General features: G+C 33.7%; 2 protein-coding genes and 1 long non-coding RNA gene across 3 annotated transcripts; 1 reads left to right on the top strand and 2 right to left on the bottom strand.

Annotated features, from left to right (window-relative positions):
• Positions 1 to 37512: 37512 nt before the first annotated feature.
• Positions 37513 to 39475, bottom strand: LOC128241220 (putative nuclease HARBI1). Its single transcript, XM_052958172.1, has 4 exons — positions 38947 to 39475; positions 38267 to 38402; positions 37894 to 38044; positions 37513 to 37728 (listed from the first exon to the last, which is right to left on the bottom strand). The coding sequence occupies exons 1-4, from the start codon at positions 39473 to 39475 to the stop codon at positions 37540 to 37542; spliced, it is 1005 nt and encodes a 334-aa protein (XP_052814132.1). The 3' UTR covers positions 37513 to 37539.
• A 4580-nt stretch (positions 39476 to 44055) lies between these two features.
• LOC128240657 (uncharacterized) lies at positions 44056 to 52319 on the top strand. The gene is made up of 6 exons (XR_008262258.1): positions 44056 to 44124; positions 44797 to 45186; positions 45397 to 45488; positions 48718 to 48834; positions 49198 to 49282; positions 49636 to 52319. It is a non-coding gene; the product is annotated as an uncharacterized LOC128240657 (long non-coding RNA).
• Positions 52320 to 58241: 5922 nt separating this feature from the next.
• Positions 58242 to 65364, bottom strand: LOC128240645 (protocadherin Fat 4-like). The gene is made up of 5 exons (XM_052957359.1): positions 65205 to 65364; positions 63311 to 63599; positions 61055 to 61164; positions 60293 to 60349; positions 58242 to 59539 (listed from the first exon to the last, which is right to left on the bottom strand). The coding sequence occupies exons 1-5, from the start codon at positions 65263 to 65265 to the stop codon at positions 59286 to 59288; spliced, it is 771 nt and encodes a 256-aa protein (XP_052813319.1). The 5' UTR covers positions 65266 to 65364; the 3' UTR covers positions 58242 to 59285.
• Between the last annotated feature and the right edge of the window lie 6725 nt (positions 65365 to 72089).

Here is a 72089-nt window from a genome sequence, read left to right as displayed (position 1 = left end):
CCTTTACATTTGAATACTTGTCATCCATACAAATTACTATAAGTAAATGCAACAAAAACAAAGAACAAAACCAATAAGACACATTTTGACATTTTATATCGGCACATATACACACATAAAAGACACATTGCCGAACGAAAGAATGTGAGCATTGCTGTAAACTGTTTTATTGTTCACGCAAAACATACAGTATAAGAAAAGATGTCAATACATGTAAAGCAGAGTACATATATAATACAGGATAAATAGAGGGTGTTCATCAGGCTATAAGTGTTCTAAATTCATCTCACATTTTCAAACAAGATACATATTCAAATGAATTAACAGTTTAGTTGATATTAAGAACAGGCCAGGTAAAATTTACAGTGTTATACATTGTCATGACAAATTTCCTACCATTTATTATTTGTGTTTGGTCATTCTCGTTCATAATACATTTTAATCCAAGAATATGTGAATGAGAATCCACGTTCAAGTGTGTAACACAGGTATAGAATATTGTAAATATTTTTTTTTTTAATACAGAGTAAGTCGTTAGAAGCAATCCTTTGACCAAAATAAAATTACAGTTAAAATCCTTCCAGCAAAAGCCTTTTTCACTGCGAAACGTCTGCAAGTCTTGGCATGACTGAAAGAGAACATTTGCACGTATGACAAAATTTTGCAAGACACAATAAATTGTCCGGTCGCAAAGTCCTATGGTTACTTGTTTGTAAAATGGCAGGACTCAACACAGTCTGAAGGATTAGGTTTCAAAATTGCAAAAGTAGCGATTGATTTAACCTTCATATTCATAGAATGTCTATTAAAGAATGGTGCATTGTTTCCGTAATAACATGCAATGCTGACTAACCTTAGTAAGTCAAGTAAGTAATGACACAGTCTCTTCATCTGTATTTATAATAAACTTGGGACAAAATTAACATAATGATTAACTGGGGTAAACTACTATAACAGCTTTAAAATATCCGCGAAAAGATGTTACAAATTAAGTACTTATTTGTCTTGTCTCTTGAGGGAAAATATCAACGTCAATTGTCAACCGTTGGATGTCAAAACTTTTTCCACTCAATTAAGGTAGGGTTAATTCTTCTTTTAAAAAAAAATGTTCATGTTTATGAATGTTCAAGTTGAAATTAGATGGACAGCTCCAAGATATTTACCTGACAACCCGGAACAACATCATTACAGGAAATATCTTATGTGACCTTCAGAACAGTGATTCATTGTTGGACATCTGGGCGTATAGGCCTTCCTAAAAGAGACCGTTTGCACTTAAGACCCAATCACAAACACATCATTTCAATTCATATAAACTTAACTAAATTGGCACGTGACAAAAGGTTAAATATTTAGGTATGAAATCAAGTCCCTCATACAAGAGACTTTATATAAAGTCAGGTATATGATAGCAAGAAGCATAAGCCCAATGAGCTATTCTCTGACATGAATAACAAACATACATAACATAAGCAAACTTAAACCGAAACTGTTGAACTGGAAATAAAAGTTCCTTGGGCTAAAAAAACTATTTTCATTAAGCTTGTCTATGAGGATCAAAGGGCAGGCAGTCAAATGCTTTTGGGATGATCATTAAAGCTGGACCGACATATTTGATCTCACCAAGGGCTTTTTCCAAGGGTCATCCATCACCCTCACAGAGTATTTTAACATATATATGTTGTTCTGGGAGCTGTCAGGACAGAATAAAAACATAAATGTGAATAATGATCTTATTCATGGCCCGTTTATTTAGCTCGTTTAATAACATAAAGCCTTATGGGTGTATTTCCATCAATTTCGAGCTTGAATTTGTAATATTGGCAATTTTGAGATAATTTCAGTTTGGTTAAAACAATGATAAGAGAGACATACTACACCGAATCAACCCCCTTGCCCCGTTTAGCAGGTATTTAGTCCAACCTGCAACTAGTACCTCTTCCCCTAAAACTGCATTTTTGTCCTATGCTAATCACAGTGGCCAAAGGGAGATCACTGTTATACATTTTGATGAATCGAATGGCGTTCACATTTTTATGTTGTGTATCCGGCTTATCACCTACCAGTCTGTCAAAAAAGCAACAATAATGTGAAAACTTTAATTATCTTTCACTAATGAAATTATGTTCCATTGTCTCCAAGGTGATAAAGTGTCGTCTGTAAAAGTCTAATATAAAGGCAAGACAACAATGAAATTAATATTTTATAAGCCCAAGATACTTGAATAGTCTTCAATTAGATGTGGCTATAATAAAATCGTGCATTCTTCCATCCGACATTTACTCTTTATAAAATTTAATCTGCAATCAAATAAAGCATAATATTTTATTGATAAAGACAAATACTTACGAAAGGTGTTCACACACTCATATAATGCCATTAGGTTAAAGGTTTTAATAAAATAAATTCAAAGTAGTTGTGTTTGGCAGTTCCTGTTGAATGTCCGTCTTCTGCAATAAAAAGTGGCTGAGCTGACACTTTAATGGGACCTTTTGCATAAACAATACAGTATTTCAGTAATAAAGACAATTCCAAACAATTGTGTACACCTTAACCCCATGATTAACAAATAGGCAAATGGCATATGACATGAAAGCCCCACAGGTTACTGTTTTAAAATAAGTCGTTGCCCAAATTCATCACATGTATCGAGATATCTACCAGTAATTCTGGTATTCGCTGGACAACCAAGAACCATTTCCTGCCAGGAAAAGTCCCATGTGACCTTTATATCAGGTATTTAGTGGGGGGAAGTCATATTCCTCTTTCTAATAGAGAAAAACTGCACTTATGATTAATTTTTATGATACAATAAATTGGGAAGCCTCAAACATCTTCTAAGCTGAGTTAACTACAAAGGAACCAAGGGTTATGAAATATATAAAGGATGACAAACAACACATCAATTATACAATGAAAACTACAGTGACAAGCCCAGTAGTCGAAACTTCAGATATAACCCAGCCCGCATTTACCCGTGTTTAAACCTAAACAGCCCAACAGGGATCAGAATACAATTTGCTGTTGTACTTCCTCTTAATGCAAACAAAATATAAATATGCCAGGCAAGTAAATGTTAGCCCTTATTGTTTTGATCCTCTGAAACAGTTTGACATGCATGTACCCTAAAAATATATATCTCTGAAATATCGTTGGTGCGCAGTCATGAAATTTCAATTAGTCAGTGCCCAAACAAACTAGTTAACTAAAGGATATTTAACGATTACATATTTGCGGTATTGCAAAAGACAAAAAAGAGCCTGACAAGATTTGATCAACTATTAACAGTACGTCTATTGAAAATAAGTTTAGTGTGTTCAATTAAGAATTGTCTTGGCAAACACGTGTTTTGATACTCATACTGATGCAATCAAACTGCTGATCATTTTCGTTACATCTGACACAACTGGGATGCTGGTTTGACAGAGCCAAGGCCTTTCACATTTTGGTGTTATGTCTTCCCAATACTTTCTCTTCTTTTCTTTTTTGATCTGTCAATAACAAAACAATACAATTAAAACACTGTAGAATGCTTACAAATAAAGTTATTAAGAATTAAAGATGTCGCACTGTAGCAAATGTTTCTATCGGTGTTGTAACACAAGTGTCATTTTCAATCTTAACTGCCACAGAGACACTTGTTCAAAGCAAAAATGTGGTTAAAATGAATTACTAAGAGATTTTACGGTTGTTCTAATAATTGCTGGACATCACAGGATCACATCCTACAAGACAGAGCCCTTTGTTAGTTCTAGATCAGGGTTACATTATAGATCGTCTGCACGCATTGGCATACCTGAAAGAGAGCAGTGGTACTAAAGTTGTAATCGCATTCATATCATGAAAATCCATATACACTTAGTTGAATATGAATATATGTGTAGGATAGGAAATAGAAGAAGGGCATGAAACCTTACAATTAGGCTTTTGAGGTACATTTAGCAATTTGGATGTTACATTAAATATCTTAGTGCTTTTAAAACATCTACTCTTTGGTTAAAGGCATGTTCAAAGGGATATACTTCACCTACGTACCCTCATTTCTTTTTTTACTGCAACCAGTTCCTGCTTGTCCTTAAACTGCATAATATGACAATCACAGCGGTCAAAGGGAGACAACCACGTTTTTTTTTGGCATGTCGAATCTTGTCCATATTTTGATGTCGTGTCTCCAGCATTTCACCTACCAGTCTGTTAAAAAGAGCAACAATACTGTGTAATCTTTCACTTCACCTACGTACCCCCATTTCTTTTTTACTGCAACCATATCCTAAACTAGTTAACTAAAGGATATTTAAGAATTACATATTTGCGGTATTGCAAAAGACAAAAAAGATTATGACAAGATTTGATCAATAAATAACAGTACGTCTATTTTTTGGTATCGCAGTTGCCTCCCTTATACTTATGTTTATGGTTAATCTGAAGATTGAACACAAGCCGGTATAGGTTAACATTTGTGGGAATTTACAAACCAAAAAGCCGATGTTAAACTGACAACTGGTTAAATTGACGATTGAAACTACTTAGTGTACAAATACTTAAGTAAGTTACTTTTATATTAGACTCTTTGTACATGACTAACTTAACTAAAATGGATAATGTATTTTGCGATTGAATTTATAATTAAATTATCATCTTTCAGATATGCCAGTTCATACGAGAAAACGACACACTGTATCCTTTACATTGAGGTCCCAAATTCATTTCCTGGAAGGATTGAGTTCTGGGTGGTCTATCATTTATCAACAGCGCTGATTAATGGCTAAGTGGACCACAGCTTGACATCATACAGCTATATCTGAAGTTATATACATAATGTTACGAAACGTGAATATTATTGGTGCAATTAATACATAAGACTCTTATTAGTTTGAGAACGGCATAGGATACTAGGAAATATAGGTAAGAACGTGGTGTTTTACCAATGTCAACAGACAAAAAGTTGGTTTATCCATTTACAAAACATGTGTATGATATGACATACTTTATTTACTTAATCACAGTTTCTATGTTCCACATTTTTAACCTGTAAGAGGAAACTGTTATTAAGAACAACCTATTAAAACGCAAGAGTGTTTTCCACTGAACAAAAAACATTTTCCATACAAAGCCTAATTATTCTCATGGATTGGCTAATAGTGACCTTAAAATGTGAAGCCTACACACTGTATTAAAAATGTTTAGTTATAACCTCAACCATTACCTGCTTTTCTCAAAATGTATATCATTAGTTCTACCACGGCCCTAGATAGATCATCCACATTCAATGTGCAATACTAAAATATAGTACAGCCTTAATATAATGTTTTTATGATTATGTTAAATAATCGGAGGGCGTCCGCAACAAATCATTTGTCTATGTACGTTTAGTCGAAAAATATTAGTTGTGATTATCATTTAAGTATGTTTTTCTATTTTGTAAAACAATTCTTCGGAAAACAATATTATATATTAAACTACTTAACATCACTTTCAATCTTGAAATAAATTGCTCATTGGTTACAAAAGGAATTTGTTTTATTAAACAATTTAGATTTCATATCTTCAAACCAGGCCAGGAGCTTGCAGGATGAAGACTAATTGTTGAGTGTCGTTCATCTTATAGCACAGTAGTATCAAGTTTTGTCTCACTCTTGCAATATTTTGCAAACACAACAGAACGTTTTAACTGTAAACTACATCTACCTTTGCTTCAGGTTCATGCCGGACAACCCCGGAACACACGCTGTCAGGACGCGCACCTAGTGACCTTCACATCAGACATTCAGTGATGTCTACTCGTTTCCAACTTTAAAAGGAAGTTTTTACTGCAAATCGAAAGAAACACCAATCTCCCGAGCAAATATGTACACTAAGTAAAACAGAACAAGGTATTTTATACTAGCGTATCGGAGCGGAATGAAACAGTATCGAGCTTAAAAACGTTTCGGCAAGAGAATGTCACTCTCATTGCTATTATTGTTTGTAGCTTAAATGTGCAAAATCGGTTACATTAAATCCCCTCCCCGATTGATGTCGGTTCTTACTGTAACTATTTTCTCAAGCTGATGATAATTCAATGCATCAGAGGTGATGCCGGTTTCAATGATCATCAGCCTATCATATTTCAATATTGTGTCTTTAGTATAACGCCATCATATATGTCTGTAAATAATTAGATATCAATCATTATATTCGATAAAAATCCTTTTCTAAAAAAAAACATAGAGCTGAACAGATTTCAGCTTTTGTGAAGTTCTGGTTTAACATCTTTATTTGATACAACAATACTAATACAGATAATTAGCTTTCCTTTTAAAACGATCAATTAATCCGGACTTGAAACGTTATTTGTATCAAATTACTACAGGAAAACATGGGAATATATTTCATATGTTAGCTCTCTCATCCAACATTTACCCCTTTCAAAATAGTATATTAATAGTTGAAATAACGTATAAAATACTATAATTCGGAAGTTCAGAATATGTGCATAGCAATGTTTGAGTCCATATATCTTACCTTGATATCTACCTGTTGTTGTTATTAGCCACATCGTACCACAAAATGCCTCATGTGATCTCGAGTTCAGAGATTCGGTGTTGGGCGGATGCTCGTAACAGCCTATCGGAAAGAAAGCATTCGCTCAAGTTTAGCTGTTAGCTTTTTTTAAGTACATCACTGATGAATGCAAGCTTTAAATCACTCTGGCTTAAACTGGAATAAATAATGTTAATACAAGGTAGATTGCATTTTGTGTTAAAGCCCAGTGCATTTTACAAGGAGTCTTTCATGGAATTTGTAATGTAATAGACAAACTTTAGTTTCTTATCAAAGATTTCCAAAGCAAAGAACCATCCTTTTGGTGACTTACTTATCTTAACTCTTGATACCTCTGTAAAAATGCTGTTGCCTTTACACCATCAGATGACTAGGGCAGCCGTATTCCTAGTTCTGATATATTACCAATTTTAAAGACAAACGTAAAATGTATTTAAATGCGTTACTGATTTGCTAGCTGAATAGTTCAAGGACCAAACACTAGCCCCCTAGCAAACGAAATTTGTAACTACAACTAATACCTGCTTGTCTTTTTGTTCTCGTTCAAGCGGTTTAATGGAGTCAACTACGTTGCCGTTTTGACATAACAAAGGGCAGTTAACATTCCAATTGTTGTGTCTATAGCAATCCACCTCCATCGGTCTGTAAAAGCAATTAATTTAAATGGAAAGGTTTTATCAACAGTCATTTACAATTACCTTTAATGAATGAATGGTTTATATTTGAAATAGTGAAAGCATGTGGACACAGATATATAAGTATATTTCAACTTTTGGGTTTGTAACGTCAAATGAGTTCAATGCAACATTTAGATAACCTATCCTAAGACAACAATATTAAAACGTAGTCGTTGTAGTATAATTTGAATCTTGATTAAACAGATATATCTGCCAAAACAGTTTACCATCTAGGGACAGATGGTGATTCACACAAATTGAATACATACAAGGCAACTATTCTGTATAGTTTCTGGTTTTTAGCCAAAGTGTCTGCAAAAAATATGTTTAGTGGTCGTCATGAGACATAACAAACAAAGTTTTTTTCCATACACTGACTTTAATCCCAACACTAAAAAAAACGTATACTCAATGAATTAGTCGGTCCTTTGAGCTTGCAGGATCGAATTCAACCTCTGTGTGTCTTTATCATGTTCAGTGAACTAGTAATATTAATATTTCTCTTAGTCTTGTTATTATTATTCAACGATGACTGTACTTTTTAATTGCAAACGACATCTGCCTTTTCGTCTGGACCACATTATGCCAGTAAGCGTCCCTTGTCATATAAGAATCAGGAATACAGTCAAGTCTGATCGTATCCATCTTAAACAGAACGTTTTACTAGAAATACCATCGAAACACACAACAAATATATAAACCAATTGAACGAGGAACGTATAATATATACTGGATAAATCAGGAAACTTGCGTAATATTATCAATTATTTAAATATTAAGAGCAGGTCACCCAACAGTAAGCCATAATTGGTAGAATTCAAGCAGTATCGAGATCAAGTTAAACGTCAAGTACGCAATTTGAAATGACACTGTCAATTACATCAAAGTCAATTATGTTACTGAATGTGCGAGCTTTAATGTGCAAACATGGCTGCCTTACACACCTTACACACCTTATCCGATAAACATTGGTTCTTACTGTGTCCAATATGATACATGAAGCTGGTGATGATTCTCTTTACTTGAGCAGTGATGCAGGTTTCACTGATCCTAAGATTGCCGTATTCCGGTGTCTTGTATTTAGTATTACGCCATATTATCTGCCTGTCAATAACAGAAACACCACTGAGAACTTTTGAATCATGTTCAACAGACTAAGTTATAAGATGTAATCTTCAATTTGAAATGATTTCCACCCAAACAGTACCTATTGCTGAACACAGATTTTTCTTTTGTTTCAATTATTCTAGATACAGAATTAATATTGCAGATAATCAGAAAATCTTTTTGGCCATTGAATGTTTATTATAACTTGAACATAACCGAAAATATCATTAATATGTATCAAATGACTACAGAAGACAGTGGAATATATTTTATGAAACATATGCCCCTAATTATACAGTTTTATAACTAAAATTATGCATAACATACAGTGATTTTAGAAGCGTCTAGTTCAATTGAACAAAACAATCAAGCAGTCCATATAAATATCCTAGCCTTCAAACGATAAGCCCGTACTATACGTACTTTTACATCTAATATCATGTATAAAGTCCTGTGATTGTAAAAGCTATACCTAGCCATCTACCTTCGATTCAGGTAACTGCCGGACAACCACTCAGGATCACATCTCACAAGAAAGTGCCTCAGATAACCTGAGGTACAGAGATCCAGTGTTAGGCGCTTGCACGTATTAGCCCATCTAAAAGAAGCCATTCGCCAATTTAAGTGACATTTTGTTTGAAATCCAATTATGAAAGAAACCCTTCATCTTTCATTTTGGTAGACATTTAACAGCTTGAAAAAGAAAAAAATATACTTTTGCGCAAGCTAGCGAAAAGAGTCCAAATAAGTGACAATCAATATTCGTGTATCTCAAGTCTATCAATCAAAGGGAGAAAACTCCAATTTGTGTTATAAATAGCCACTGCTGATCACATTTAAATGTTTTGACTTACGCTTGAAAAGTCCATTTTTACAAAATTATTTTAATGAATTGAAATATTTGTTAAAATTGAACTTGTCATAGATAAGATCATTCAGATTAAGAAATGCCAATAGTGATTTAGAAAAATACATCTTTCCTACATGTATTTAACCTGAGAAAAATACTGTGTCCTTAAAATAATACGAATAATTCTTGAATATTCACAATGACGCTGTGAACCAGGCAAAAAAATGGAACATATATGGGAAGAATCTTTGTTTTGAAAGAACTAATACAATACAACGAACTAAATACATTCCGTTACCAATATTAGTTTGCTATTTCTAAAGATTGATGTTTTAAACTTTTAGATCCCACGACTGTTGTTATTCTTTATTGGCTTTGTGACATTTAAACAGCCATATTGAAAGGCGTAAACAGTTGTTTCCGTGCCAACAAAATATCGTGTTAGCCAGGTGGATAGAAATAACACTTCTTCCTCTAAACTTACGTTTTAAACGTTCACTTCCCATCATTTGTACAATGTCAGTCGATGTTTAGTCAGTTGTCGGAACACTTTAATGAAATAGCATCTTCTTTACATCCGTTTGTTTTTTTATTTATCTGCCATTTAGTAAAACATATCTGCAAATAAATTCCTCACGGGTTCTCAAAATGTTGGGTTCAAAATAATGCTTTTAAAACTAACTCAAATGCGCGTATTTTGTGATGAAGATTATATCATTCAAAATAAAAAAAATTTAAATATCCGTTTCCGTACATGTCAGGAATAGTACACCAAATGACACTCGACTCTATCTGAATGTGGGTCACTGATGTATAGCTCCTTTACAATTACTGCGGCACATTTTTGTTTTGACGGGGATCCCTATCACGGATGGTTAGAAATGCTTACATACTGTAACGATAATAACATAGCAGGTATCATGCCAATCATAGTAATGAACTTGAATAGTAAAACATTCCTTTGGTACATGAGTTAAATACCCTAATATTTGTCCATGTGAATAGTACGCTTATTGACACACGACTCTAAAAACTTGTTGAATTTTAAATTTAAAATATTATCTTTACGTTATGTTTTATGGCTTTATTTTTATCAATTTCAGCTTAGTTTACCAAATTCTATACCCGGAATATTTTCGGAGGCTTTGTGTTTGTTTGTTTTTATTGATCACTGTACTTGTTCTGCGGAAACGTACAAGCACGAAGAAATGATAAGTATACTTTCATTTTTCTTTCTGTAATCCAACATACAACCGAAAAATGAAAAGGAACTAATTAGTTACGTGGTCATATGAAGAGTAAAATAAATAAGAGCAGTGCAGCCCCAACACTCCCGCTCAAATCGTTGTAAATTAAAACACCTTATTGTTTAACGGAAAGCGCTCAAATAGTAAATAAGTAGATTTAACAGGGACTAGAGTTGCAACGATTCGCTCTGATGTATCGAACATCAGATTTTAAACTCACTGATTCGATTCGATACAGAAGCCCCAAAATTTGATCGATTCGCATATCAAGCATGTATCTTGTTTTAATAAATTAAATGTATCTATAACGCATATAGCCTGGTTGAATGCCCTATATTTATACTGTAGTACATATGTACTTTGCATTACATGTATTTATATATTTTCTCATACTGTATGTTTTGCGTGAACAATAAAACTGTTTACTGCAATGATCACTTTCTTTCGTTCGGCAATGTGTCATTAAGGCGTGTATTCTTGTGGAGATATATGTTAAAATGTCAAATTGGTTTTGTTCTTTGTTTTTGTTGCATTTATTTATAGTAATTAGTATGGATGACAGGTAAACAAAGGTAAAGGAGTTTCTTCGCTTGATATAAAACACAGGTGTTATTGAGCCTATTGGGAATAAATCACAACAAAATCACATGTGCAGATGCTGGAAAATGCCTTTTTTTGTTGGAAAACGTGTACTTATTCACCTGGATATGTAAACAATCTAGCATGCACCTTATTGATTTCCTTAACCGATGGCTTATCTACTGTTCTATCTACCCTCGCAATGTTTCTCAAGAAAGGGACACTACTATAAATACTATACAAATCAATCATGTTTAATTTGAACTAAGTTTAAACTTATTAATTATTATTTTAAAATAAAATCTATAAAATTATACACAGTTTAGGAAGAAGATTGAACTAATGTAGAATACGCAATTTCCGTTGTAATTGCAGTTGAATAACTTTGGGCAGTGAGCATATCACACTCAGACAAATAGTATTGGCAGTAGATACATCATTGTGATACATTTTTAACAAATGATAACATTTAAACCTTATGAAGAGCGACAACGGCTAAAACTCTAACATGCCCGTTTTCATTGTACACCATTCAATTACCAGGTTTAATGCTACGTTCCATAACCTGTTTCACGGTACAATTTTAGGGGATTTTTAATAATTAACATAGTATCATAATCAAGCGGTCTTAAACCAAACTTTAGCTGAATAAAAGGGACACTACTGTACAGGCAAAACCATGTTCAGTAAGGTCACAGTTACGACCAAACATGGAAAAACTACTACAAAAATTTGACCTCTGATGATAAGTATGATAGTAATACTAACTGATAAATTATCACTTTCTTTAAGTTTTTTTCATTTGTCATTTAGGTGTGTATTATTGTACCACTGTGCACTTTCAAGAAATATGTGTACTTAGTTTTTTTTGCATTTATTCAGGTACAGATGTAGATGTCAAGTAAATACATGTAAAGAGACTCTTCGAAGCTAAATACCGTTTTAAATCCTAGAGTTACTTCCCTTGACATAAAATACAAGTATGTTGCGGTTGCCTTGCATAACGGCGTATTTTAAGGACGTTTGCTAGCCTTGAGACTACGAACAATGTTTGTAAAGTGAGTACATGTTTAATAGTCTTATCAATGGTAATGACGGTATGTTTTAACTAGCTTTGTTTGCGAAAGGTCTATCGAATTGGCGACAAAGTGCAAGGCAACACCCAGGGTTATAGAAAGTGAACCGTTCATTGTTATAAGCATGGCAAGGACAACGGACATTTCTTTAGGCAAGATTAAGAGTTATTTACATATAAAACGCGGGGGCAATTCCAAAAACAATGTTCATGTTGAGGGAAATGTTTGTAGCAAATCCCAAGGCACCCTTAAGATTATACGCAGCGCACTGTCCTTGATTATTAACATGGATGGCATCATCTGGGGAATTCAAACAGAAACGCACATATGTATACACATGGTAACGACTAGGGTAATTCCCAAGACACTGCATAAGGATATAAAAAGGGATGTGTCGATGGGAAGTTTGTAATGCAACACACAAGGTTATATACAGAACTACACAAGTTGCTACGCCTACGACAACACCCGGGGTTATAAACAAGGAAACGTTCGAGGCAACACAAGCGTTGTTTTTATGACAAGGTCGGTCCGAGGCGATTCGGAAACAAACTCATGGTAAGAGTAATGGCAACTTCAGGGCCAACTCCTAAAGCAACGCCCATGGCTATATACATCGCATATTCCCAAGACAATTTTCATAGATAAATATATGGCAACGCCTTTCACAATTCGGATTGAAATATTCAAATATATATACACGTCAACAATAGGAGCAATTCACAAGGCATTGCCAATATTTATATACATAACCACGTATAAAACAGTTCGCAAGACAACTCCGAGGGTGATATACATGACAATGTCCAGGGCTATATATATGACTACGTCGGGAATATTTTCAAAGGCAATGCCACGTGTTATGCAACCGGCCTACCGCGAGGCAACTCCCTAGGCAACATCAATGTTTAATGTTCACGGCAACGTCTGGGGAAATTTATAAAGCAACATGGCAACGTAGATTTCGATTCTCAAGACAACGCACATGCTTAAGACAAGGCAACGTATGGGGCAATTTTCAGTGTAACACCCGGTGTTATGCACAAGGCAATGTCCAGGGCCATTTCAAACTTACGTCTAAGGTATTTTTTTATACGTGAGAATGATCAAACGAGTAGACCTTGTGCTATTTTTTCTGACAGTCAAGGTTATGGTATTATGTTGTAACATTGATATTGATATTTGTTGTAAACTGGGCGTGATGCAACGCGTTATTAAAATACATACTTTTTAGAAATACATTTTCATATAGATATAAGCATAAAAATGAAGTTGGATAACTGGGGGAAGTAAACAAGTCACACTAAGACAATCTAATCTTGTCCGCAGTAAAACATTCAGATATATTTAGAACAAATTGCAATATTTTAATCATACAAACAGCGGCCAAAATCTACTATGCCGACGTGCATTCAACACAGACCAATGACCAGATAACCCTTTAACACAATATATAAATAACAAGTTCGTTCTTCTTGATCAATGTTGATTTAACGAACTTAATTAGAATTAACTGTTTTGTTAACGCATTTATTATGACATAAGGCTGCTGCCAAATATTACATTGCTTCTTTCACAATTATTAATTGCATATCACTTCAGGCTGCGCAGTGCTCGAGCTCAGGTAGTTACTTTAAAAGCGGTCCCTGTTAAAGCTGTAACGATTCACTTAAAGCTCGATTTGATTCCGATATCAAACATTTTGATTTCGATTCGATGCATTCATTTTTTTACCTATTGCTGCTATTTAATATTAAGTTGTATATTAAAAGGTTGTTAAATCATTGCAATAATGAAAAACGTGGATAGCATTTCATCAAGAACATTTTTTTATCAACTTAACATTATGTTTACAATGATAAATAACCAAAAATAATCACACACTTGATACAGAAACTACCAGTTGATAAAATTTAAATGACATCGTTTTGTTATAAATTTTATTAAAAGATGGTTTCTGATATATACGTGTTTTTTTGATTTGACTGCCTTTTATTTTTAACATCTTCAATGGAGTGTTTCCTTTTCAAATGCTGCAGGAGATAAGTCGAGCCGCCACACTGTGGATAACTAACGTCATCGAAATAAATTTTACGTGTTGAGTCAATCTCTCGCGAACCCGAAATGTGCCCACTCTCTTGATTTTATTTTTTAGAAGCATCTTTCACTAACGGGAACGCCATGTTACCAGGTTTGTAAGAATGAAACTCTATTATTTATTGGATGGCAGATTAACTATTAACAAATCGCACGCCTCGTAACAAAGGTCGACATATTTAGAATGAGAATACAACGGATCATTTTGTGGCATACATGCTTAATATGCGGATCGAATCAAATTTTGGGGTTTCTGTATCGAATCGAATCAATGAGTTTAAAACCTGATATTCGATACATCGGAGCGAATCGTTGCAACTCTAGTCCCTGTTAAATCTACTTATTTACTATTTGAACGCTTTGGGTTAGACAATTAGATGTTTTTTAATCTACAAAGATTTGAACGGGGATGTTGGGACTGCACGGCTCTTACTTATTTTACTATTCATATGACCACTTAACTGAAATGGTTCCTTTTACATTTTTCGATTGTATGTTGATTTACAGAAAGAGAAAATGAAAGTATACTTATCATTTCTTAGTGCTTGAACGTTACCGCAGTACAAATACAGTGATAAATAAAAATAAACAAACACAAAGCCTGCGAAAATATTCTAAATATAGGTTTTGGTAAACTAAGCTGAAAATGATAAAAAATAAAGCCATATAACATAACGTAAAGATGATATTTTAAATTTAAAATGTGTGTGTCAATAAGCGTACTATTCACATGGACAAACATTGGGGTATTTAACTCATGTACCAAAGGAATATTTCACTATTCAAGTTCACTATTATGATTGGCATGATACCTGATATGTTATTATCGTTACAGTATGTAAGCATTACTAACCATCCGTGAAAGGGATCCCCGTAAAAACAAAAATGTGCCGCAGTAATTGTAAAGGAGCTATACATCAGTGGCCCACATTCAGAGAGTCGAGTGTCAATGGGTGTACTATAGTCCGGGTTCCAAGTCCTCATTTTTGAGAAAAAGTGTCCGGCATGTTATACAAATTATTTTTATATGTCGTGTTAGAAGAATGTCTATTGTTTATGAAAAGTGCCTTTGGCCACATGGCGGCTCTTGCGAATTCGATAAATTCAAGATGGCGTTCAAAATGGCCGCCAAAATTTGTAATATGAGAAATAATCAAATAATAGGTTGATAGGATATTTTGAAAGTAAATACTAAAACCAAATCACTTTTAAATATATACATACACTCACTATTGTTCAGATTCAAGTTTATTTACATTTTTATATTTTAAAGGTCAAGGTCATTTTAGAGGTCAACATTTTGAGAAAAATACACTATCAGACTGGCTTCGTTCTTTTATTATTTAAATGATAATGTGTATCAAGCTTATATATATATACCAAAATGAACTGCTATGTATGTTCTTTCAATATTTTATTTTGAATGCACCCTATATGCTGTTACCATGGAAATATTCATAATGGCGTACAAACAGTCACTATTCAGAATAAGCTAAAAATGATAAAAACAGATGGCTATTATCAATTGTTAATTCGGTCAAAATGAAATGTTTGAATATATGGAGAAATATTCTCGTGGATATGACTCCTCTCATAATGTTCTTCAAATTGACATACAGCCTTAACTACTTCAAGGTCAAGGTCATTTTTTTTTCAAGGTCAAATATTAAAATGTACCCGAAAAAATGATTTTTTTTCTGCAATATTGTTGATTTTTTTTTTTAATTTGTGTGTAAGTTGTGTCAAAAAGAGGCGGCAGAACTGCAATTTGTATCGTCCTTCATTTTAAACATATTAATTACGTAAAGGTTTTAGATTTTGTTGAATAGGTGCAGATTTAATACAATTACAGAGTGCCAAAAGTGTTGACATTACTGTAAGAATCTTAATAAAAAAGGCAAATTGTGCAAGTGTTACACTCTAAATCTTAGTCAATAGTATATCTAAATGCATGGAATGCATCTATTTCATAATGTGTTTCATGTTACCTTGCGTGAAAGATCTCTTCAATGTCAAGGTCAAGTTCATTTCAAGGTCAAAATACAAATACGCAAATTTCTTGTATCTTTTAGATATCAAGTCTATTGTCTATTTTCTTCTCTTTTTAAAGTTTACTATTGCATGTTCATTTACAACGTGTGATTGCAGAACTAAATATCATGATTATATATAATCGATATCAATATTAGGTCAGTTTTCAGAAAACAGTGTCAGAGTTTCTAAAAACATTTTGGTGCCATAGCAGTACACGTTGCATAATGAAAGTGCAGAAATTGGCGTTACCATTAAGTTTTCCAGTTAAATTTTTGACTATATACCTATGTCTTAAATCTAAACACAAGCAGTGTTTCTATTTTATAATATGCTTAAAATTATAAATTAACTCACAGAACAGACCAAATAATGATGGTTATTATAAGGTCATAACACAAAATTGTACCTTGTTTGAGTGTTTTCTTTGTTTCCATCTATAAAATAACTCCGAAATCTGAATGGTAACCAGTAGGCGGATCCTTACCATAGAGTTACTTGAGTCAAGTAAATAAAAAAGCAATTCACTTATATACATGATATTTATTCACATTTTTCCTTGACTACAAATTGGTCACCATCTACACTAATTATTGAAATATGTATAAAGTTGATGATACACTAATATATACCTTATTCTTAGAGATTGCCGATCTATATACTAGTTTTATCGTTTTGAAGATATTTCAAGTTCAGTTTGTTTAAAAAACATTGCCAAATTCTGTATTTCTACTTCATTTTATTTAATTTATACTAATGTGTAAAGAGAAAGCAGTTCTTAATTGAAAGGTGGTCGAATGTTTTGAATAAAAATGTGGAATGAAGGGAAACAAATCAAATACGAAAAAAAACTTATAGGATATACAAGTTAATTCAAAACGAAGAACAAACTTCGGATTTTATTGGACAAATATATCATATCATATGAATATGAATCTCCTGTTATGTGTCTTGCTTGGGTTTGTTTTGCTCTAAATATACTATATCGTTCCAAAAATGTTGCCTTAAGGGCATTGTGTATGCTTACTTAGAGCTTCACATGGGTTTGTTTGGATCTAAATGGGCTTTATGGTTTCCAAAATGTGGTCTATTTAACACTGAGTAGGCTTACATAGAGCTGCACATGGGTTTGTTTGGCTCTAAACAGGCTTCATATTTGCCAAAATGTGGTCTAATGGGCACTGTGTATGCTGACTTAGAGCTTCAAATATGTTTGTTTTTATCTAAATGGGCTTTATGGTTTCCAAAATGTGGTCCATTGACACTTAGTTGGTTTATTTTGAGCTGCCCATGGGTTTGGTTTGGATCTAACTGGGCTTTATGGTTTCCAAAATGTGGTCCATTTGACACTGAGAATGCTTACTCAGTGCTGCACATATTTGCCAAAATGTGGTCTAATAGGCACTGTGTATGCTTACTTAGAGCTTCAAATGGATTAGTTTGGATCTAAATGGGCTTTATGGTTTCCAAAATTGGGTATATTTGACACTGAGAATGCTTACTCAGAGCTGCACATATTTGCCAAAATGTGGTCTAATGGGTACTGGGTAAGCTTATTTAGAGCTGTACATGGTTTTGTTTGGCTCTAAATAGGCTTAATGGTTGCCAAATGTGTATTTTTATGACACTGAGTAGGTTGAATGAGAGCTTCACATGGGTGTGATTGGTTCTGAATGGGCTGAATGGTTTCTAAATGTGGTCTTTTTGACACTGAGTAGGCTTACTTAGAGCTGAACATGGGTTTGGTTTTATCTAAATGGACTTAATGGTTTCCAAAATGTGATCTTAAGGGCACGGTGTATGCTTACTTAGAGCTTCAAATGGGTTTGTTTGGATCTATACGGGCTTTATGGTTTCCGAAATGGAGTCTATTTCACACTGGGCAAGCTTACTTAGTGCTGCACATGGGTTTGTTTGTATCTAAACTGGCTTCATATTTGCCAAAATGTGGTCTAATGGGTACTGTGTAAGCTTATTTAGAGCTGTACATGGGTTCGTTTGGATCTAAACAGGCTTAATGGTTGCCAAATGTGGTCTATTTGACACTTAGTAGGCTTATTAAAGCTACACATTGGTATGTTTGGTAAGCTAAACATGGGTATGTTTGGCTCTAAATAAGCATTATTGTAGTCACAATTGACTTGATAGATAACTGAACCGACTTAATTATAGACCAATGGAGTTTTAACCTATTGATATGCTTGACTGTACACTGGCACTGGTACTGTTTTGGCTCGTATAGAACATACAATGGTCTTGATTATGGCAACTTTATGGATCACTTGGCACTCGATTGGCTTCATACGGTCTATATTTGGCAGATATCAGAAATGAAAAAAGTTTATTGGACACAAAGTGGACTTGCGAACAGCCATAGTGTGATGATGGTCTGGAAGATTGGGTTAGGTTACAGCCCAAAAGCGGTTGAATGACCACTGGCTTGGCTGTATAGCGCCCGTCTGTGGTTATTTGATAATGAAAGCATTTGTCTGTTACCATAATAGTGATTTTTGAGCTCTTGACGAACTCGTCTGTATTAAGAAATGTACAAAATGGGCTTTATTGCAATCATTCAGAGGGCTGTTGGGGACCTTTTTTGTCATGTGGATTCTTTTTTTGGCGCTTAGAAGGGCACAAAATGAGCCATTATGGGGTTTCGGGCATTCATTAGGCTTATATATAAACACTTTATGGCCTGCTTAGCAGGTATTATACCTAAAACGAACTAATTTTGGATTATGATATCAATACATAAAGTTGGCAAAACATTGGATGGACTTGAAAAGGCTGGATGTGCTTACATGGGACTCATAAAAATGTATGTCATGAAGAAGAAAGTTTATTCAAGGAAATATAACACACAATATATATTTGAAATATGCAAACATGACCCGTGATCAAATTCATCGAATACAATAGCTTACGTATACAAATTCAAATTCAAATAGCGAACAAGTAAACAAGCATAATTGTATCGAATAAATAGCAGCTGTACCTAGGAGAGTTTGATATACATATCATAAATACATAAATGATCTTAACTATGAAATATTATATTTATGTCATAGTATAAACAACAGTGTCTACAAAATACAATAATAAAACATGCATATGATATGTATTAAATTTGAAGTTTAATTATTTTACAAAATATACTACTTGACAATGTGCGTTATATTCTTAGAAGTACAAACGTGTCTAACTTAAATGAATATGTCCCATTCCCACCTCCACTAAAAGAGCGAAAACGAAATATTAGGAGGGTTTACAGGGTAAAGCTATGTCGATCTTAGTATTGTTTTGCTTACCAAAATAAAATGCATTGTGATTTCAAAGAAAATGTTATACAGCTGAGAGCACACATAGTTTCTACTCATTAGAAATCTATACGTGAACATACGTTTTCCTTATTTCAAATGCATTAAATATATATACAGATACATTTTTTAAAATGTTTGCATTTTCAGACTTTAGCAACGAAACTGCCTTAAACATGCTCGGTCTCTCCCTATAATATTTCTTAATGTATTTACATCGTATGTCGTTGTACAAAAGACATTCAAATAATAGGTGGTACTCATCTTCTAACTTATTGCATACTCTACATAAGCGATCATTTCTAGGCATATTTGTCCATCTTCCAGTCTCAACCGAGAGCCGGTGTGATGATAATCGTAATTTAGTTAATGCTATTTTATATTTATTAATGTTTACATTCTTCAAATATGACTGAAACTCAAAATTTGCAAACACTTTATAGAACGACGCTCTAGTTGAGTTTTCTAGTCTGCTGTACCAATTTTGGATAAAGATATCCTTTACTCGACGCTGAAAAATACTGATAAATGTTTTTTGTGTTCCCCACCCCTTGGGCAATCCAGACTTCATGAAAACCATAATTGCACAACATATTCTTAACATTTACTGCCCAATTAATTGTTCTTGGGTTATTTTCAATTTCATTTAACATCGTTTTATACATAACCTTTGAATACTTTCTGTCACAGCAATCTAATATTTTGAACCAGTATTTTAAAATGTACGTCAATCGCATAGAAAACAAATCTATTCTTCCTAATTCACAATATACGAAATCATTTTGTGTCGAAGTTTTAACCCCTAATAAGTTCTTACAAATCATTGTATGAATTCTTTCTATATTGTTGGCACTGGAAAATCCCCAGACCTCACAACCATAAAATAAGATGGGCTTAACTAATTTATCAAATAGATCTAACACATGTTCAGTTGATATGTTGGCAAAACTCTGAAGATACCTTTTTAGGTTAAAAAAAGCCTTATTTGCCTGGCCTGATAGTGTTTTATAACATTCCATAAAAGAGCCCCCAGATGTGAAAACAATACCTAAATAACAATATCTTGATACCACATCTATTTCTGAGTCACCATAATGGAATTTCAAATTTTGAGGTAGTCTACCGCCTTTCCTAAATGCAACAACTTTAGTCTTATCCTTATTTACAGATAGCTTCCATCTGTTACAGTAGTCATGTAAAATGTTTAAATTACGTTGCATTTCCTCACTTGTTTTGGCAAATATTACAATATCATCTGCATACATCAATAGAAATAACTTGATTGTATCATGTAGCATGTTTAAATTGGCTCATGAAGGGACATTTTGTGGTTGACTTGACTTTTAATATTGGAAATATATTAACTATGGTTAAAACTGCTTGGTGATTTTGGTAATGTATATATGTTTTTAGATCAAATTTAACCAAAATATAAATAAATTAAAGAATAACAACGTCGATATTGAACATATTTGCATTTTGACATTCAAATGACATTCAAATGAGTTTGACCTTGATTTTGAAAAGCTTAATTTTGTATTTCAATATGAACTACTTTATAAAATAGTTAACATCTATTCGTATGGATATATGTTTAAAAATGAAACAGTTACAATGTACTAATAATGAAGTCTCTTGGAATCAACAAATTGTTGTAACTGCCATGGGTAACATGTACACGGACGACACCTAGTTGTCTCCATATCATCTTTAAAACATTTCACTTAAAAGTAACTGAACAGAGATTAAAATAGAGAAAACTATCAATTAATTTTCTGCAAACACAAATTAATTAACACAATTTTGAAAATAAAAAGGCGAAAATAACAATATTCTCAATTGTGTTTCAATATATTTTGACCTTGAACTGACATTGACCTTGAAGCAATCAGATAAGTATGTCGACATAAAGCACAGTATGAAATTGATACATGCCATGAATTAAGATATACATATTAATTGACTGTTGCACTAGCCATAAGACTCGTTCAGCAATAACAATATTGCGATCACCTTTAATTGGCACACTAACGGTATGATCCTTGGTGGTGGCGGTTTCAAAAAATAAAAGAGCTATACACTAAACAATTGTTTTAAATGAGGGAACATATAATTTACAATTCTGTCTACGCCTTAAGACCCATACTAAACGTAAATTGAAATGAAAATGGAAAGAAGTATATAGAAAACAACATATTTTGAGTTATTTTGCATATGTTGACCTTGAAATGACCATGACCTTGATATGGCTTAAATAAGCTTAAACTTGACATGGGCGAGGTCAGATGGATATGTCAACATAAAGCATACTATTCAATAGATACAAGCCATGCATTTAGACAGACTTTCAGAGTAAATCTAGCACAGTTTGCTATAAGACTCTTACAGTAATAGCAATCTTGCGACCACCTTTGGCACGCTATTATAGTATGAACCCTTGGCGTTTTCAAAAAATATAAAAGCTATATCCTAAAATATTGTTTTAAATGAAGGAACATACAATTTACAATTCTGCCACCACTTTTTGACACACACTTAACATAAATGAATTAAAAAAGAAGAAAAGTAAACAGGAAAAATAGAATTTTAGGGCATTTTTTTATACTTTGACCTTGAAAATGACCTTCACAATGACCTTGACTTATTTAAGGTTATATGTCAATTTGAAGTACATTATGAGAAAAGTAATATCCATGTGAATATTTTTTCTTATTTATTTAATAAAAATAGCTATATTCGAACATAGTATTTTTACTGAAATGGCAATTAATGGCGGCCATCTTGGGCGCCATCATGGATATTTCCTTTTCGCAAGAGCCGCCAAGTGGTCAAACGCACTTTTCATAATCTACAGACTTTAACCTACAATTTGACATCAAATTATTTTGTATAGCAGAGGGGTGCAGTAAATTTCCTTATTTTTCACATTTTTCTGCCTTGGAACCCAGACTACTATTCCTCACATGTATTGAAAATGATATTGAAAAGAACTTTTTATTTTGAATGGTATAATCTTTATCACAAGATACGCGCATTTGAGTTAATTTTAAAAGCATTATTATGAATTTAAAGAATATGCTATTTCATTAAAGTGTTCCGACAACTGACTAAACATCGACTGACATTGTACAAATGATGGGGATTGAACGTGTAAAACGTAAGTTTAGAGGAAGAAGTGTTATTCCTTTCCACCTGGCTAACACGATATTTTGTTGGCACGGAAACAACTGTTTACGCCTTTCAATATGGCTGTTTAAATGTCACAAAGCCAATAAATAATAACAACAGTCGTGGGATCTAAAAATTCAAAACATCAATCTTTAGAAATAGCAAACTAATATTGGTAACGAAATGCTTTTAGTTCGTTGTATTGTATTAGTTATTTCAAAACAAAGATTCTTCCCATATATGTTCCATTTGTTTGCCTGGTACACAGCGTCAGTGTGTATATTCAAACCTTTACATACAATTTATATCATATTTGAATATTCAAGAATTATTCGTATTCTTCTAAGGACACAGTATTTTTCTCAGGTTAAATACATGTAGGAAAGATGTATCTATCTAAATCGGTATTGGCATTTCTTAATCTGAATTATCTTATCTATGACAAGTTCAATTTTAACAATTATTTCAATTCATTAAACGAATGTTGTTAAAATAACTTTTCAAGCGTAAGTCACAACATTTAAATGTGATCAGCAGTGGCTATTTATAACTCAAATTTGAGTTTTCTCCCTTTGATTGATAGACTTGAGATACACAAATATTGATTGTCACATTTTTGGGCTTTTTTCGCAAGCTTGCGCAAAAGTATAGTTTTTTCTAATTAAAAGCTGTTAAATGTCCACCAAAATGAACGATGAAGGGTTTCTTTCATAATTGGATTTCAAACAAAATGTCACTTAAATTGGCGAATGGCTTCTTTCAGATGGTTTAATACGTGCACGCGTCTCACACTGGAGCTCTGTACCTTTGACTATCTGAGGCACTTTCTTGTGGGATGTGATCCTGAGTGGTTGTCCGGCAGTTACCTGAATCGAAGATAGATGGCTAGGTAAAGCTTTTACAATCACAGTGTTTTATACATAATATTAAATGTAAAAGTATGTATAGTACGGCTTAACGTTTGATGGCTAGGATATGTATATGGACTGCTTAATTGTTATGTTCATTTAAACTAGACGGTTCTAAAAACACTGTATGTTATGCATAATTTTAGTTATAAAAAATGTATAATTAGGGGCATATGTTTGATGAAATATATTCCACTGTCTTCTGTAGTCATTTGATACACATTAATGATATTTTCGGTTATGTTCTAGTTATAATAAACATTCAATGGCCAACAAGATGTTCTGATTATCTGTAATATTAATTCTGTATCTAGAATTGAAACAAAAGATGAAATCTGTGTTCAGCATAAGGCACTGTTTGGGAGGAAATCATTTCAAATTGAAGATAATGTCTTATAACTGAGTCTGTTGAACATAATTCAAAAGTTCTCAGTGGTGTTTCTGTTATTGACAGGCAGATAATATGGCGTAATACTAATGACACAACACCGGAATACGACAATCTTAGGATCAGTGAAATCTGCATCACTGCTCAAGTAAAGAGAATCATCACCAGCTTCATGTATCATATTGGACACAGTAAGAACCAATGTTTATCGGATAAGGTGTGTAAGGCAGCCATGTTTGCACATTAAAGTCGCACATTCAGTAGCATAATTGACTTTTGATGTAGTTGACAGTGTCATTTCAAATTGCGTACTAGACATTTAACTTGAGCTCGATACTGCTTGATTTCTACCAATTATGGCTTACTGTTGGGTGACCTGCTCTTAATATTTAAATAATTGATAATATTACGCAAGTTTCCTGATTTATTCAGTATATATTATAGGTTCCTCTTTCAATTGGTTTTTATATTTGTTGTGTGTTTCGATTGTATTTCTAGTAAAACGTTCTGTTTAAGATGGATACGAGCAGACTTGACTGCATTACTGATCCTAATATGACAAGGGACACTTTCTGGTAAAATGTGGTCCAGGCGAAAAGGCAGATGTCTTTTGCAGTAAAAAAGTACTGTCATCGTTGAATGTATGTATGTATGTATGTATGTATTTCTTAAGACCTTGCGATCAAGGATAACCCGTGAAAGTGCAAGCACTTATTTCCAACGGGGTCCTTTGTTTTTGCTGAAGGGACAGCTCGCTGAAGAGACAGTGGTGGGATACAAGGAAGTCCGGGTGCGAGACCCTAGCTCTTTTTCGAAGAGACCCATTGGTTCTTTTACGTGCTCGGTGTAAAGCACCGATACACGGGGTACAACTTTCCTGGGTTAAACCAGTACTGAGTACACCACTTTTCCAAGCACTACCCATTTAAATGTCAAGCGCCAGGCAAGGGAGCTACTTGTACCAACTTTTAACGTCTATTGGTATGACGCGGCCAGGGATCGAACCCACGACCTCCCGCTCCGTAGGCGGACGCTTATCCACTAGGCCACGGAGACGGTAAATAATAATAACAAGACTAAGAGAAATATGAATACCTTTTCACTGAAAATGATAAAGACACACTGAGGTTGAATTCGATCCTGTAAGCTCAAAGGACCGACTAATCAATTCATTGAGTATACGTTTTATTTAGTGTCGGAATTAAAGTCAGTGTATGGAATAACACTAGAGTTTGTAATGTCATTTTATATTTAAATCATGTTCATCTCATGACGACCATTACACATATTTTTTGGCAGACACTTTGGCTAAAAAACCGAGACTAGACAGAATAGTTGCCTCGTCTGTATTCAGTTTGTGCGAATCACCATCTGTCCTTAGATGGTAAACTGTTTTGGCAAATATATCTGTTTATTCTAGATTCAAATTATACCACAACGACTATGTTTTAATATTGTTGTCTTATGATAGGTTATCTAAATGTTGCATGGAACTCATTTGACGTTACAAACCCAAAAGTTGAAATATACTTATATATCTGTGTCCACCTGCTTTCACTATTACAAAGATAAACCATTCATACATTGAAGGTAATTGTAAATGACTGTTGGTGAAACCTTTCGACTTCAATTGATTGTTTTTACAGACCGATGAGTTGGATTGCAATAGACAAAACAATTGTAATGTTAACTGCCTCTGTTATGTCAAATGTTGAATCCCTTAAACCACTTTAACGAGTATATTCTGCAACTAAAGGATAAGCAGGTATTGGTTGTAGTTACAAATTACGTTTGCCAGGGGGCTAGCGTTTTCTTTAAACTATTCAGCTAGCAAATCAGTAACGCATTTAAATACATTACTCTTTTGTCTTTAAAATTGATAATATATCAGAACGGGAATACAGCTGCCCTAGTCATCTGATGGTGTAAAGTCAACAGCATTTTTACAGAAGTATCAAGAGTTAAGATAAGTAAATCAACAAATGGATGATTTTTTGCTTTGGGAATCTTTGATTAGAAACTGTAGTTTGTCTATTACATTACAAATTCCATGAAATACTCCTTGTAAAATGCACAGGGCTTTAACACAAAATGCAATCTACCTTGTATTAGCGTTATTTATTCCAGTTTAAGCCAGAGTGATTTAAAGCTTGCATTCATCACTGATGTACTTAAGAGATCTAACAGCTAAGCTTGAGCTTATGCTTTCTTTCCGATAGGCCGATACGAGCATCCGCCCTACACCGAATCTCTGAGCTTGAGATCACATGAGGCATTTTGTGGTACGATATGGCCAATAACAACAACAGTTAGATATCAAGGTAAGATATATGGACTCAAACATTGCTATGCACATATTCGGAACTTCCGAATTATAGTATTTTATTTTCAACTATTGAAATACTATTTTGAAAGGGTAAACTATAAGGTGAAAGAGCTTACATATAAAATATATTCCCATGTTTTCTTGTAGTAATTTGATACAAATAACTTTTCAAGTCTGGATTAATTGATCGTTTTAAAAGGAAAGCTAATTATCTGTATTAGAATTGTTGTATCAAATAAAGCTGTTGAACCAGAACTTCACAAAATCTGATATCTGTTCAGCTATATGTGTTTTTTTCGAAAAGGATGTTTTTATCGAATATAAAGATTGATATCTAATTATTTACAGACATATATGATGGCGTTATACTATATACACAACAATGAAATATGATAGGCTGATGATCAGTGAAACCGGCATCAGTTCTGATGCAGAGAATTATCTTCAGCTTGAGAAAATGATAACAGTAAGAAACGACATTAATCGGGGAGGGGATTTAATGTAACCGATTTTTCACATTTAGGCTACAATATGTAATAGCAATAAGAATGTCATTCACTTGCCGAAACGTTTTTAACCTCGATACTGCTGCATTCCCCTCCGATACGCTAGTATCCTGTTTATCTCAGAGTATATAATACCATGTTCTGTTTAACTTAGTGTACATACATGCTCGGGAGATTGGTGTTTCATTCGAAGTTGGAAACGAGTAGACATCACTGAATGTCTGATGTGAAGGTCACAGGGCGCGCGTCCTGACGGCGTGTGGTCCGGGGTTGTCCGACATGAACCTGAAGCAAAGGTAGATGTAGTTTGCAGTTAAAACGTACTGTTATGTTTGCAAAATATTGCAAGAGTGAGATAAAACTTGATACTACTGTGTTATAAGATGAAAGACACTCAAAAAATAGTCTTCATCCTGCAAGCTCCAGGCCTGGTTTGAAGATATGAAATCTAACCTTTTTAACAAAACAAATTCCGTTTGTAACCAATGAGCATTAATTTCGGATTGAAAGTGATGTTAAGTAGTTTGATATATGATATTGTTTTCCGAAGAATGGTTTTACAAAATAGAAAAACATACTTAAATGATAATCACAACTGAACGATATTTTTTTTCGACTAAACTTACATTGACAAATGATCTGTTATTTTCATTATCATAAAAACATTATATTAAGGTTGTATTATATATATAGTAATGTACATTGAATGTGGATGCCTTGCTTGCATAAAAAAACGAAGAAAAACAGAATATTGCATTCGTATGTTTGACAGTTATTTTCTGAACATTTTGTTGACAGTTTTGAAGGATCTGGTTTATAACGGATAAATGTCGGATGGAAGAATTGTAAAATAATTGTCTTTGTTGTCTTGAGTAATTTTTACATTACTTCTCTCATTTAACAATCAGACAACTGTATGTTTGAGAAAAGTTGCATAATATAATTAATATGATTACTGTCGCGTTTTTACTTTAGCCATCCAAAAGTTGAAAGCTGTGTTCAGTTACTTGTACTGCTTAGGAGAAAATACTTGAAGGCCATGGTTAATTACTTGATAAATGTTTTTTTGCAGTTTCATTTCAATTGACAAACAGATGAAGAGGTATGCTAGACAAACTACGATAAACTAGATAAAACACAGTTGTCTCCCTAGGGCCGTGGTAGAACTATTGATCTACATTTTGAGAAACGCAGGTAATGGTTGAGGTTATAACTAACATTTTTAATATAGTGTGTAGGCTTCACATTTTAAGGTCTCTATTGGCCAATCCATGACAATAATTAGGCTTTGTATGGGAAAGGTTTTTTGTTCATTGTAAAACACACTTGCTTTGTAATAGGTTCTTTTCAATTACAGTTTCCTCTTACAGGTTAAAAATGTGTAACATAGAAATGGTGATTAAGTAAATAAAGTAAGTCATATAATAGACATTTTTGTAAATGGATAAACCAACTATTTGTCTGTTGACCTAGGTAAAACACCAAGTTCTTACCTATATTTCCTGGTATCCAATGCCATTCTCAAACTAATATGTATTATGTATTAACAGCACCAATAATATTCACGTTTCGTAACATGATGTATATTACTTCAGGTGTAGCTGTATGATCTCAAGCTGTGGTCTACTTAGCCATGAATCAGCGTTGTTGATGACAGACCACCCACAACTCAATCCTTCCAGGAAATGCCTTTGGGACCTCAATGTAAAGGATAAGGTGTGTCGTTTTCTCGTATGTATTGGCATATCTGAAAGATGATAATTTCATTATAAATTCAATCGCAAAACACATTATCCCTTTTAGTTAAGCAGTCATGTAAAAAGAGTTAAATATAAAAAATTACTTATTTAAGTACGTGTACACTAAGTAGTTTCAATCGTCAATTTAACCAGTCGTCAGTTTAACATCGGCGTTTTGGTTTGTAAATCCCCACAAATGTCAGATCTTAACCCCCAGCCAATATCGGCTTGTGTTCAATCTTCAGATCAACCATATACATCAGCATAAGGGAGGCAACTGCGATACCAGATAATACACGTACTGTTCACATTCTGTTTTTGTCTATTGCAAAACAGCAAATATGTTATTCTTAAAAATCCTAAAATTAACAAGTTTGAGCACTGGTCGCTTGTTTCATGAGTGCGCACCATAGATATTTATTTTGAAGGTATGTCAAACTGTTTCAGAGCGTCAAAAGAATAAAGGCTTACATTAACTTGCCAGGCATGTTGATATACTGTTTGCATTTTGAAGAAGTACAACAGAACATTTCCTGATAAAGATAGAGGTTTGGTTTAAAGAAAGGTAAATGCGGGCTGGATTATATTTGAAGTTTCGACTACTGGGCTTGTCGCTGTAGTTTTCATTGTATAATTGATGTGTTGTTTGTCATCCTTTATATATTCCTTAACCCTTGGTTCCTTTGTAGTTAATTCAGCTTATAAGATGAGAAGATGTTTGAGGCTTCACAATTTATTGTATCATAAAAATTAATCAAGAGTGCATTTTTTCTCTATTAGAAAGAGGAATATGACTTCCCCCACTAAATACCTGATATAAAGGTCACATGGGACTTTTCCTGGCAGGATATGGTCCTTGGTTGTCCGGCGAATACCAAAATTACAGGTAGATATCTCGATACATGTGATGCATTTGGGCAACGACTTTTTTAAAACAGTAACCTGTTGGTTTTTTAATGTCATATGTCATTTGTCTATTTGTTAATCATGGGGTTAAGGTGTACACAATTGTTTGGAATTGTCTTTATTACTGAAATGCTATATTGTTTACGGAAAAGGTCCCATTGAAGTGTCAGCTCAACCACTTATTTCAACAGGAACTGCCAAACACAACTTCTTTGAATTTATTTCATTAAAACCTTTGACCTAATGGCAATATATGAGTTTGCATGAGTAACACTTTTCGTAAGTATTTGTCTTTATCGCTAAAATATTATGCTTTATTTGATTGCAGATTAAATTTTATAAAGAGTAAATGTCGGATTGAAGAATGCACGATTTTATTAATGGCACATCTAATTTAAGACTATTCAAGTATCTTGGGCTTATCAAATTTAATTTCATTGTTGTCTTGCCATTATGTTAGACTTCTGATAACTTTTGGAGACGACCTTTATCACATTGGAGATAATGGCACATGATTACATTAGTGAAAAATTATTAAAGTTTTCACATTATTGTTGCTTTTTTTGACAGACTGGTAGGTGATAAGCCGGATACACAACAGCAAAATGTGAACGACATTCGATTCATCAAAATATATAACAGTGATCTCCCTTTGACCGCTGTGATAAGCATAGGACAAAAATGCTGTTTTAGGGGGAGAGGTACTAGTTGCAGGTTGAACTAATTACCTGCTAAACGGGGCAAGGGGGTTGATTCGATGTAGTATGTCTCTCTTAACATTGTTTTAGCCAAACTGAAATTGTCTTAAAATTGCCAATATTTCAAATTCAAGCTCGAAATTGATGACAATACACCCATAAGGCTTTATGTTATAAAACGAGCTAAATGAACGGGTCATTAATGAGCAACTGATCATTATTCACATTGATATTATGTTTTTATTCTCTCCAGACAGCTTTCAGAACAACATATATATGTTAAAACACTCTGTGAGGATGATAGATGACCCTTGGAAAAAGCCCTTGATGAGATCAAATATGTCGGTCCAGCTTTAATGATCCTCCCAAAAGCATTTGACTGCCTGCCCTTTGATCCTCATAGACAAGCTTAATGAAAATAGTTTTTTTAGCCCAAGGAACTTTTATTTCCAGTTCACCAGTTTCTTTTTAAGTTTGCTTATGTTATGTATGTTTGGTATTCATGTCAGAGAATAGCTAATTGAGCTTATGTTTCTTGTTATCATAAACCCGACTTTCTTGTATGGTGGACTTGATTTCATACCTAAATATTTTCCCTTATGCCACATGCCTATTAAGTTAAGTTTATATGAATTTAAATAATATGTATGCGACTGGATCTTATGTGCAAACGGTCTCTTTCAGGAAGGCCAATACGCCCAGATATTCAACACTGAATCACTGATCTGGAGGTTAAATGAGAAATTCCTGCAATGATGTTGTTCCGGGTTGTCAGGTAAATATCTTGGAGTTGTCCATCTTATTTCAACATACCTTCATTAACATGTACATTATTCTTTAAAAATGAATGAACCTTCCCTAAACTGGGTTGCAAAAGTTATGTCATCCACCGGTTGACAGTTAACATTGATTTCTTCCCTCAAGAGGCAAGACAAATAAGTACATAATTTGTAACATCTTTTTAACTTATTTTAAAGCTGTTATAGCAGTTTACCACAGTTAATCATTATGTACGTTTTGTCCCAAGTTTATTACAAATTTATATGAAGAGAGTGTGTCATTGCTTTCTTGACTTACTAAGGTAAGCCAGCATTGCATGTTCTTACTGAAACAATGCACTATTCTTCAAAATACATTCTATGAATATGAAGGTTAAATAAATCTCAACTTATGCAATTTTGAAACCTAATCCATCAGACTGTGTAGAGTCCTGCCATTTGACAAACTAGTAACCATAAGACTTTGCGACCGGACAATTTATTGTGTCTTGCGAATAAAACATACGTGCAAATGTTCTCTTTCAGTTATGCCAAGACTTGCAGACGTTTCGCAATGAAAAAGGCTTTTGCTGGAAGGATTTTATCCTGTTATGTCCAGCATTTATAATTATAACTGTAATTTTATTTTGGTCAAATGATTGCTTCCAACGACTTCCTCTGTATTATAAAAGATTTAAAATTTACAATATTCTATACATGTGTTACACACTTGAGCGTGGATTATCACACTATGTTATTAGAACTATTGAACATATTCTTGGATTAAAATGTAATATGAACGAGAATGATCAAACACAAATAATGAATGGTAGAAAAATTTTCATGACAATCTGTTAAACACTGTAAATTTTACCTGGCCTGTACTTAATATTAACTGAACTGTTAATTCATCTGAATATGTATCTTGTTTGAAAAAGTGAGATGAATTTAGAACGCTTATAGCCTGATGAACGCCCTCAATTATCCTGTATTACATATGTACTCTGCTTTACATGTATTTACATCTTTTCTTATACTGTATGTTTTGCGTGAACAATAAAACAGTTTACAGCAATGCTCACTTTCTTTCGTTCGGCAATGTGTCATTAATGTATGTATTCTTGTGCCGATATAAAATGTCAAAATGTGTCTAATTGGTTTTGTTCTTTATTTTTATTGCATTTACTTATAGTAATTAGTATTGATGACAAGAAATCAAATGTAAAGGAACTCTTTTTAGCTGAATGGCCTTTTCGATTATAAAGTTTCTTCCCTTGATATAAAAACAAGTATTATTGAGCCTTTTGGGAATACATCAGTCTTGTCTACACACAAAAAATCACGATGTGCAGATGCTGGAAAATGCCTTTTTCATTTCAGTGTCTTTATTCACCCTTTATTGATGACTTATATACCGTTCTTTCTACCTCGCATTATTACCCAATGTTTAAGTTTAACTTTGAACGATGTTTGGGAACTAAAATGAACTAATGGAAAATATAAATTTTCCGTGGTAATTGCAGTTGATTACCTGTGGTAAGAGAACAATCACACTCGGACAATTACAATTGGCAGAAGATACAACACCGTGATTTATTTTGAACAAATCACAACATTTAAACCTTATGAAGAACGAGTGCTTAACACTAATATGCACGTTTCCATTTCACACCAGTCCATTACCAGGTTTTAAACTACACACACACAAGAAGCATACACGACAACAAACATTGTATGTATCAATATGAGTGCATCGTTAATCCATTTAAGCAGAGGTACCGATTCCAACTATCGTTAAGATGAAAAATCTGTTTCGTTGAATAAAATTATACGTTCTCTAAACTGTCTTCACGACACGACTTTAGAGGATTTCTAAATAGTTATCATTTTATTATAATCAAGCGGTCTTTAACCAAACTTCAGCAAAATGAAAGGGACACTACTGTTCATGCAAAACCATGTTCAGTAAAGTCAGAGTTACGAACGAACATGGAATACTACTACTTAAATGTGACCTATGATGATACGTTTGATACTATTACTAACTGATCAATTATCACTTTCTTTTCGTTTTGCTATTTGTCATTTAGGTTTGTATTATTGTACCACTGTGCATTTTTAAGAAATATGTCTTATAAGTTGTGTTCTTAGTCTTGTTTGAATCTATTTATAGATACAAGTGTGGATGTCCAGTAAACACATGTTAGAAAACTATTCGATGCTAATACCGTTTAAATTCCTAGAGTTCCTTCCCTTACAAATACAAATATGTTGCGCTTGTCTTGCATAATGGCGTATTTTAAGGGCTTATACTAGCTCCGAGACCATGAACACTGTTGGTAAAGCTGGATTATTTTAAATAGTGTTATCAGTGGTAATGACGGTATGGTTTATCTAGCTTTGTTCGCGATAGGTCTATGGAATAGGCGACAAAGTGCAAAGCAACACCCAGGGTTATATACAGTGAACCATTTATTGTTTTACGCATGGCAACGCCATCGGACAATTCCTTAGGCAACATTAAATAATGTAATATTAACACATTACACTCAGGGGCAATTCCCAAAGCAAAGTCATGGTTCATGTTGTGAAAATGGTTTGTGGCTAATCCCAAGGAAACCCAAAGGTTATACGCAGCAAAATGTCTAAAAAAGCAACGGTCATTGGTTTATACATGATAACGGCTAGGACAATTACCAAGATACTGCTAAAGGATTTAAAGAGGGCAGTGTCGATGGGACGTTCTAAATGCAACACGCACGGTTATATACAGAACAACATAAGTTGCTTCACATACGATAACACATGTAATATACATGGAAACGTTTGTGGCAACACAAGCCTTGTTTTGTTTTGACAAGGTCGGTCCGAGGCGATTCCTAAACAAAAATATCGTATGAGTAATGGCAACGTCCGGGGAATGTCCTTAAGCACCACCCAGGGCTACATACATCTTATCTTCCCAAGACGCCTTTCACAATTGTAATGGTAATATACAATTATATATACATGGCAACTATGGGGGCAATTCACAATGATATGCCAAATGTTATATACATAACCACGTATGCAACAGAGTCCACGACAACTCCAAAGTTGATATACATGGCAATGTCCAGGGCTATATGGATGGCTATGGTGGGAACATTTCCAAAGATAATGGCCCGTTTTAAGCAACGGGCTACGCCTGGGGCAGTTCACTAGGCAACAACTATGTTAAATGTTTACAGCAACGTCGTGGGACATTCCCAAGACAACGACCATGTTTAAGAGAAGGCCAGGTATGGGGCAATAACAAGCGTAACATCCGCTAAACTGGAATATTTCCTTTTGGTGACAGAATCCCGGATGTATGTATTATGCCATGCATTTTCAGTTTACTTAATGTTTTATTTTTAACAAATACAAATATAATTAAAATAACTTTAGGAGATCATAATTAAATATAAATGGCATTTTCTCAGAAACTAAGATATTCCTTTAAGGACACATCAGTATCAATTATCACATCTCACATTTAAGGACACATCAGTATCAATTATCGCATCTCACATTTTAGGTTGAGACAGGATCTAAATAATCACTAAATGATCTTTCAGACATTGACATATTGTGTCAGTATTCAATTTGCTTGAAGACAAATAATTTCATTTTTTATTGTTCTGGGGCCGGTTGCTCAAAACCTCCGTTAAATATAACGCTACGTTACCTTAATAGTCCGTTAAATCCTTAACGGAGCGTAAGATAACGCTCCGTTAAAATCCTGTTGCTTAAAGAGACTTAACGCTGCCGTTAAATTATGTCAGCGTTAAGTCCATAACGCCAGTGTTAAATCCTTAACAGGCTGTTAAATTTCTACTTCCTGTCCCATAATGCATCATTCTCCTCCCAAGATGGCTGACTTGTCTTCTGCAAAAAAAAGAGAAAAACAAACTTTAATAAAAATGAAGTTTTGATGTTAGAGGAACTTATGAGTGTAGAAGAAACTAAAGAGCTACTTAGCTCTAGCTTCAGTTACAAGGTTACAAATCAGAAAAAAAAAAGAATGGCACCGAATTGCTGGAATAATTTCTTCTTTGGGCTTTGCCGTAAGATCTGCAGAAGAAGTATCAAACAAATGGCAGAATATAAGAAGAATTGCAAAGGAAGAGAGGACAAGGTGAAAATATTTTGTTTAATTCTTAGATATATAGAATACTGCAAAATTATAAATAATACCAAATGTCATCTTTAAAGAAATAAGATATTGTGATGTTGATAATTTCACTGGTTTGTTATGTTGTTTTCATTTGAAGATTTTCACAGCACACAAAATCATTAGAAAGTTGTTGTTACTAAACTGTAAGTAAAGTTATTGGTCATGGAATATTAAAATTGTCTTAACAATTACAGTGAAAAGCTGCAGAGACGCGAGAGTGGTAGGGGCTTGGCAAGTCTAAAGGTTGCATCGGAGCAATCACAGAGGATTTTCTCTGTTCATGGCAATGCAAGCTTCAGCGGCATAACAGGAGGGACGGACACTGACGAAAATGGTTTGAACTTTTGCAGTGTATGTGTTTGAATAATGTACGATTACTTAATAAATACTGCTATATGGAAAACCCAATGTTCTAAAAATAAACGTACATCATGTTGCTATTAATAGAAATATATTATTACTGAAAAGCATTGACGAATAAGAGAAATTTACTCTTCAAAGCTGCTTAAACATAAACATAAACATTAACACGTACCTGTTATTCCATTCACTTGTCGAAACATCCACAGTAATCACCATTTTTTGTCAGTTTTATAGAAACACGATCACATGTCATGATCAAGCATTTAACTCCCAAGTATAAATATCGCAAAGAAAACTATACCAAGAATTGAATTGTGACGCAGTGACCTCCCTTGACGAGCTGTTGCAAAGTGACACAATATTAATTGGAATACATTTACATTGTTACTTAATTTAATTGGAAACTAGATTTTGTCATGTACAATCGTTATATACATACAACTTAGTTACAAGTGTATACATATTATACATTTAGTCGACTTTCAAAAGCATGTTAATGGCATGATAAATCGATAGTCATTAACTGTCAATTGACTTTTCTGTCTTTCTTGTTGGTAAATTTTGAAAGAAGTCAAAACGTACTTTAATTCTTTGTTATTTAATACAGATTTTTAGAAACTTATTATGAAATAAGTTATATGATTTCTTCAATATACAATGTTGTTGTGTTGTTCCTTTATCTTGAAATAAACGTCAACTTATGCTTTTTAATTGCAGATGGTTTGAGCTATATTGCTAACATCCCATCAGTGGTCCCACAGGAGGGAGAGGAGCCCTCTGATTTCGAGCCAACATGCCCAACTGAAGTGAAACAGGACCCCTGCACCTCGAGCTTACGGGCAACGTTTGCAGGGAGAGCTTCTGTGTTAGTTTATCATTTTCAGTAATATGGTTATTCATTCTCTATACAAAATAATATATTTACTAACGTGTAACTGTCAAAGTGTAAACCGGCTTTTGTGTTGATATGGAATGCGTATACGAACCAAGTTTACGGCAGCTTCTAGAATATCCATTTAACAGTTTTAACTTAACCTTGTATTGATAATTGCATTCTCTGATTTTATGTTTGCAGACCAAAGGGGAAGAAATCCCTAAGCGAGGAGGTTGCCGAGTGGCAAATTCGTTTCTTCAAATCTCAGGTGGCATTGTCAGAGAAGAAGGTATAAACATCATTTATAGAATTAATTTCCTATTATTTTTATTGTTTTTGTGATTGTTGCAGCTAATTATTATTATTGAAAGTAATAGAATTAGAACTGGAAGTGAAGTAGTACTAGTTATAGTACTAGTGGTAGCAGTAGTAGTAGTAGTAGTAGTCGTAGTAGTAGCAAAAACAGCAGCAGTAGCAGCAGCAGCAGTAGCATTAGTAGAAGTAGTAGCACCAGAAGCAGTAACAGCAGCAGGAGTAGTACCATCATCAGCAGTAGCAGTAGGTAAAGTAGTATTAGTAGTATCAGTATCAGTAGCATTATTATTATTATTATTATTATTATCATAATTATAATTAATGTTATTATTATCATTGTTATTATAATTATTAAATTAATTAGTAATAATAATCTTTTTCAGCAAAAGCTGGTTGAGACACAGCAACGGGTACTAGAGAAATATGAGAGGCGTATGGACAACGAGGACGTTGACTCTTTCATAAAAAGCCAATTTTTCAATTAAATCAAATTTAATTGTATTGTATTGTAAATAGATATGTAAAAATGAAAACGAACAAAACAAACTGTTAAAGCTATTCATTATTACAGCATGATGATGATGATGATGATGATGATGATGATGATGATGATGATGATGATGATGATGATGATGATGTAAACTTGATGATGTGAACATGATGATGATGATGATGATGATGATTATCTGAACATGATGATGTGAGCATGATGATGATGATGATGATGATTATGATGATGATGTAAACTTGATGATGTGAACATGATGATGATGATGATGATGATGATGATTATCTGAACATGATGATGTGAGCATGATGATGATGATGATGATGATGATGATGATGATGATGATGATGATGATGTTGATTAAAAGTAACTGTTAACAATAAAATCCCGTGTCGCTGTTCCAGTACCAACATCATCCTGCACATTATTATCAATGTTTTGTATGACATCTACATCATCTACCTCTGGCATATTAAACATGACTGCTACATTATGTAGAATTGCACAGGCTGTTGCTATTCGACAGGCCTTGTCTGGAGTTAGTCTGATCTGAAATAAAAATAAATAAATAGTAATCATAGCAAAGTTTTTAATAGCATCACATATGATAAAGGCGAACAGTAAAGTTAAAAATGAAAGCAGTCACTTTATGCACTTAAACTATAGACTGAATAAACTTACTCCGAGTATTCAAAAACATATGCAAGAAAATACCTCACTGTGTAGCACGTGGAAGCGCCGCTTGAGCCTACCAAAGGCCCTTTCTATGCAAACCCGGGTTCTAGTATGGGCTAGCTGGTACCTCTCCTTGGCAGGAGTGTCAGCGTTCATAAACGGCGTCATGAGGAATGGCCGTAAAGGATACCTGTGGCGGGGAATAAAAACAATATCTTTAACGTGCATCAGTGTATAGCACTGAACCCCATTTAACGTCCCTCCCGCGAGACGATTAGTACGTTTAGTGATGCGACAGGGAAAAAAACATGCGACCCCTTAATTGAAAGTGAAGTGTTTATAATTAACAACTAGACCACGGTTCAGCTACGAATTTCATCTGATGACATCATGCTTTGTATATGCTACTTACTCACTATCTCCAAGAAGCACCCCATCTTCCAGACATTGTTTGTCTCGTTGTAGCCTGTTGCACAGCCCTGATGTCCTGAACACGTGTGCATCATGGCACGAGCCCGGCCAACTGGCGTTGACACTTGTGAACAATCCTGGGAAAATAATGATTTAGTTATTTACCAATTAGCTTAACAGCACGTTCAGTGTTGCAATTTCATGACATGATTATAAACAACATTCGCATTTTTTTAATCATCAATTCAATTCAAACATTTATTGCATGAAGGCCTCCAGCCCATATCACCAGGGACGGTTCCTTAATGTTCTTTAATGTACAATCACAAATGTAAAGTTTATTTGTGTCGATGTCGGGGGAGAGAGGGAGCACTTAGAGCTGTATGTCCCAACTAAAATCCCTCAATCATCAAATTGAGCCATCCCTGCGTATGGTTATGTTAGAGTGGTAAACTGTATTAAGTTAAATGAAAAACATTTAGGGGACCATTTGTAAAACTTTCTATGATAATTGTCACATTCTGACCAAACCGAATATGCCCAGTATTGATCGATAATCGGGGTAAATTTCAGATTTTATGACCGTTTCGGTCTAAGACGAGTTGACAAAAATATTTGATAAAGCGTTTACAAGAAAAGGATCTTTAGAATGTTTATGGTGAAATTTCAATCATGTTTTACCTTCATGATCGCAAACTGCCTGCATGTTGATACTATGATAGCCTTTTCGGATGACATAAGCTGGCTCATCAACAGAAGGGGCCTGGATACGGATGTGTGTCCCGTCAACGCACCCCACTACGTGAGGGAAGCCTGCCGATGTGAAAAATCCGCTCTTCACTCTATTCTTCTCTTCGCCGGAAGGCCATACAATGAATCGTTTCATTCTTTTGCAAATAATATCTGTCACGTGGGTTACCACACGAGAAACTGTTGATTTGTGGTAACCCATGCTGTCTCCTACAACATTGAAAAACGCCCCTGTGGCGAGGAACCGAAGGGTTATAAGAACCATCTGTCGCACACTGAGGGCTCTGTTCCGGTGAGTGTCTCTTTTTATGTCATCCTTCAAGATATCCTCCAAAAATGCTATGCCATCATTTGTGAATCGATACGTCTCGTGCATTTCCCCATCATCAAGATGCTGAACAGGAGGAGTATGTCTATACTGACGCTGTTTCCTTACATTTGGTAAAAATACACCTGCCATGGTAAAGCTGCCGTTAACTTTAATCGAGGTTCTTATCTCAATTAACTTTAACGGTCAGTTCCACAGTTAACTCAATCGTTAAAACTTAACATTTCTTTGAGCAACAGAAAATTAACGCCATGTTGAAATTTAACGGACCGTTAGCTGTTTAACGGTCCGTTAAGCCTAACAGAGGTTTTGAGCAACCGGCCCCTGATAAGCACATCCATCACCTTTCATCAAATTCTTTATCACATTTTAGGAGTATATAAACACAAACTTGTTTTCATTTAAATAGTGAAGATTTAGTTATCAAAAAAGTAAAAACTTTGTTTAACTTTGTGAAAGACATTATACTCTCTTTCTCTCTGTGTAAAATTTTGTGCTTAACTTGGTGTGCATCTTAAACTGTGTGAGCATTCTAAGTGACTCAATTCAATTGAACGAGCTAATAATTAGACTTCTATATTTAAGTTAAAATATTCATAATACTCTGTTATTTGATACTGGAATAAAAAGTGAAAACAAAATGGCGCTGCACGTTCCTTTTTGTCGGAGTAACGTTATGTGGCAGACATACGCAATGTCGGGCTTCGGGTGCAAGGCGCACAATGCCGCGCATCCAAACTGTCGCTATGTATATTTACAGAGAGATAAATTGTATAAAAATCAATACTTAGTCCTTGAAAAGTAACGCAGTTAAAGTACAGTATCATAACAAAGCTTTCCGAAATTATTCCGAATATAGGTTTTGGTAAATGATGCTGAATTCAATAAAAAAAGAAGCCAGACATAGCATAATGTAAAGATTATATTTTAAGTAAAATTTAGCAAAGCTTTTAAAATATGTTAGATCACACGAACTTATTTAACTCAAATACCTTTCTTTTTAAGCTCATTTTTCATTATTATGATTGGCATGATACCCGATAAGCTTTACCGTTACAGCATGTAATCATTACCAACCATCCGTGTTAAAGAAACCCCGTTTAAAAAAAACGTGTCGCAGTATTTATAAACAAGTTACATGTATAGGAAAGGGGTATTAAACGAGCATTTTATTTTAATTGGATAAACTTAAGCACAAAATACGCGCATTGGAGTTAACATCAAGTACATAATTATGAAACCAACATTTTCAGAAATTGTGAGGAATTTATATACAGGTATTATTTGCTAATTGGAAGATGAATGTATTTGCTGGTTTATTGAAAGTGTTTCGACAACTGACTTAAACGTCGATCGACCTTCTACAAATGATCGGGAGTGAACGCCTTGAACGTGATTGAAAACATAAGTTATGACAATACAGTGTTAATCCTTTCCACCTGAACTTTTCTTCGATTTCTTTTAGAATTATCTTTACTATAAAACGTTTTGCTTTAAATCAAACAATATTTGTAAAAATGTACTTTGTATGCTAAACAACATTTAAATGTGAACAGCAGTTGCTATTTATAACTCAAATTGGAGTTTTCTCCCTTTGATTGATAGACTTGAGATACACAGATACTGATTGACATATATTTGGGCTCTTTGGGCTAACGTCCACAAATGTATCAGTTTTCTCTATATCAACATGAACCATGTGGAACTTTCTGGTTGGATGTGATCCTTAGTTGTTGTCATAGAGTAACCAAAATCAATGGAAGATGGCAAGGTAAGACATTTAGACCGCAGCATGGTCATTGAAACATGCATTTAAATATTTTTTTGTTTTTTACATGATATCATTTCTAAAATATAATTTACTATACGGGCTAAATGTTTGAAGGCTAATCTTATTCATATGAAACGCAGCATTACAATGCACATATATATTTTAAAAAGCAATGTATTAAATTTATACCCAATTTCAGTTTAATTAGATACACATAAGTATCACATGGACTATTTTGATATAGTGTTAGCTTTTTATTTGTTATCTAATTCTTGTCTGGACCTCATTTGACATTACAAACCCAAAAGTTGAAATACACAAATAGCCGTGTCCTCCTGCATGCACCGAGGATATTTGTAAATGATTGTTGGTGAAACAATTTGTTTTTATTGTATTGCTTTTGTTGACAGACCGTTGAGGCAAGATGCTAGAGACACAACATTAGAATGTTACTAACTTCGGTATCATAGTTGTCTCCCTCTACTGTTGCAACGAGATAGTTCTGCAGTTCAAGGACAAGCAGGTATTTAGCGCAGTTACAAATGCCATTTGTTACGGGGGCAGTTACAAATGTCATTTGTTCCGGGGGGGGGGGGGGGGTATTGTATTGCCATAGAACTATTCAGCTAGCGAGTTAGTAACGCATTTACATTATTTCAACCAAAAAGCTTTCATCACTGCTGTACTAAAGAGTTCCAACAAATAAGCTTAGTTTACTCCAGTTGCAGAAACGGATAGAAAAGGGAATATGTGGAAGCCGCATACTTACATTCCTTTTAATGATTGACAGATGGGTAGGTATGCTGATGACACAACATCTGGCTGTGACAATCCGAAGAATCTCTAAAACTGGTGTCAGGGAATTTGATCTTCATTTTTATAATTAGATTTCAAACAACATGTCATTTTCATATTTAATTTACATTTACACGACTTTTTGTTATTGCTATTGTGGCAGGCGAATGTTTTCTTCCAGATAGGTTGATACGTGCAACCGTCCATTACTGAATCTCTGAACTTTAGATCACACGAGGCATTTTCTGGTAGGATGTTGTTTTAAGTTGCACGGACGGCAATGACCAGAAATACAAGTGCCCAAAAATGGTAAGCTTATTATCTGTAATAAAACGGATGTATCCGATCTATATAAAGCTGTTGAACCGGAACTTCGCGAAAACTGTATGCACTTTTTTGGAGAAAATCATCTCTAATCGAAGACATTGATTAATAACTTAGTTCGTAAGTTCATATTTAAAATGTTTTCTATGGTATTGTTTTTTTGACTGACAGACTGATAATCATAGCGTTATACATACACACAACTTTGGAACACGATAAGCTGAGAATCAGTTAACTTTGCATCACCGCCGTAGAAAATAAACTTGAGCTCGAGGTAATGGTTAAAGTAGGAAAAGACATTCATCGCGGTATTGTTGTGTATACATGTTTGCACATTTAAGCTACCAACTGGCTAAGCACTATCAGTTACAAGTTCGAAGAATTTGGACATCATTGACAGTGTCATTTACTTGCCTGAAAGTTTCTTGTTAGACCGATACTGCTTTCTTCCCACCAATAATGTCTACTTATGCAGTGTCTTGTCCTTAATAGATTCATAATTATACGCAATTTCCTGTTTACTTCAGTATATTTTATACTTAAACGTTCCTGCTTCACTTAGTTATCATATTTGTTGAGAATAATGTTTCGTTTGATTACATTTTCAGTAAAACTTGTCCATTTAAGATGGATACGAGCAGAAGACACTGAATTCCTGATCTAAATGTCACACGGGGCGCTTTCTTGCAGTGGTCCTAGTTTGTCCGGCATGAACCTGCACCAATGAAGATTTCGTTTGCAATTAAACCTTACAGTGCAGTTTGTATATTATACTGAAATTACAATCGATACTTTTTGCTGATACAAAAAGTAATCTTAATCCTGCAAGCTGCACAGATTCTGAAAGATTTGAAATCTAACTTGTTTAGCAAAATAAATCCAGTCTGTAACCAATGAGCAGTTATATCAAGATTTAAAATGCTGTTAAATAGTTGAATTTATCAGATATTTTCCGACTCAAATTGCATTGACAAGTGATCTTCTGTTGACACTGTCCGAACAAATGTTTCCATTATCTTACAAACATGATATTACGTCATTAATTTTCTACTACAAAGAATGTACATCACTTGCCTGCATATAAAGTTAAAGCAACACAAAATATTGCCTTTGGTGATGGATGTCAGATGGAAGAATTTTGAGATCAATTGCATTGTTCTCTTGAGTATTCTTAACATTATAGCTTAATTTAACATTCCAAAAGCTTTTTGAAAAAAGTTACGAAAATCATATATAAAATATAATTAGTGTTGCGTTTATACTTATATAGCCTAATGTTGAAAGCAGCGTTGGGCTGCTTGTACTGCTTTGGGGAGAACACTTTCTAATTGAGGGCCATGGTAAATAACTAAATTCATGAAATATTTTTGCAGTTTTTTTCAAGTGACAAAGACGGAGTGGTATACCGATAACAAGTATATCGGAATGCCACAAGCCTGGTATCTGCTTTGGTCAAATGACAGTTGTTTCCCTTGGGCTGCTGTTAAACTAGTGAGCTACAGCTTGAGAAAAGCAGGTATTGTATCTGGTTTAATTTAGTGAAATGTAACCATGTAATCAGGCTAGTCTGGCTGAGTACTAACAGCTACGCCTGTACTGTTCAGCCTTAAACCAAATAGTATGTGTCATTAAAAACTGCAAATATATTTAATTCAGTATTGCACCTGCTGATTTCATGCTTACTTAGGGGCTATTGGTCTAAATAGAATGTTACCCTTTGAGCAGGTTTCTTATAAAATGTGGTTCAATTATTGTTGAGGCTGCACTGGTTATGCTGTCTAATGATTGTTATTTTTTCTGACAGGCAAATACAAATTGAAGAACCACGCAGAGATCAGCTCTTCCTGACAGGATGTGTTCCACAGTTATCCGGTATTGACAAGAATAAAAGGTATGGCTTTGTAATACATTTGGGACACAGAATACCTTTTCAATTTCAAAAAAATAATTACAGTATATGACACTGTATCACAATTTAAGCATAGGTTTACAAAATTGACGGAACTGCTTATTCTGTTTTTGTTCTAAACACACAATACACCTAATAATAAGCATATCATTTTATCTGAAATCTCAAATGATCGATAGGCGGACAAAATCCATTAGCTCCAGTATAAATACTTTTTGTAATGACAGCCTATGTGATATGGGTTTTCATTTAGATAACTATTGGTTTATCCGTTACACAGATTAACTTTTTAGGGAATCGATTGCAGTTTAATGGTAAAACTTTGTTTTGCAATTTCTATTTGCTTGTGTCATTCTTTTAAAGACACAGAGTTTCTTCGCAAAAATTAAAAGATATTGGAATATCACAGATCCATCAGATTCTATATTGACGCTTCTTAACCTGAATTACCCCCTTAACTAAGACCAGTTCTGCTGTTGATGTTTAACAACAGTTTGTATCGATATATCTCACAATTCTCGTAATAAATACAGCATCGATATTGGCTATTGGTAATCCAAATTGCAGTTGCCTCCCTTTGACCATAATTTACATATTTCAGACACACATATTATGGTTGCAGATTTATTTTACATTTTTGGACTTTTTCTCTAGCGTCAGCAAATATATCCCCCCCCCCACCGAAGGGCGAAAGGGATACAGGATTGTTGTGTGTGTGTTATGTAGTGGGATGCAATCTCGGCCGTAGTGTGACTTGAAAAGTCTTTGAGATATTGAGTTCAAACTTCATAAACAGATTTATGTCATTTGAGAGGTGCAATACAATTGTCGTACTGACTATATATAGGGTCAGAACGTGAACAGTGCTGATAGCTGTGTCCATCAATAGGATAATGGTTAATAACTTAGTTTGTAAAACATATTTAAAATGACCGACGGGTAATTATGGCGATATACAAAAGACAAACCATCTAAAAACAACAAGCTAAGGATCAGTGAAACCGGCATCATTGCGGACGTTAAGAAGATCATCTCAAGCTTGTGGTATTGGTTACAATAAGAAGTGCAATTTGTCGGGGTATGTAATGTAACCTTTTTTTCACATTTACGCTAGGGATTGGCAAAGCATTTTATTTATGCTTGATTCCCACGAATAATTGCTTAATGTTTGTTGTCATTCTCATTAAAATTTTATAATAATACAGGGTTGTTGTTGCTTTTAAATTAATTGTAGGTAAAATCGTTATTTTTCAGATTGATACGAGCAGAACCTGATCTGAAGGTAACTATGGGAGCATTATTGCGACATGTAATCATAGTGTGTCCGACATCAACAACAAGCAAAGGTAGATATTGTTCGAGGATGAAACTTACAGTCATCTTTGCATAATATAACAACAATGAGATAAATATGAGTACTATTTAGCTGGTAAATTGAATAAAAAAAGATCAAGGGTCAGGACAATAAAGACGTTGGTGTATACGTGAAAAATATTTATATTTGCATTGAGAACTAAGGTAGTTTAAGGACAAACTCTCGAAATTTGCAAGGTTGTGTTATTCTGAAAATCCTAATCTTAAATATATATTGGGAATATATGTGTTATTTATTAATTATGGAAGGATAATAAGGCTAAAGACAGATGCTAGAATGAAGCAATCCTTTAAATATTTATTCAATGGCAATCTCTATGTCGTTGAAAACAAACTCTCAAGTATTGTGTGATATTATAACACACAGAGACAAAAGAACAATTTAAAATTTTCACATTCAGAGACAAAAGGAAAATTTATAATTATCATAAATATAGACAAAGGCACGGCTTTTTACGCTTTGACCCAACATTAATTAATAAAGATCATTTAATTGCAATATCAGTAACAAATTCCATTGTGACCAAACCATTTTTGATGTGATTTAAGACCATAATATGGTGAAAGAAGTTCAATATTGTTTTTTATTTTGGGGCTATAACGATTTTATAAATAAACAGCTGTTGCATCGTGTGTTTCTTTGTGTGTGCTTTACCATTCGGTCCTGAATGGTCAACAATGTTAGCAGATTTAAGAAAGAATATTTGTTGACTGAATTTGAATTGTAACCAAATGTCGATGTTTAAATATTGTTGGCTTGTTGTATATCTTACTGTTGTGTTGACATCATTTGAGGTTAAAGAAAAACACATGAACTACACTGTTTTCTGCGTTTACCTTCTTGCACTATTTCGGAGACAAGCGTTTTAGTACATGAAGGGTAATGGTTAAAGACAACGATTGTGAAACTTTTAGAGAGTATTTTGTATGTTGTGCTTATAGTGACAGACCGATCCAGCATCACACTTGTCTCAGTTTGATTGTTTATACAGGTAATCCTGCAATTTGTATACAAAAAGGTATTGGTTGAAGAATCAATAGAATTATTTTTTTGGTTGAGGGTGAGTTGGGTGTGTGTAATGTATCGCTTTTGAACTTGAAAGTTAGACACTCAATAACGCATTTAAATACTTTTTACTAAATTTCCGAGTATCTTTTGAAACTGCGAATCGATTGAATGAAAGTTGAACATGTAGGAAGGCTCAATAAGGGGTTTATTGTCTTGCATAGATTTTGCACTTTGAAAGACTTTCTTCTCAACTTCTTTATATGCGTTGTTTCATGTAAATGCTATTGCTATTTGCGATTGATTTTTTTTTTATAATTGTTCGATTTTAGACTGTCTAATACGAGCAGACTTCGCATTACGAATCCCTGATATTGAGGTCCCAAAACCAAGAGACGTTTTGGCAATACTATATCTTATACTATATCACTTGATTCGGATGTTTTTTTTCTGAAAGTTGCCGAGCCAAACCTTGTCAGTATTTAATTTGTGATAGGCGTACGGCAGCAATAAGTTGAAAGTTGTAATGGCAAGTCAGTGAATGATTTGAAACATCTTTGGTAATATCAAGCAGGTTTCTCCTATTACAATACAAATTGTTTGCCATGGCTAACTTTTTTAATCTTGTCATCATTGGCATTTGTATTTTTATGTCGATTTTTAATGATATATATCACAATAACATCTGATATAACGCTTTATACTGCAAAGATGTCTTTCGAACCAATTGTTTGCTTTGTTGGAGAAATTTCACCCAATTCCGAACTTCAAACATGATTTACTGTTCAATATTTAAAAAAGTCTAATAAAAGCAAAACCACATGTATTTTTCACAAGCAATATACTGTTACTAAAACCCGGTTACTTCTATTAAAGGGTAATGTAATTGTCTATATGACACAATAATTCAATTACACTTAATCGTTTTTTAGAATACGAAATTAATTTGAGTTAATTCCAGATTCCTCATGTCTGGCAAACTTCTCCTTTAGAACGCCCGAGCGTCATTCACCTAGAGCTAAGTAAGAGCCATAGACTCACATTCTATGGAAGAAGAAATATATGCTTCTTTTAAAAACACAAATACTACAATGGAGCATCACTATGGGCGGTGGTCGAGATTGTATTTCTTGTACGCTTACGACTATGGTACCCATTTAAATACTTTCAATCAAATTGGTGGTTGTCTTTCAAGTCAGATATAACTCTTTCTTAGTAATCTTTTGGTGTTTCCAAATCTAACAAAATGTTGTAAAGAAATTAAATTGTTATAAATCTTAGATTTAAAAATTAAGCTGTCTAAGTGATATTATGGTGTAGAGTCACAAAGAATCTCAAACAAGTAGCAAGAGTTCAGATAATTGAGTGGTCAAAGAGATTGTTACGTGTATTTAAAATATTTGATGAATACCTGCAATGCATCTATTACATGAAAAAACATTTATAATCTAGGCTGAAATAATATTATTCGGATTAAATAAAATGAAATCTACCTTCCTTTTGTAGCTGAAAAACTGCAGTTTTAACCATTAATGTCTGATTGTCCCAAAATGGTTTAGTTTTTGGCAGAAATCAGATAAAAGCAGTTGTGTCCCTTTGATGGTTGTAACGATATAATTCTGCAGTTTGAAGACAACCAGATATTGCTTGCAGCCAAAACTGACTTTTGTTAATGGGGATGGTTGAAAGTGTATTGATTTTAAGCTCAATACTGAGTAACCCATTTAAAGTCTTTCAATCATATTGGCAGATGCCTTTCAAGTCGAATATATAACTTTAATTTAGTAATTTAATGGCGTAGAGTTATCAACTTTCTTACACAATTAGTAAGTGTTAAAATAAGTAAGAGATAACAAAGAGATAGTTCTGTGAATTTAAAATATTGGCTAACAAACTTCAACATGTCTATTATAGTAATAAAATTTGTAATATGAAGGAAATCTTGTGAAGCATTAGGATTCCAGTTTAGACCTATGTTTCGTGATTTTTAAGCTTGAAACTACTATCAAATTGTCGCTTTTGTTATTTTCTTTACACAAAAATGTTGGATCTTACTTAGAAGACACACTTAATGTTATTTCATGCTACCCGATATTCTTGTTCTACTCGATGTGCAAATACAAGTGATCTTCTTAGGAACAAAAACGCTTCTTATGCAATAAGCCGAATGATAATATTTCTTTTATATTTGACAGATGGTGAGGTGCTGAAGACACACCGTCGGGGTGTGACAATCCCAGATAATGTCAGTCCGGAGTCACAGGTGTCTTTGCGGATATAAACAGTACGCTCTGCAATTTGAGAACAAAAAGGTATTAAAAAATTGTTAGGGCTAACGGGTGACAGGCTGTCTTGACTCAAAATGTATTGACCCGGTGAATTTAGTGAATCCTTGGTGAGATCATAAGCCATTTATAGCATTAGATCACCTGTATTGGCTGAGCAAACTGTTAAGCATAAAACTCAAAGCACATTATTGGTATACATCTAGTACATAAATATTATGAGTGCAGTTGACGAAAGAAATGAAATGTTTTGATATGTTCTGAAATGTTTTGAATTATATCTTACTGTTTTCTTATAATTATTATTACAAACATTCTTTTTACTTAGTTATTTGCTTTATTTAACTTTGTTATAACATTTGACTCATTGACTTTAATTCAATTTGTCAGGCTTCAGATCCAGAACTGGAAACGATCAGATGTATTTGTCCGGACCCATGCACGCGATTCGAGAAAACAATATATCTGATCGAAGGTAATCATTCATCATTCACTTTGTTAAACATGCTTTTCAATTGTATGTATTGTGACATAATATTGGCGGCATTGCCAAAGACACAAATTCGGAAAGTGACAAGCTTTTATCAATCAATAAATCTGGCACCGCAGTTATCTCCCTTTGACTGGAGTTAAAGAATGTTCAGATATTGGTTGCATATTAGCTCAAACATTTATGGAAATTAGTAAACCATGACGCTTAATGCTGGGTTCCGAAATAGAAGTCTAAGTAACCTTTTTGTTTAACTTGGTTTATGTGATTGTTGAGGCTAAATAGCTTTGTTTACAGTTTATTGTTTCTTTACAATTAGTGCGATTGGTTTCTTTTAGATAGATCAATATGATGAGACGTCCCACGCTAAATACCTGATTTGGAGGAAACATGAGCCTCTTCCAGGTAGAATATTGTCCTGATTTGTCCGGCATTTTCTAGAAGCACAGCTAGATGGTAAGATACATATTATGCATTTAGGCCACGACTTATCATCCAACAATTACCTGTGGAGCTCTTCTGGTCGTTTAAGGGTGACAAATACAAAAGATGAACTTATGTGCACAAAGCGGAGGGATGCAGTTTCAGGTTAGTCGAGTCAGTACATTAAATGTTACTGATTAATAGCTAATTTCTCGCTTAAGCAACAATTGCAAATTACAGAGTGTGTTGCGGTTAACTTATTTGTTCTGGTTTCAATGGAATTATCAGCGATACATGCTTGACTTTATACTGGTAAATGATTTGGATTAGGTGTAACATTTGTTTGGATTTTTCTTAATTACTAAAATGCTGCATTGTTTACGCAAAATGTCAACTTTCCTGGGCTTATAAATATAGCATTGTTGTCTGGTCTTAATTTAAGACTGCAGATAACTATTTTCGAAATACACTGACAGTTGAGTTATGTCCATCTACCTGCATTATTTGAGAGCCTATTTTTAACATTGAAGGCAACTGTTCACGATCACATTTGTAACTTTATGCGAAAAAATCCCTATAAAGTAGTGTTGCTCTTTGACAGACTGGTAGGAGATATTCTGGTGACATAACATTGGAATATGAAACATTCGGTCTATCAAAATTGATCACATTTATCTCCCTTTGACCGCATATTCCGAAGTTTAACGACAAGTAGGTACTAGATGCAGCAAATACAAATTTCCTGCTTAACAGACCAAGGGATGGATTGTGTAGTATATCTATCTTAACATACTTTTGACCAAATGGAAGGTGTCATAAATTGGCTAATATATTCAATGTAAGCTTAAAAGTCCAGAATATATACTTAAGAGGCTTTAAGTTTGGTTTTATGTTACTTTAATTTATTTCCTATTAAACCAAGTGTATATGATGGTTATGTTGTGCATGAGATTGAATCTTTGGTCCAAATGCTCTCTTTCAGGTATGCCAATACGCGTTTTTTCACCCTGAATTACTGATCAGGAAGTCTTATGAAACATTTCCTGTCATAAAGTCGTCCGGAGTTGTCCGGTAAAAAGCATTGATCTGTACTTAATTTTGGCTTCAGCATACCTTCTGAGTTGCTATCGTCATTTACAGTTGAACATGCATCAAGCTATAAATAATTGTAAAAACTAAGATAATCTAGCAAACATTGTGTTGAAATACATATGACATCCATGGGTTGACAATTAATGTTTTAGATGTACACATTTGTTCATATGGAAACTAAGAACCACTCTTCAATTGATGTCCAATAACGGTTAAAAGTTAAATAAATCTCAACATTTGACATTCTGATACCTATGACATAAGAAGTTTAGAGTCCAGTAGTTTCACAAACAGGTAACAATTCGACTTTGAGGCTGATCTATTTATTGTGTCTTGCGAATGAATCATTAGTGCAAATGTTCTCTTTCAGAATTGCCAATACGTGCGGATGGTCCACACTGAAACACTGATCTCCATGTTACAAAAGGCTTTTGTTGGAAGGATTTTATCCTGATATGTCCAGCGATTACTTCAATCACACTAATCTTCTTTGGTCACAAGACTGCTTCAAACCACTTCATCTGTAACATTACAGATTTGACAATTACAATTTTCTGTACACATGTTACACATCTGTGCAAAACACTTTGAACAATAATACATCTATTCTGGTTAATAACTAGGTTTGTAAATATTTTACCATGATCACAAATGTGTTTTTGTTATTGACTGATTTTCGGCGGTATGATGAAGATATTACATGAAAATGTGACAGGCCTTTGATATGCAAGTTGTATTCCTTTTAGTGATTAAAAGGGAAGGATAAGCAGTTTGCTTACATCTCTAGAGTTTCTAAATATTGATGTGACAAGGCAACTCCGAATTAAACATACTACACTTATCATTTGTCTCGAGGTTTCTATGTCCTGGAAGTTACCCACCTGAACTATTCCTAATCATACAGTAGTTTAATGATAAATAGTGATACTCCTACTAACCAATTAAACACCATAGTCTGGTATTTGTAATCTTAAACGAAGTTGGAGAGGAACTCCATTATCTCCTTTAATGTTAACACTTCTTAATCGAACGGAAAATAGTATTCCTCTATGTTAACAGAACTATTGTAAATATTCTTTGATTTAAATGTATAATGAACGAGAACGGGTATCTCGTTTTAATAAGTGAAGTGTATTTAGATCACTTACAGCCTGTTTGAACATCTTTATTTGTCCTTTATAACATATGTAATCTGCATAAAATGGATTCACCTTTTTTTATACATTGCATGTGTTGAGTGTAAAAAATGTATACAGCGATAATCACTTTCTTTCGTCCGGACATATGTCATTAAGGTTTACTCTTGAGCTAATATGCACTGTCTAAACGAATGTCTTAGTGGCTGTTTTCTTGGTCTTTGTTGCATTGATTTAATATTATGTGTGGATGACAAGTAAACTAAAACTAAGGAACTCTTCATGGCTGAATACACTTTTAGATGTTAGAGTTTCTTTCTTTGTGCAGCTAGCCTTGCATCAGGAATGGTGTTGGTCATTCGACTACGGACAATTGTTGTTAAGTAGGTGCATATCGAGTCAAGGGCCGTTCCCAAGGCAAGATTCAAGTTTTATATATGAAAATGTTCGAGGGTATATGCATGACCACGTCATCGTACAATGTAATTTTCATAGCATTGTCCGGTGGATATTCCCTAGAAAGTGTTGTACAAGATCAACACTACTCGACTTTGAACTGTTTAATTGTCCCTCAATATAAAACATAAACGTTGATATAGATGAATAGTTTATTGTACTATTGTACACGTTTTTAAAATGCACACTATTCAGCTTTAACTCCTCATATAGATAAAACCATAAACGTATAGTAAATTATTCTTCCCTAGGAATTGCAGTTAGACTGTTCGGCAGTGAACCAATTACACTGAGTAAATTCATATTGACAGTAGATACATAATTGTGATATATTCAGAACAAACTACAATATTATTATGAAGAGTGACAGCGGTTAAACCTTGATATGACCGTTTCCATTACAAACAACTCAATTACCAGGTTTAAAACTATGCAAATGATACATGACAACCAACGTTATATGAATCAATATAAGTACATCGTGCAACCATTTTGCCGGGGTATTTAGGCCAATTTTCGTTTAGATCAAAACAAAAATCATTTTTGTAGGAAAATAATTTCACGTTCTATTAATGTTTAGGGTATCAAACTAAATATTCATGAACTTATAATCAATATTAAATTAAACCAGTACTTAGATTGTTTGTAAAGAAAGGGACACTACTGTGTAGAAAATTACTTAGACACTACTAAGCCATGTGTAGAAAATTCAGAGTTATGACCAAAAAGAAGTGATTTCCTACATAAACGTGAACTCTGATGATAGGTTTGATACTCACATTAACTCATGAGCAATAACTTTCTGTCGTGTTTATGCCGTGTATTTTGGGTGTCTTTTATTGTTCCACTCTGCACTGTCGAACGGTCGTATTCGTAGCCTTTTTCAATTGAATTATAGCAATAAGTCAGGATGCCAAGAAAACACAGTTTGAGGAATTATTCGTTCCCCAATATACTTCTCAATCTTAGAGTTCCTTCCATTGATATAATTACAAGTATGTTGAGCTATCCTTGCATTAAGGTGTTAATCAAAGACTGGTGCTTGTGTTTTAAGCAGGTGCATTTTGATTACTTCAATCAATATTCAAATGATTTCATTTGTTATGCATGGTCAAACAAACGTTCTAAGGAAATGGTATATGGAATTGGCGACATTTTGCAATGCAACACCAATAGTTATATATTGGGCAACGTCGATGGTCAAGAGAATGGCAACGCCAACAGACAATTCCTAAGGCATCATTCAGGATATTTTTACATAACAAACTCAGGAGCATTTTCCAAAGCAACGCACAGGTTCCTGTTCAGGGACATTTTAGGGCAAATCCCAAGGCAACCTCAAAGTAATACGCAGCCCAACGTCCTATGTTATATACATGGCAAAGTCTGGGGAATTAAAAAGCAACTCAAAGGGTTTAATAAATGGGAACGCCCAGGGCAATTCCCAAGACAACATTAAACGTTCTACAGAGTGCAGTATCGGGTGACAGTTCCGAATGAAACATGCAGGTTTAAACCCTTAGGAAATTTTACTGACCGTCCCAACCTAACAATTCTTGATAAACATCCTATGTGCTCTATGTCTTTAGCGTTGACCCTGTGCCATTAAATGGGGTTCATGTTTAAACTTTCGATTTCTATATTTGTTTCTGTAGTTTTTCATATAAATATTAATACACTGATCAACATCCGTTGTAACACCTGTGGTTTTTTACACAGAAACGTCAGAGTGATTTATGAGTAAGTCGGTCTGAGGCGATTCTCAAGTCATGGCAACGTCTGGGGCAATTCCCATCGCAACACACAATTGCTTCATACATGAACTATGACTGAGGTGCCTCCGGAAAGGCTGCTGGGTGAGTGTCCTGAAGGGGATCTGCGGATTGAGTATCGTACGTTTAGAGGAGCTGCTGTCGATGATTTTTCGTGTCGTCCCTATAAAGAATGATGCGGATAAATGTGCGTGCAGTTGGCAGGGATTCTTGAAAATACAGGTGCGTCTTGGAAGGCTGAAGTGGGTGGATAAGCGTACGCTCAATCGCTGCAACAGGTCAATGAACGCGCCTCTGGAAGAGGGTGAATGTGCATGTTCCTGGAGAGGGTACTGTCAGTGGTCATGTTTAAGTGCTGCTGCGGATGAGCGTGCGTCTTCAATGGCCGCTACTGCTGGTATGCAAGAGTACGTGGTAGATGTGCATTCGGTGCTACTGCGTCTGTATGAGCGTTTGACTATTAAAGCAGCTAACAGTAGATAACTGTGCGCATTGAGGATGACGTGACATATTTTAGGAGATAAATGTTAAGGACACTTATACATTTTTTTCATTTGACTTTGATTTTTTTAAGGAATCGACTTAAGTTATGACTTAAGAAGCTTTATGAATACCGCCGAAGTCTTTTGTTTAAACTTCCATTTAGATCAGTATGCTCAAGATGAAAGTAACCATAGTGAACGTCCTCTGAACTTCTATTCGATAAGATGAACATTGTAAATTTAAGTAAGGTTGTAACGCCTGCTGTTAATTTCAGTGACGCTAGGGCTTTTGCTCCGTAAGAGGCCAAATACTCAACGTTAGATAGTAAAACAATATAGTGAAATCACTGCATTACTGTGAAGCAGATGGAAAAGAGCTTGACGTGCGCATTATATACAATCCACTCAAAGTAGTTCCTTGGTGAAAAATCTTGGAACAATGAAGTTGATCAGTACCTTTACAAACTCGACGAAGCCAACGTGTACTGCGTTTAACATGACAATAAAGTGTAGCCTAATACTGACCGCAATATCTGCGTAATTTGTTATATAGTTTTTGTCATATTTTCAGGAAAACACATTCTATTGTCTATAATTGTCCAATCAGATGCAGCCATCGTAGTTCAAGTAACTTCACTCAAGACAATACAACAACGCACACGAGTGAAATCACACCTAAAAACTTTCTCCTTTTACAATATTTACAATATAAGAAGTGTCCAGGATAATGAGCTTATGGGAGAGGTTTGAAGAAACCAGAGAGTGAGATATGATGACAAGAGGTGGCCGATTGTGTCAGTTGCATAACTCAATACACTGACGGGATGTAAATATGGACTTGTTTTAGAAACTGAAACTGAGGTAATTATGTGCACAAGAGGGTATGGTGTTACACCAATATAAATAGTAATTAGGTGAGAGATATAAACGGTTGTTTCTAAGAAAACGAATGCTAAATTTCTTTGTCTGTATCAATATAATTTATAAAAGGGCCAAACAAAACAGGTGCTAATTATAACTCTATATCATCTGCTTAACACATTACTGTGTCGTTCGGAATACTTCACATATAATTATGTTCGTGAACATGATTAATCTGCTTATCATTTACCAAAACTCCAAGCAGCGGAATATCCTTACATATGTGAGGAATCATCCGTTCTATATGATATATTATAGTTCATGTTTGACAGGGTAACAGTCCACCTAATCACCACACCCTTTCTTATTTTGTTCTGGCTCCATCGTCTATTTTGAGCTATTATTAGCCGAGGCCTCCTTCGTGTAGGTCTCTTCCCGGGGCACCCTTTATCCCTCTTTTTTCCCAAATACCTTTAATGCATTTTAAAATAGTTTTGAATTTTTTTTTGTATGTTCGACTATGGCCCTTTCAATGTATCTGTCAATGTAGTATTGAAATCGATCCTAAAAGGGAGATCTTTCGGTTGCACAATGCTCACCCAACGTTGGAAAATAACGACTTCTGTTGAATTGAAACTGTTCAGTAGCTACAATTTATGAACAGCATTACCGTCGGCCTCTAGATCCGACTGGAATAAATTCTATTCTAACGGCCCCTAGTACCGACTGAAATAAATGGTTTTCTTACGACCCCTAGTTCCGACTGATATAAATAGCATTTTAACGGTCCCTATTACCGACTGATATACACGGAATCTTAACGGCCTCTAGTTCCGACTGATATAAATTGCATTCCATTATCATGGCCCTTAAAAACGCCATTAATCATTTGAGACATATCAATATTTCTTGAAGGACAAAACAATAAATAACTTCACGGTTTTAAACCATGTAGAATGTCCGGAACTAATTTACTTTCTAAAATTCAATAAAAAGATTTTTCAACTTTGTTCTTTAACCCCGTAAATAAGTTGCCATTTGTTTCTGGAAAATCGGCAATAATGTTCCTATCATTATAATTTTTGTAAACAACTTCCATAAGTCCGTTTTCGTTTTGTTTAGCGGTACAACTATCAATCCGTGCTATTATACTTTCAACTTTTATAACACCTCAGCGAGCGATTTAAATATCGATGAATCGAAGCTTTCTGTTTGTAGTGTTCAATGTGTTTAGCTGGTGCTATACATCAGATGACCATGTCAAATATACATTTGAATGATTGTTCATCTGTCGAGATGGTAATAACTACAAATCTGATGGTCATATAATGTACAGTGTTAATATACCGTTTTGGAACCACAGCGTACGTAATACCATGTCACCTGCTGTTCTACGAATATCAAAGGATTAAGGAATTCAGCACGACAATTGACATCGACGAAACACTTGTATATAGCAGATTATATTCCCTCATACTTGTGAAAGCCGACAAACACACCCTCAAGCTCATACTTTTTACTCAACTAATCTTTTTACATTTCAAGTTCTAAACAAAACTAAATCAATTGTAAGCATTTTATCAGCTTTTATAAACACATTAGGTCTAAAATTGTATCAAAGCAAGGGAACTCATTTGCGTTTGAAAAACATGTAATATCGATTTAAGATTGGTAATAAGCGGTCGTATTTTGTTTGACTTCGCTGTTTTACTATTTTATGAATATATTACAACGTGCCTTCTTTCACATCGACATGCCGTTTAGACTTAACCAACAAAATGAACGTTCAACTGTGAAAAAAACATTCGCTCATATATGGTGCTATGCTGATTTCATGAGAAGATTGGGATAAACCCTCTGCTTCTGATATCAAATAGAGTTCAGCTCCAGGCTAACATTTTCCCCGCCACGCAATGTCACCTCATATTGTAATGAAGAATATATTGTTATCTGTATCCGAGTAATGTATCCGAGGGAAGATACTCTAACCGACTATGCCATATTCTAGGGAACAAAGTCGTCCCTTGATACAAATTTATTTTAAGATAATATTTACATGGCAAAGACAATTGTACTGTTCCAAATAATTGATGACAAATTGTGACAAATATGCATGAAATGTTTTAAATTTTGCATTTAATGTGGTACAAATGATGTACAAAATTCGCTAGTTTTGATAAATGTAGCAACTGCACTGACTCACAGTTTTCCGTTGTAGTTTTTTTTCACCTATTTCCTGCAATTGATTTGTTTGTTTCATGCTTCTGGTTTGTGAATGCTTTTTTATTCTTGTCATTGTCTGTTCTATGCTTTTAGCGTTGACCCTGTGCAATTAAACGGGGTCATGTTTAAACGTTCGAAAACTGGGATGTTTCTGTTGTTTTCATTTAGATAATCCTCAAACGAGTAAAATATTCCGAGCATCGGATCAATTGTGTCGGTAATACTTCATTGTGTGCGATCCGTTTTTTATCATCGAAAACCTTTTTCTAACAGAACTTTAATAAGCAAAAGTCATATGTATAGTTATAAATAACTCAAAATCTGATACCCATGTAATTAGCGATAATATTAGTGTAAATTACAGGGAAGTAAAATACTGGCAGCTTCATTTCCAAGAATTTAAAAGTATTAGGAGGTAGGCACGGCAATGGACATCGCCGATATATATGTACCACAATGGTAGACCGTACTGTTTTGTAAAACAAAAACAAGGACAACAAACTATCAAACTTTTTATTCAACGAACACAATGTTACGATTCAATTTCAATTTGTCTAACTAACAAAAACACATCAGATCTTTATAATTTATCAATACAAGAAAAATAATTGCTTTCATTTTACAATCATTTAATAAGTTATTATTCATGTTCGTTGAACTGTTAGCAATAAAAAGAAACAATTACATAAGAGAACAGAAGACAGATGAAGATTTCATTTTCAAAACCCATTGGATTATCATTTTGGAATGATCATCTTTTATAAAGAATATACAAAATACAAAAAATATCGACATTATCTGGAATAGATTTCATTAAAATAATACGTACGAGTTAACATATTGTGATTGTATATGACATTTTCCTATTCAAAATAATTAAAATAGTTCATATGAACGTCATACTATTGATACAACGCTGTTGTAGATTTGATACAGGTTTTCAACTAGATGGCATAGAAAGTACATATTACATTGTTTCGAATGAAAATCACAAACATCTTGTATGACCAAAATTAAATTTACTTTTTAATTATACGATAATAGTAAAATAACTACTTAAACAACTACATGATGCAATTGAGTTTTGTTAAAAGAATGTTCCATGTAATTTCGTATTGTTGTATCGAAACAGTTATTTTGTTAGCCTACCTCATATCGAATTTAACACGGTTTGAACCTTCCTTGAATAGAGATTGTGCTCCGATATTTGTTTTAAATAATATAAACATCATATATATCATTTACATGTCATATTCATTCCAGATAATGGATATAGTCACACAAGAGTAAAACTAACCAACATCGGTGTCCATGACAACCAAGTCATGTATCACAAACAATGCGGCTGAATATGTAAAACATCTCAAAAGTATTGGATAGGTAAAATTGTCCAGTTGTATACAATATAGCTATTTAACATTTTTTTCTGATTAAACATGTTTACTACTTAATCGTGTCTGTATTCATCGTATTTTTCACGCAGTTTATCATGTGAAAATGGTGTGTTACTTAGTATACATTTTAAAATGCGAAAATTGTTGAATTAAAAAAATAAGAGAGTTGCCACGGAAACAGCTAGCATGCTTATAAGAGCTACAACTTGTCCGGCCGCACTACTACTACACTGCATCACTACGTGGATGTTAGTAGCTAAGCTGGCGGTTACCCCGGTTGTCGTTGTTGATCCTATGATGGTGAAGATGTAATAGGTTTTTGTCGCAACGTCTACGGTCTGACCAGTCGCGACGGTTATTTCTCCAGTTGTAGCAACTGCAAATTTAGCCGCGTCCGTGCCAGCTGAAAAAGAATCAAGAAAAAACAAATGACAAATAAGTGCCACAAATATAAGCTTAAACAGGGAATATACGAGTATCGAAAGAAAACGTTGGTATATGTTCCCGAAGCCAGGATTAAAACTTTGTACACCCATTTTTAGAAGGTTAAGGGCGCACCTAGGCCTTCTCATTTTCGGTATCGGCAACAACTTTTTGTCCCTTCCCCAACCCCGAAATAGCAAAAGTATCTGAACAAGGAATAGATAAAAAAGGATAAGGGATGTATAACCATATAACCAATCATTGGTACTTAGACTGGATGTTGGCGTTTAGAACACTTGAAAATGGTTCTTTTATGTCCATATTCTTCAAAAAAAGTAGGAGACTCGCCTTTCGCTCCGACACATTGAAGCATTTTGATACTATACGTATAAACTCCTTTCACACGTCGATAGTTCACTCATGTGTACATACATACAATTCAGTATGCAAATGGTACGCATTCGTCGACCAAACAAAAGACACCCCATTAACGATTTTTATAAACCTTAAAATTAAGGTTTACTTTTTACATAGTTAAAATAAGTGTGCTAAAAATGTACCTTGCGTCGGACACTTTTTAAATACCACTACTTTAATTCCATCAATTATATTGCAAGTGTCAAACATATTCCTGAGAGGATAAAGTTATGTTCTGTTTCTGTTGAAGACGGACATTTACTCTTATTTCATACTCAGAGAAAGCGGCCAGGCTATAAATTGTAAGTATTCTTACCGAGTGTAGCAAATGTCGCGGAACTCTGGTCTGTTTTTAGGGTGCCTATGCTAGAACCTGCAACGAAGAAACAAATATAAAATGTTTGTACATATAACAATATGAATAGACATTGATTTCATTCGGATATCAGTGCTTAGAGTGAAGTCGATGGCAACAAGTGATAAGATTTAGTGAAAGTCCGAATTCAACACGGTATAATATCATTTTAACATATTAAGAGCGACGTCAACATTCAACAATTATGTAAACATACTGTATGTAACATTATGGTTTGAATACAAACAGAATGAGTTATCTTAACCTGAGACTTCCTCCTTTTGCAGGTAAATAATTTGTATTCAAATTTTGCACATGTGTATATTTTAAAAGTCAGTAAAACACGTTAAATCAGGTTTCGTTATTGAATTTAATGTGTATAGATAGTTAAAATTGCTTTAAAGATGGCGCTGCAAGATTTGTCATTGAGATGAAATGCGCTGAATATGGCCTTTCTATTTTTAAACCGTTATTTGATGCATAGAATATTATATAATATAACATTGAAGACATGTGTCACTAATTAGTGATGTAAATGAAGTTATTTTATGGCTGAACTACAGATAAGTACATTTAAGGGTTCTTTACCCGTCTTAGGAAAACAATGAAGATAAACATTGATTTTTTAAATAAATCTTCTTTTTTTCAAATAATTTGATCAGGTTAATTTCGAAGTTAAAACAGAACAATCATAATTGCTGAAAATAGGAATGTTTTACATACCAGCTGCGTACGAACTTGCGGATAGACAAAATCCTGTTTCTGTGATGTCCACGGCGTCCGTGATACTCAATGTGACAGTGGCAGTTCCTGAGTCAGTGCCATCGGTAGCGCTGAAAAATGTAAAATTGTCATTATGTCATGCAAAACAAAGAAAACAACTACAAACAACACTTTTCAAAATCATATAAAGGTAAATTAACGCATGCTTTTATGCTTTGTTTTAATTATGAGAAAAGCTTTTAAAACAAATATTTATCTCACACTCAAACCTAGCTTTTGACTTTTGAATTCTTACACATGATGATTCATTTCTTAATACGTATAAACTATACAACCTAGGTCGATAACATTTCATTTCACCGAAAGCATTGACAAGGAAAATGATTTTTCATGCATTAAAATATATAAAAATCAAATGAAAACAGTTATACGCCATACGAATGTTATGAATCAAAATAAATTATTAACTTGATAATACAGAAAAGTTCATGATATCTTACTGAGAAATTTGAATATATCCAAGTACGATAAATTGTCAAGACCGTGTTTCATTCAATTTAAAATTAATGCTCAAAGCTGTACTCTTTGAACGTTTTAACAACTTTTTTTTATTTTTAGATCGCATATATTTATATATAAGTTAAAAATATCATGTTTTATGCAATTTTTTAAATCGTTAGTAACGGTTTAAGCCATAAAACATTAATTTTGGAACGATAATATGCAAATCTGCGCTCTGATCTTTTGTCAGCAATCTTTTAACATTGGTTTGCAGATATTTACGCAAAAAAATGCTCTATCAAAGACAAAAAATAACAAATATGTAAAAACGTTAAATCTGTGAGAATGCAGCTTTAAGATGATCTCTGTGAACTATATAAACATTACTACTTTGAATGAGTAAATCCTTTATATGTTTACTATCCTTATATTTGTATCTCAACAGTAATACGTTATGGTGCAAAGAGCAATTATATGTAGCATTAAATAACAACGGAACAATGTTGCAATAGAAAACATTCTCTTTCTTCGAGATCAAATTAGGAATACACATTTCTATGGGTGTCGCTGTGTTTCTACTTTTCTCAAGTCAGAATGATTTGTGTTACACGAGTTCAACGACTTCTTATTATTGATAGGATTACCTTTATGTTTCCTAAGAATATACTGTAAACTTATTAAACTACATGTGTATCTAAACAAACTTAATAGCTACTGCATATGCTTCGGGTTCAACAAATTACGCACAAGAAAGAGACAACTTTTTTAAATATTATAAGTATCGTGTCTATGATAATGTTTAAAAGTAATGACAATTCATATTTTAAGGACATCGACAAGACTACGTTCGTATACTCGCGGATAAATCAAACGACTTGTATATTTAGAAGGTTTACTCATTCTTATTAAAGGGACTGTCTCACGTATGATAAAATAGCGAATAAAAGAGAAAATTGTCGAAAACTGACATAAATAAGTTATTTCGTATTTTTCAATTAAAAAGTTTTACTGGGTATGTCTACCAGGTAGAATTCATTCCTTATGCGTGATTAGCTAGTCGGTGTTATCACGTGATATTACCGAGGTAGGTGTATAGCTTAATTATGTTAGAATAAGCCTTTGTAGCTCAGTGAGTAAAACCCTGGACTTCAATTTTGGCGACGCGTGTTCGAACCCGGTCTCCGACACATTTTTGTTTTACATTTTGGTCCTTTTTTACAATTATGATATCAAAGCGAAACACATTCTATTAGATAATTGTCATGAGATTCGATACAGAAATTATTTTTTTTTGGTGACAATCTGTGACACAGTCCCTTTAAAGGTAGCTTTGGTATCAAGGAAATAACAAAAAATGCATAAATAGCTCAATGTTTAGAGAATTTGTCAGTATTTCGATGATCTTATTTATTTAGATACATTTTGTAATGTTCTGCAGTTGCTTCACTTAGTTTATCTAGCAACCGGTGACTGATAAGCCGCGTTCTATTCATTCCGCTGATTGGTCAGTCGCATATCTGTCGACATGTTGGGCTAGCTGGCCGTTTTATGTTATTTATGCCACTTTTTACCAAACACACGTTTTGTACTGCATTTTAATAATTATACCGTCCGGAATATAATGAAATTTATCCTTTTGAACTTTTATTTCCTCGTGTGAGACCATACTAATCTATTCCGTTCATAGTTGTTCCATCAGCAGAGCGGTGCAATTGATTAATTATATTGTCAAATCAGATTATGTTATTCACTTACGCGATCTTGAATACGTATGATTTAGTTGTTTCATAGTCAAGAGCGCTAGCAAGCGTTACTACGCCGTTAGTGATCGTGGCACTTGCAATGCTACTCGGGTTTCCGTCCGCTGCGACGAACGAATACGTAATTGTTCCAGTTTGCGTCGCCACGGCGGTAAACAAGGTTCCACCTTGAGCTGTAGCTTCAGAAATTGAAAGTGACGTAGATCCCATGGGAGCAGTGCCACCATTTGTGGCACTGGCACTGGCAGCATCAGTAAAAGTCCAATCCGTGACCGCTGCTGCATCTGAAATAATTCAAATAACTCTGTGTTTATGATGAACATTTAACTACTTACTAAAAATGCATTAATAAAAAATATATATTACTGATAACAAGAGTGTAACCGTATATTTATAAGCAGAAAGCGCAAAAATATTAAATGATCGTTGAATGCTAAAAGATTTACTGTAATCTACTAGTCCCATAAGGTAGAAAAACCGTGTTTTGTGTTAAATTCTTTCAAATTAAACTTGGTATCCTTGATAAGAACTTTTAGTTTCGACATTTATTTATTCTTTTTGGAATATTAAAACAATATTATTAATTGTGGTCAATCTTATTTGGGAGTAGGAGTGCAGCTTTAAACTATTTTGTTTCTTTCAGTTTTTCATATTAAGTAAACAAAAGTGATTTACTGATTGAACGCAGAAGTGGGTCAGGTAAGACGATAAATTGTTTCATCAAAAATCCTATGATCCGATGAGACGAACATGATATAACTAGATATAGTTAGATAATTGTGCCAGTACGTTCTGGTTTTACATGCATTTGGTGTATGATGATCTGTGCTAATTACCATCCATGCTTGTAAACTAAACGGTAATTACGTTTATTTTGCGTCTGTTGATTTAACATTCGGTCTTTGAAATACTCTCATGAAGAAAAACACGCACATTTGTCGTTTAATGATCACAAGAAAGAAAACCAGATGATTTGTGTACAGTTAAAAAATTGTAGCCTTAATAAATAGTTTCTGGTTTGATTAATAGCTGCGAATCCACAAATTTATGTGTTCACAAATCTTTTTTGTTCACTACTGTAAAAAGGTTTACCCCTTCAATGCCTCTTAACCATACGGATTAAGAAAATTCCGACCACGATTTGTGAAATAAAATGCCATAACATGCATTCGATCCTATTGCTACAATAAAGCACTGTCCATTGTAACGTATAACCTTAAGCTCGTTAAACGTTGTTTTTTTTCAAAAACAAATGTTTAGCAATAATTGCTTTATCTCTAAAAGAGTTAGGGATTAAACTACAAAATCAATTTTTAAATTTGTCTACCCGTTGTTTTTGTATAATTAATAAGTGAATGTGGTTTGCCTTTCGCACTAGCCTAATCAGATCGCCATCATCTTAAATAAATGAGTCACAATTATATCAAACGCAAACATGCCTTTGTTTAAAAAGCAATTAAAACACAAGACATCTGCTTCCCTAATTCCAACCATATAATTTTCATCAAACATCATTTTCATATTATAAACAAGTTACATGCAGACCACTGGATAAACAGTTTTCATTGTATCAATTTCATATCCGTTAAAGAGCAGCTATGGTGATGAAATCCCCAAAAATAAATTTTAAAGTTACCTAACAATTGATTTTTCCATAATATGTAAATGTGAAATAACTGTCTGACCGGTTGGTAGCAAACAAATTGACGAAAGTTTTGAACACTAACCTAAACGAACCCCATCATCTTAAATAAACTATTCCTAATTATATTAAACGCAAACATGCCCTTCCTTGAAAAAAAATTATACACAATAAATCGGCTTAGCAACTTTTAACCATGTAGTCCTCATCAAATATCATGTACATCATTTAATCACTAACAACTTACCAGACTGCTTGATCAAACAGAGCGCAATGATAGCACACGCAATTAAGCCTCTAAAATCCATGATAATACAATTACTGCTTTCCTTGTAGCCGTATATACAAACAACTGGAAACTACTGCATAGGACAAGGGACAAAGTCGGATATTTATAGGAAAGGGGAAGGAAGGTCCCTACGCAACTTCTATGTCGCCAAAACAAACAAACATTAAAGTCATAACCATTTGACTGACAGTTGTGTTTCCGAAAATTTCTTAACTATGCTATATATGTAAGAAGATATATTTTCGACCTCCTGTGAGTTTCCAAATAATGACCATGTCGTCAGGGCGTATTAGAGTTACCAGATCTCAGTAATTGGCTAATGGAATATCAGGGCGTATACGAACTTGCTTTACGATACATCGTCGCCTTTACCTCTTTGATACCCTTAACAGTGTTTTTTAAGAAGTACTCAGATAAACATGTTTTACTTTTTTTAAATGGAACAATGGAAACATTTGTATAAGCATACTTTTGTTACAGGTACTATATAGAAATGAGTGTTTGATAGATATTACAGCTATCCAGTATGTTATGCCTTGAATGAAACAAAAGCATTTGACAAGCAACTTAACTCGGAAAAAAACATGGAACCATCACACCTAAAATTTAAATGAAAAGCGTTTAGGAAACTGTCTATATATTAGTTGTTGTATTTTACATTTATACACCAATTTTAATGCTTATACTTTCTTAATACTTCTAAATATTGTTGGCATTTTCTGTAAATGTTACTTGTCGGTTTTTGTTTTATATGGATATATTCAGGTCAAAAGACCAGTTTGCATTTTCAAGTGTGAAAAGCTAAATCAAAAATGTTATAAATTTAAGCAAATGCCAAACACAAATTGTCCAACTCCGAGTAATGCAAAATGCGACTTATCAAACTCTGGTTTATGTTATTTGTGTTCTAATATCTAAGAAACAATTAATATCATAATCTGAGAGCGCAAATATAACACGACTTACAAAATAACTTAAAGACATATCTCTTATCAAATGTTATAATTATTGACCTTATTTATAAAAAGTTGTATTTGTACTTAACATAGGAAGCAAGGAATGCAGTATAAAATAAAAAAAAGTATTACTCATCAAATAGCTTATTTTCGACTTACAAAATATCTTGTATCATAGATGTTATGTCAGTAAGTCAGGCCCAAATAACACAAAGATACTTAAGTCAAATCTAAATCTGAACTCATTTAACCAGAAACGAAAATTATTAAAAATCAATTTTGTTTTTACACTGTTTTAAAACGCATTTTATCGTAGAATATGTCGATTAATCGCCTATGTCAAAATTACAAGCGGGAAAAATTATATAGCCAAATATGTACAACACAATTAAATGTTTATTTCTGTTCTGGATTTAGTTTTATTATAAGTATTGACAAAATAGATATATGAATACATTCTAGGAGAACTTATGTTTTCAAAAAATATAACAAAATGCAAGATTTTGAATCATATTGTGCGTATATGTGGTAAATTGATTTGAGATTGAGATTTGACTTATGTATTTTTGTGATATTGGGGCCAGGCGTACCAGTGAAACGCACAAATAACGTTAATCACAACAATGTAAAAAATCTAATTGTGAATAGACCTATGGGAACTACATTGAAAATGTATTTCAAGGCCCGCAGGTTTATGTTATTTCTAAATTAACTGTTTTGAAAGTAGCAAGAAAAGTATGATAAAGTAATTGGCTATTAAAGCATAATCATGCATACATCAAAATTACATTACACAACTCATAAGTTTTTATCTTTTCTATATTGACTAAAACTTAAACGAAATAATTCAATTACAGAACATGTTTGCTTATATTTTGGGTATTAAATTGTATTTAAATGGCAACCATGACCATTTACATAAGTTAATAACTGGATTTACTTATCAATTCCGTTTGATTTTAAATATTTAATGTTGTTTAGAAAGAAATGGCGAGAAAAATGCCTCTTGTATAAATATGATGCATGCATTGAATGCGTCTCTGAAGTTTAAACTCTTAAATAGTTTTACCTTGTACCGGAAAGATTAGAAATATAATTTACACAAAGGAACACACGTCTCAAAAGAAATATCTTAAACTACCACTTTATGAAAGTTTTACGTTGAAATAATGGAACATGTGGCTGGTGGACAATTTTAGGACATAAAAAAGTTTATTTCTCAATTATATATACACCTTGCATGCTCTCTGTTAAAAACGTCGTTTGATGGACCAAAATTTAGAATTGTTTTAAAAAATCTAAATTTATTTAGTTTTTAGGTTCACTATTTAGCAAGCACAATTCATATATCCGTTGCAACATGTGAAGCTGTAATTAAGAGTTGAGCAATTTTAGCAGATTTCCAATGAAAAAGCATTAACGTTTCCCCGGATTTATAAATCTTATCCACAATTTCCATTATTTTTTTTGAATTTATTTTTTATTTGAAAATATATCATCAATAATTAGGTAGTGTGGGGCAGTTAGACACACAAAAAGTAGTAATGTCGAAATACTTTTTCGAAGGAATGTGAATGTTTTTTGTTGTTTTTTGTTGTTGTTTTTTTTATCCAAAATCTGATAAAATCTTCTTTTGTAAAATTTGTTCAACTCCTTACTACCCATAAACATGGCACTAAGAATGTGTTTTACTAAAAAAAGATCGTTCCTCAAAACTAAATAAAACATAAATTTTGAAACGTTTGAACTTTTATTACGAATCACAACGGTAACACATAATAAATTCATGTTTTTCATTTAATGAAAACATAACGGCCTAATTTCCAATGTAAAGAAATATTGCAATTTGAAACATAAAAGCGAACGTTTAGTGTTTTAAATTGGTATTTTCACCAGTATTGTTTATGAGAAAAACGTTAATTAATTTAAAAAAAAACAACTTAAAAGTATGACAGTTATTTATCCGAAAGTCGAACATTTGATATGAATCGCAAAAAAATCGTCAGCATTTCTAAGCCTACTTTCTCGACGTCTAATTTGGCTTCGCTGGTTTGAACCATGTGAAAATGAGGCTCTTAATAAATTTGCAAATATGCCGTTTCGAAATTGCACATATGCCGATTTCTAAAATATATATTAAATGTTAAATGTAATTCGCCTACATGTATGATATATGGTGAAACGGGTGTTAAGCCTTTGCAAATAGATATAGATTCACGTATGGTCAATTACTGGACGAACTTGATTGTTCAATATTGTCATAAACTCAATCTCAGTATACAACGTCACATTGAGTAAACTCCTGTATTCAGCAAATGTAAGAGCTAATGACTTCAAATGGAATAATCTTGTTAAGACTTTCTTCATCAAATGTGGTCTTATTTATGTTAAGGCAAAGCTACGAATTCCTAAAAAGAATGGTAAAAAAAGAATGTTAAGCAGAAACTGTCTTGACTGATTTGTTGTTAACAGAATGGCACACTACTGTGAGCTCTTCAAGTAAATTTGTAAATTATTGATTGTTTAAAGAACGATTTGAATTTGAAACCTATCTTATTTAATCACTGCCAAAATTATTGAATTATGTTTTACGATTTAGAACAAGAAACACTCATTTTCCAGTTGAAGTAGGTAGTTGGATGAATATAAACATAAATGACAAAAATTGCAATCTTTGTGATTCTAATCGTATTGGTGAAGAATTTCATTAGTTGTAAGAGTGTAGTTATTTCATTAACAAAAGACGACATTTCATTTATAACTTTGATTTTAGAACCCAAAATATATTGTTATTTAAAGGTGTTATCAAATTAAATCCATATTGTATTATGTTTTAAAAATAAAATTCTTTATTTATTGACAGCAAATGTGAACGACATTTCCATTTTATAACATTTATCACGCATTATCAAAAACAAGGAAAGGAAAAGACCTCAATCAGGGGTAAAACCTTTTGTACTCTCCCCGATTTCCATCGCTAAGATCTCGCAAAACATAACAATTCGATTCATATAACAATCTAAGATGCCCAATAACGATTACCAGCGCACTCATATTTCTTGTCCTGTGACAATAAAATTGTCAAGTTTTGCTGTGTAAATGTCTTTAAATGAGTTTATCATTAACGTTTGTGAAATCCGGTTCAAAATTGTTCTATATCCATTATATATTTTGTATGTAAATAATATTGAGATTACAAAACCGTAATTCCTCTTAAGAATGCCCTTATTCGCGAGTCAAACTAAACTTAACTAAACTATGTTACCTATCAATATGTTTGTTATATAAAATATGCCCTGAAAAGTTCTTTCAATATAAAACCGCATAACGAAAAAATGATCTACCATTTTTGGATTAAAATCTGTTCAAGTAATGCCGTGGAAATTTGGAATTTGAGACGTTCCGTTAAAAAATATCAGCTGTATTTCTTTTTCTGCTTTTTTCAGACGACTGGCGTCTTCAACAACACAAGGTATCCCATTGGATATCGGTCGGCTGAACATGAAATACCTCTCGAGGAGCTGAGTTCCCTGTAGCAAACTTTGCAAACCGTTTAACAACGACATCGAACTGCTGAAAATGCGTATATGTGGTTAAAAAAATCAAATGGTCTTACTGCTAATCACCTGACATTTGATTAAAATATTTCGGAGTCTTCTCTGTTTGTTTCAACTTATAATTAATTCAAACGTGAAAATTCGAATGACAGTTTAGTGTGAACATTATATTAACTTATCTCTAATTATCTCTTTGGAGGCAGAGGCCTTTTTAAATTTAATTAATAAATAATCATATATTACATTTTTTGGAAAAAAAATGAATACATCTGTGTCAAAGAAGTGATGAAGAAATATTGTCTTTCCCTGTTTTGTTTGTTATATTGTCTCATATGTGATTGCGATATATAATTGTAATCATTGAAATGAATATATCCTTATTTTAAAATAAAAATTAAACAATAATTTGTCTAGTTCTTTGTTGTAATAAAAAGCATATTCCTTGGAGCGTAAGGATCATATGAAGAAAATCCTGACAGAGATATTAGTATGTGTCACCAAGTATAACCATTCCAAAAGAATGAACAAACATTTAATAAGAACTATTCATAATAGTTTTTTTCTGAATGGCATAACTGACGATGAATTAAGTCTGACAAACAGATGTGAAAATCACACGAGACGGTTTCTAGCTCTGTCTCGTTATAAGTTAGGACACTAGGCACCTATTCATAAAACATTTCAACATTAGAAATATATACAGATAAGGATGAATAACCACATATAGCGTAAATAATCATGCAACATATTCTGTTTGTGTACTTTTTTAAATTTAAAATAACGATTGATTGAAAGGGAGTTTTCAGTAAAAAATCTGAATCTCAAGATCGATCATTAATTTTAAAAATTATAAGTTCATTCATAAATTAAGACGACATTACTAGCTCATGAAGTCTATTTGAAACAGAAGTACTAAAAATTCTGTCCGATTTAGGCAAACGACAATTGCGTTACAAAAATAAAGTAGTTCATTGTTATCAGAAACCGTCGGCCTTTGATGAAGTATAAAGGTAATGTTAAAGCAATAGAACACTTGATTTAACGATAAACCAGTTTTGAAATGAATGGGAGATGCGACGAAATGAAAATTGTTTAAAACACTGTGTCTTATTTGCATTGCACAAAGACGATTACGAGACACTATAGAATTAATTAAAATGAACAATGTGTCGCAAAGCAGGGTTAGATATCCAGTCTATACGGCTTATGTGTTTTCCACCTTGATCTACAAGTGTCTCATATAATATTCCAACCATTTGAATAGTCATCGCAGTAATAACCAGATGCATTATTTGTTAGTCATGCATAACATTATTTTGAAGCGACATTTTGCTCAAATTTCTAATCATCTTAATAGGTAGACTAAACGATGTCTTGCGAACGCAAATCAAAACAAAATATCAGACCCGACGTATATCAACTTGTTGTGTCATTTGTTTAATTAGTAGCAAAATTATTACAAATGAATATGAAGAAACATCGTCGAATATCCTAGTTTCATTAACAAAACACTATTAGCCAAATAAGTCAGACTATGACAAAAAGGCTCGTGACTTGATGAGTCGTGTCTGCCAAACATTTGCAGTGAGGGTCAACTAAACTAATGCCTGATAAGATAAGATCCTCGCGTGTACACAGAAAATGGTATCATATAGTTGACACTCGTTTGTCAATATTATGTTACCGGTGATGAGTTGTTATATCGGAAGACTATTGAAAAAAAAAGTCAAGATACTATGCTGTAACTTAATATAATACTTTCTCCAATCTCAGATTAGCAGATCCAAAATTTTAACCATGCTAGAAATTCTTATCTTGCCCACGGGCAAAGATAAAACAAGTACCCATATGGAACTCCTTGTTAATGGTCATCACATTGTAATAACCTCCCTTGTTAAAAACTGTCGTCTGTAGCATTACAGAAACCTTGTCTTCTGGCAATATTTAGAATGCTAATTGATTATTTCTCGCTTCAAATGTCACAATAAAAAAAAAAATTCACGCACCTTTCAAGAAATAATGATTCACTCTCCTCAGAACTATTTAAAGACCGATTTGACTATTAACATAATCAGAATCAATGCGCGCAGATCCATGACAACCACGAATGATCACATATCCATACGCAATTATTTTTCACGAAGCACAAAATAGTTCCAGGAAAAATACATTTTTACTTAATTTTGTTTAACTGAGGTGGGAGAAAATGCATCTACCATAGCCGCTTGTGTAACAAAGGTTCATCTAACCCTTGCGCAGGGTGTTTTGCGGAAACTCGGTAAACCTCGTTAAAACACCCTATCGGGATGAACCTATCTTACACTCTCGGC

This window comes from Mya arenaria, chromosome 7 (assembly GCF_026914265.1).
Source record: "Mya arenaria isolate MELC-2E11 chromosome 7, ASM2691426v1".
NCBI classification, from domain to species: domain Eukaryota; kingdom Metazoa; phylum Mollusca; class Bivalvia; order Myida; family Myidae; genus Mya; species Mya arenaria.
This window is presented reverse-complemented; position numbering and strand designations above follow the sequence as displayed.

Bases quoted from the DNA above. Each gene is read 5' to 3' on its own strand.
- LOC128241220 (XM_052958172.1), bottom strand. From the start codon at position 39,475: ATGGCAGGTGTATTTTTACCAAATGTAAGGAAACAGCGTCAGTATAGA. The intron at 38,045-38,266 runs GTAAGTAGCATA...TCCCCGCCACAG, and splicing joins GTGCTTCTTGGAGATAGTGA to GTATCCTTTACGGCCATTCC. The intron at 37,729-37,893 runs GTATTTTCTTGC...TTTTTATTTCAG, and splicing joins TCCACGTGCTACACAGTGAG to ATCAGACTAACTCCAGACAA.
- LOC128240645 (XM_052957359.1), bottom strand. From the start codon at position 65,265: ATGGATTTTAGAGGCTTAATTGCGTGTGCTATCATTGCGCTCTGTTTG. The intron at 61,165-63,310 runs GTAAGTGAATAA...TACATTTTTCAG, and splicing joins TCATACGTATTCAAGATCGC to CGCTACCGATGGCACTGACT. The intron at 59,540-60,292 runs GTAAGAATACTT...ATTCTTTTTCAG, and splicing joins CGCGACATTTGCTACACTCG to CTGGCACGGACGCGGCTAAA.